Genomic DNA, 69,553 nt, shown 5'->3' with positions numbered 1-69,553 from the left:
CCCAGCAAGCCTGCACCAAGAGGCAGAGGGCATCCAAGAAAGAATATACCTCCCAGAGGGAGCTCCTCAGGAGGTTTCGGTCAGTAACAGCATTGAGAGTGCAAGGTCAAAACAGCCTCCAAACATGGCCACCACGAACTACACTTTCCAAGAACCACAGTGCCCTCTGTCTCCAGCTTATTAATTACACCTGTCACTCATGTCCTCTGTAATCAGCTTCCCTATTTAAACACCACTCTCACTCCCAGTCAGCACGAAGTATTGTTCAGTGTTTATCTCCTGTTACCAAGCCATTTACTTTCTGCCTGCCTTTTTGCTATTGACCTTTGTTTATGGTTTCCTCAACCTTGTCTCCTAGTCTTGCCTTCGTTATTCTGTTTGCCGATCGACCGACTTCAGCCCGTTTCTCTGACCACGATTCTCGTCTACTGATTTGACTTCGTCTACAGTTTTCTTCTTCTGCTCTCCCCTGCGCCTGCATCCATAAGTGCCTGCACTCTGACACTGTTGTATTGTTTTGAGTGTAATACAGGTCAAAGAGTCTTTACAAATTGTCTTCAGTTTTAATTTCAATTTCAACATACCATCCCAATTTTTCTGATTTGAGGTTGTACTTAATTGTATATCAATATACACTCACTGGCCTCTTTATTAGGAACACCCATACATATACCTGCTGTTTTATGCAGTTCTCTAAACGGCCAATCCCTTGACAGCAGCACAACACCTCAAATCATGCAGGTACAAATCACGAGCTTTGGTTAATGTTCTGTACTTACTTTTTCACATGATTACGTCAAACAAGAATTAACACATTTCCCTGTTATGCGAAAAGAACAATAAAACTTTGTTTAGTCCAAATTCCCTTAAATTCTAGGCACAGCTATAATAGTGCTATCCAGAAGCAGGTGCTGTTCGACGTTCTAACCCCTAAGAGGATATGGAATAGAGTGGAAAAGGAACTTGATGTTGACATACACCAAGCTAGGAAATGGATGATGAGCAAGACAGACTTCTTGCAAATGCTGGATGCTCGTTTCCAGCAGTAGCGCCCCATGGCTGTCGCCGACGCCTTAAGGGGAAAAACGATGATGATGATGATGATGATGAGCTGTTAAAGTCCATCAGTAGAGGTTTTCAATTTTGTTTGCAAATGAAGCTATGAATCTGTAAAATTCATCTTTTCTGAGACATACAAAGACATCCAAATTCGGTAAAATACCCAGCCACTGGGGTTACATAAGCCAGTGCATACTTAGTCCCGGTCCCAACAGGGGCGCAGATAGGATTTTTGAACTGGGGGGGACTGAGCTGTCAGCAATATATATATATATATATATATATATATATATATATATATATATATATATATAATATGTGTGTGTGTACTGAAGCTTCAATATACATTCGAATTGTGAGTTTTCTAACTGAATGAACATTGGTAGACAAAGGCCTACCTGGTCAACATTGCTCGGTTTTTGAAAAAACGCTGTAGCTAATTGTTTTTTGTTTTTTCATTGTTGACCCCACCAGGGATTGCCTGCAGGCCAGGAGGACAATGTTAACATCTTGAATCTCATAATTTCATTTAACAGTTGCTGCTTAGGCGCCACAGTGGTGTAGTGGTTAGCGCTGTCGCCTCACAGCAAGAAGGTCCTGGGTTCGAGCCCCGGGGCCGGCAAGGGCCTTTCTGTGTGGAGTTTGCATGTTCTCCCCGTGTCCGCGTGGGTTTCCTCCGGGTGCTCCGGTTTCCCCCACAGTCCAAAGACATGCAGGTTAGGTTAACTGGTGACTCTAAATTGACCGTAGGTGTGAATGTGAGTGTGAATGGTTGTCTGTGTCTATGTGTCAGTCCTGTGATGACCTGGCGACTTGTCCAGGGTGTACCCCGCCTTTCGCCCGTAGTCAGCTGGGATAGGCTCCAGCTTGCCTGCGACCCTGTAGAAGGATAAAGCGGCTAGAGATAATGAGATGAGATGAGTTGCTGCTTACTAAAATAACATTATACATAAAAATAACAACATTAAAAGATATTCACCTACAGCCTAGAATGCTGTTTACATTTAGCCAACTTCAGGTAAGTCCAAATTCCTTCTTATTATTATCAGACTAGCTACTCAACATTACAAAACAAGTATTTGTCACATCTGGGAAAGGCAACAGGCATAGGATATTTACATCTTTTGGTTCTTGAAACAAACGCTGTGATTTTTCCCCCCTCTTCTCTGGCTTAATGTGGCAGAAAGATCACCAGCTCGGTCATTAGACAGTTGTTTATGATCACTATGGTTACCGCGACAGGCAAAGTCCCCAGCTCCCCTTAGGACCCCGGGGTCGAGATGGTGCGTTACATTTACATTGGAAGTCGGAACTTGGAGCTCCGAGCAACATAACCTCAGAACTGAGTGCTTCCCAGTTTAAAAACTGGGACATCATGGAACATGGAATTCGAAAAAAAAATGGCCAGTTAATGAAATGAAACGAAAACCCCAACGTTTATGCTGGGAGATGCTGGATTTCAATGCTTTTCCGACTTCAAACTTCCAACTTACGAGTACAACTGAACGCACCATTAGTTGCAGCAGAAACACCGCTGCTATCAAATGGATGAGCTGTGCAGTGTTATTAACCGAGAATTACGTGGAAAATGAACACCTTGCTTTCCCAACTCTGCAAGGACCTGCTCCAGCCTACACCGATTCAAGAAGGGGAAAATGTGGATTGATCATTGACAAGGCTGCTGCTGCTGCCATTTCAACTTTGTGCTGCAGTGTAAGTTAGTCTAACTAACAGAACATTAATCCTCACTTTTTCTACCTATGTGTGGCGCCTTACGTAGGGACGGTGGGTGGGGGGGACAGATGGGGGTCACTATAAATCTGGGGGGGACATGTCCCCCCCCGTCCCCCGTGCTATCTGCACCCTTGGGTCCCAAGTCTGAATAGACTGGGGAGGGTTGTGTTATGAAAGGCATCTGGTGTTAAAAAAAAAAAAAAAAACTATGCCAAATCAAAAACCCATTGCCATGATTAGTATGACTAAAGGCAATTAATGTGATTAAAGATAAATATTAAAAGAATTTGTGGCAATGGCAATATTACAAGTGGCCTGTGAATATGCCAAGCCCTTCAGTAAAGAGTGACTTGACCTTTGTATTGTATTGCTTTAGTGTAGGAAAGTCAACAAAAATTTATAAGAGCAGTTTTGGTGTAATTGACCCTAACACTTGTATTCTTCCTGTGTAATGGCTGTAATTTTTAATTTGCATCACACAGGTACCAAGCGCGGATAGCCTGGGTAGGGTTGCGTCAGGAAGGGCATCCGGTGTCAAACCTATGCCAAATCATATGCAGATCATGATGATCCACTGTATCAACCCTTAATGGGAACAGCTGGAAGAGGAAAAAGAGAGAAATCATACAATCGTGTAACTTAACCACTTAACATCGAGTTCAACAACTTCCCTTAGACTTTTATTATAACTAACTTAACAGTCAATTATGTTTTCAACAGTGCATCTGGTAATGGGCATAAAGTTTAACTCATGCTGTCAAAAGGTAAAAGGGAGCTGGTTTTGTTTTACAATATCACAAAGGTCGACCCTGTGCCAAAGGTTACAAAAGTTTATCAAATCTCTTTCTGTTCTTTGACAGCTCCTCCTGTACCCTCAGGCAACTCATGCAGGTTTGTCATGTTCCAAAGACACAACATAAGCACACACAAAAGGTAATGCACATGCATGACACACAATCTCATCTCATTATCTCTAGCCGCATTATCCTGTTCTACAGGGTCGCAGGCAAGCTGGAGCCTATCCCAGCTGACTACGGGCGAAAGGCGGGGTACACCCTGGATAAGTCGCCAGGTCATCACAGGGCTGACACATAGACACAGACAACCATTCACACTCACATTCACACCTACGGTCAATTTAGAGTCACCAGTTAACCTAACCTGCATGTCTTTGGACTGTGGGGGAAACCGGAGCACCCGGAGGAAACCCACGCGGACACGGGGAGAACATGCAAACTCCACACAGAAAGGCCCTCGCCGGCCACGGGGCTCGAACCCGGACCTTCTTGCTGTGAGGCGACAGCGCTAACCACTACACCACCGTGCCGCCATGACACACAATTTCTCATGTTTTTAAGTTGCACTTGGACAGCTTAATGCTCTACTTCATGATACGCTTAAAATCTATAAAGAAACGTGGTGTAGTGTGCATCCACATTTATCATGATGTTTTCTATTGGTACTGTATCGTCACATAAGCTGTTCTAAAAAGAACCATGTTCTTGATCGTATTCTATTTCAGTCTCTCTTCCAGTTGTTTGATGGCACAGATTAACCCTGTGCTGGCCAAAGGTACAGTGGTGCTTGAAAGTTTGTGAACCCTTTAGAATTTTCTATATTTCCGCATAAATATGACCTAAAACATCCTCAGATTTTCACACAAGTCCTAAAAGTAGATAAAGAGAACCCAGTTAAACAAATGAGGCAAAAATATTATACTTGGTCATTTATTTATTGAGGGAAATGATCCAATATTACATATCTGTGAGTGGCAAAAGTATGTAAACCTCTAGGATTAGCAGTTAATTTGAAGGTGAAATTAGAGTCAGGTGTTTTCAATCAATGGGATGACAATCAGGTGTGAGTTGGCACTCTGTTTTATTTAAAGAACAGGGATCTATCAAAGTCTGATCTTCACAAAACATGTTTGTGGAAGTGTATCATGGCATGAACAAATGAGATTTCTGAGGACCTCAGAAAAAGCGTTGTTGATGCTCATCAGGCTGGAAAAGGTTACAAAACCATCTTTAAAGAGTTTGGACTCCACCAATCCACAGTCAGACAGATTGTGTACAAATGGAGGAAATTCAAGACCATTGTTACCCTCCCCAGGAGTGATCCACCAACAAAGATCACTCCAAGAGCAAGGCGTGTAATAGTCAGCGAGGTCACAAAGGACCCCAGGGTAACTTCTAAGCAACTGAAGACCTCTCTCACATTGGCTAATGTTAATGTTCATGAGTCCACCATCAGGAGAACACTGAGCAACAATGGTGTGCATGGCAGGGTTGCAAGGAGAAAGCCGCTGCTCTCCAAAAACAACATTGCTGCTCATCTGCAGTTTGCTAGAGATCATGTGGACAAGCCAGAAGGCTATTGGAAAAATGTTTTGTGGACGGATGAGACCAAAATAGAACTTTTTGGTTTAAATGAGAAGTGTTATGTTTGGAGAAAGGAAAACACTGCATTCCAGCATAAGAACCTTATCCCATCTGTGAAACATGGTGGTGATAGTATCATGGTTTGGGCCTGTTTTGCTGCATCTGGGCCAGGACGGCTTGCCATCATTGATGGAAGAATGAATTCTGAATTATACCAGTGAATTCTAAAGGAAAATGTCAGGACATCTGTCCATGAACTGAATCTCAAGCGAAGGTGGGTCATGCAGCAAGACAATGACCCTAAGCACACAAGTTGTTCTACCAAAGAATGGTGAAAGAAGAATAAAGTTAATGTTTTGGAATGGCCAAGTCAAAGTCCTGACCTTAATCCAATCGAAATGTTGTGGAAGGACCTGAAGCGAGCAGTTCATGTGAGGAAACCCACCAACATCCCAGAGTTGAAGCTGTTCTGTACGGAGGAACAGGCTAAAATTCCTCCAAGCCGGTGTGCAGGACTGATCAACAGTTACTGGAAACGTTTAGCTGCAGTTATTGCTGCACAAGGGGGTCACACCAGATACTGAAAGCAAAGGGTCACATACTTTTGCCACTCACAGATATGTAATATTGGATCATTTTCCTCAATAAATAAATGATCAAGTATAATATTTTTGTCTCATTTGTTTAACTGCATTCTCTTTATCTACTTTTAGGACTTGTGTGAAAATCTGATGATGTTTTCGGTCATATTTATGCAGAAGTATAGAAAATTTGAAAGGGTTTACAAACTTTCAAGCACCTCTGTACTTCACATCTCCAATCATTAAAACATCGCTTCTTGTGAAAAATATTCTGTGTGAAGGGGAGGGGTTTTTTTTCACTGAACTAAGGTTTAGATGAAGACTTTTCACTTTCCCACTTTCTTTTTTTTTGCCTACCAACAAAAATGTTTATTATATCTTTGCTCAATAACTGCAATGATTCATGACTGCAGTGCATGTCATCTGAAAGGTGTTTTTATTTATTTAATTTATTTTTACTGTTTTAAATTTTTCTTCCATTGAACGTTTGCGTTTTTGAACTGAATATGGAAACTAATTACCAACAAGTGATTGAAATGATTTCTGAAAAAAAAAAACTTTCACAAAAAAAAAAAATATTGATAAACTTCATTACATTGAAAAGGGATACACACTTCATATAACCCACCAAAACAGCCATGCTTGAATGTAAGGCAAGTTATTGATTTTTTTTTTTTCCTTTTAATAGGAACTTGTTCTTGGCTGCAGGAGTGGAACCCAATGTGGTCTTTTGCTGTTGCAAGCTGAGATGCTTCTCTGTTCATCTTGGTTGTAAAGAGTTGCTGGGAGTTGCTATATCCTTCCTGGCAGTTTGAACTGATCTGGCCATTTTTCTCTGACGTGTTTGATCAACAAGGCGATTCCACCCACAGAACTGTCGCTCACTCAATGTTTTTTGCACCATTCTGAGTAAACTCTAGAGACTGTTGTGTGTGAAAACTCCAGGAGATCAGCAGTTTCTGAAAGACTCAAACCAGTCCATCTGGCACCAATACCCAGGCCCGGCGCCAGGAACAGTTTACTAATGGCCCTTTTCCACTACCCTTTTTCAGCTCACTTCAGCTCGCTTCAGCTCACTTCAGCCCGACACGGCTCGTGTTTCGACTACCAAAAACCAGCACGACTCGGCTCGCTTCAGCCCTGCTTAGCCCCTAAAACTCGCACCATTTTGGAGTGGGGCTGAAGCGAGCCAAAGCGAGCCGAGTGAGGCTGGGGGCGTGAGCAGACACTCCCCTGTGCACTGATTGGTGAGGAGGCGTGTCCTCACATGCCCACACACGCCCCGCGAGCACGCTGGGATCTGTAAACACCGTAAACCCGGAAGAAGAAGAATTACGAATTACGAGAATTTCTGAAGCCTTATGCGCCTCGCCTCATCTATACGCTCTTGCCAGTATCTGTTGGCGTTGTCGGTGACAACAAGCCACAGAACCAAGACCAGCAACACTAACGACTCCATGTCCTCCATGTTTATTGTTTACTATTCGGGTTGTGAGACTACCGCTTAAAAGCTCACTGATGTCACTGTTTGCGCTGCTTAACGACATCACCTGACGTCCACCCACTTTCGCTAACTCCACCCAATGTGTCCACCCACTTCCAGCCAGCACGGTTCAGCGCGGTTGTAGTCGAAATGCAACTCCAACAGCCCCGCTCAGCTCGACTCAGCACGGCACGGCTCAGCCCGACTCAGCCGCGTTTGTAGTGGAAAAGCGGCATAAGGGGGCAATTAGAAATCGCAAGGGGGCAAATATTTTTTCATATAGTGTGTAGTAGTGATGGCGGTCTGACAACGTGTTTCAAACAATTAACTGCGCCAACCACAAAACCACGGCCCCGAAGGTTGCTTTAGTCCGGGAAAATCATGTGGCATATTACCAGGGCAGTTGCGCTTTATCAACTCCCGTGCCCACCTGTTACTCCATCCCCTCCAATTTTCTCACAGACATGCGTTACAACCGGAAAGATGCCAAACATAAAACAACACACACAAATCTACAGGCAAGTCCTTTAAATTTAAAATACATACAAATAGCTCCGCGGCATGAAAACAAAACGTCAATGCAAGTCTAAGGTACTTGGCTCGGCGGCCAAAATCATAATTAAAAAAAAATCAACAGACCCTGCGGCTGCACCAGTAATAGCCTTCCTGACTCGCACCGAGTCAACGCTAACCACTTAATCCGCGATCCCAGTTTAGGCGTGTAGGGGACAAAACACTCTGAAGTGATGAATTTTCACCCCCGCTGCATGGGGGGTGACGTCAACGACACATTCTTACGCTATTTGCGCACAAAGCGGACCATATATGAACACATACACCAACATAAACGGAGATAAACTTAGCCTACAAAGAAAGAAAATGGATTCACAATATTGTGATTGAATTCATTTAATTCGGTGGGGGAAAGACTACTCCCGTAAACTGACTGCATATTGCAGGATATTGCAGAGACAGTACACTTGTAAGCGTACATGTAAAAGCCCGCCCGCACGACCCTTGTCCTTATCACAGGTCTGTGTGTGCGCGGCTGTGTCAGCATTTCACACATACACCCACAATAACTAGTCCCCAGTAGTTAGGATTGATATATATGTCTAAAACAGGGTTAATATTAAATTCAGGCTTTTTGAAATAATCCTACCTTAATACAGTTGAATTCTACGATTGCAACGTAAGAATCATAACAACCGATCAGATTTGTTCTACCGTGCCAGTTTTAGTAGTGATTTATGTGAAATGTATTTTTGTGCAATGCGCAACCACTTAATATTTCGTATTTGAAAATGCTAATTATTAATATGTCTATAATACATTATATTTTCATAAGAAAACAATTAAGTGATCTGAGTCTCCGTTGAGGGGGCGGGGCTGTAGCCACGAGGGGGCGACGCCCCCTTTCGCCCCCCCATGGCGCCGGGCCTGCCAATACCCATGCCACAGTGAAAGTCACACTTTGAGATCACAATTTTTTCCCATTCTGATGTTTGAAGTGAACATTAATTGAAGCTCTTGACTTGTATCTGCATGATTTTATGCATTGTGCTGCTGATTAGATAACTGCATAAAACAGCAGGTGTATGGGGTTCCTAATAAAGTGGCCAGTGAGTGTATACTGTCCCCCCCCCAAAAAAAAAAAAAATATATATATATATATATATATATATATATATATATATATATATATATATATATATATATATATATATAATTACTGCCAGTGATGTGTATTTGTAGATTCTAGGTTAAGAACCCAACCCTGTTACTATTTTCTCAGGGGGGACTCTTGTTAAAAAAAAAAAAAACCTTGACATTACATGGCATTTAACAGATGCTCTTCTCCAGAGTGACGGACACCAAGTGCAAAAGTCAGGTACATGAAGTACTGAACTTCTAGACAAGAAAGTTCTTGTGCCACCTGAACAGGGACAGAATACCTAGTGTAATATGCTGTTGAAATACCAATACTCAAACAGCCAAGCAAACAAACCAACCATACAAAGAATAACTAAATAGAGAACTCAAAACAGCTGACCCCAGGCTAGACTGTACACAGGCTGGGTTGGTCTAAACTGAAACACAGTTACACAGTGTGCAGGGAAGAAGGGGAGATTTGATTTGTCTGGCCAGAGCACATTATTCCAAAAGGCCTGGTCTTTGCCTATATGTTCACTGACAAACTCTCATCTCATTATCTCTCTAGCCTCTTTATCCTGTTCTACAGGGTCGCAGGCAAGCTGGAGCCTATCCCAGCTGACTATGGGCGAAAGGCGGGGTACACCCTGGACAAGTCGCCAGGTCATCACAGGGCTGACACATAGACAACCATTCACATTCACACCTACGGTCAATTTAGAGTCACCAGTTAACCTAACCTGCATGTCTTTGGACTGTGGGGGAAACCGGAGCACCCGGAGGAAACCTACGCAGACACGGGGAGAACATGCAAACTCTGCACAGAAAGGCCCTCGCCGGCCACAGGGCTCGAACCCGGACCTTCTTGCTGTGAGGCGACAGCACTAACCACTACGCCACCGTGCTGCCACTGACAAACTCTAGTCATGCTTTCACGTTCCTTTTGGACAGCAAAGGCTTTTTCCTGGTATGCCTCCCAAGCAGGTCAAATTTGTCTAATCTCTTTCTGATTGTAGATGTACAGTGTAGATAAAGATAACCTAGTTAAACAAATGAGATAAAAATATTATTCTTGGTCATTTATTTATTGAGGAAAACGATCCAATATTACATATCTGTGAGTGGCAAAAGTATGTGACCCTTTGCTTTCAGTATCTGGTGTGACCCCCTTGTGCAGCAATAACTGCAGCTAAACGTTTCCGGTAACTGTTGATCAGTCCTGCACACCGGCTTGGAGGAATTTTAGCCCATTCCTCCGTACAGAACAGCTTCAACTCTGGGATGTTGGTGGATTTCCTCACATGAACTGCTCACTTCAGGTCCTTCCACAACATTTCGATTGGCTTAAGGTCAGGACTTTGACTTGGCCATTCCAAAACATTAACTTTATTCTTCTTTAACCATTCTTTGGTAGAATGTTGTGTACTTAGGGTCATTGTCTTGCTGCATGACCCACCTTCTCTTGAGATTCAGTTCATTGACAGATGTCCTAACATTTTTCCTTTAGAATTCACTGGTATAATTCAGAATTCATTGTTCCATCAATGATGGCAAGCCGTCCTGGCCCAGATGCAGCAAAACAGGCCCAAACCATGACACTACCACCACCATATTTCACAGATGGGATAAGGTTCTTATGCTGGAATGCAGTGTTTTCCTTTCTCCAAACATAACGCTTCTCATTTAAACCAAAAAGTTCTATTTTGGTCTCATCCATCCACAAAACATTTTTCCAATAGCCTTCTGGCTTGTCCACATGATCTCTAGCAAACTGCAGATGAGCAGCAATGTTGTTTTTGGAGAGCAGCGGCTTTCTCCTTGCAACCCTGCCATGCACACCATTGTTGCTCAGTGTTCTCCTGATGGTGGACTCATGAACATTAACATTAGCTAATGTGAGAGAGGCCTTCAGTTGCTTAGAAGTTACCCTGGGGTCCTTTGTGACCTTGCCGACTATTACACGCCTTGCTCTTGGAGTGACCTTTGTTGGTTGACCACTGCTGGGGAGGGTAACAATGGTCTTGAATTTCCTCCATTTGTACACAATCTGTCTGACTGTGGATTAGTGAAGTCCAAACTCTTTAGAGGTGGTTTTATAACCTTTTCCAGCTTGATGAGCATCAACAACGTTTTTTCTGAGGTCCTCAGAAATCTCCTTTGTTCGTGCCATGATACACTTCCACAAACGTGTTGTGAAGATCAGACTTTGATAGATCCCTGTTCTTTAAATAAAACAGGATGCCCACTCACACCTGATTTTCATCCTATTGATTGAAAACACCTGACTCTAATTTCACCTTCAAATTAACTGCTAATCCTAGAGGTTCGCATACTTTTGCCACTCACAGATATGTAATACTGGATCATTTTCCTCAATAAATAAATGACCAAGTATAATATTTTTGTCTCATTTGTTTAACTGGGTTCTCTTTATCTACTTTTAGGACTTGTGTGAAAATCTGATGATGTTTTATGCAGAAATATAGAAAATTCTAAAGGGTTCAACAAACTTTCAAGCACCACTATATGCACTTTCACATCAATTGCAAGAGTTACCTGCAGATCCCATGATGAAATTGAGATTCTTGGAGACTTCTTCTAGCATCAAATAGTCTGCGCTTGGGCTGAATTTGCTGGGGTGGCCAAGCCTGGACAAATTGAAAGTTGTTTGAAATCTATACCACTTATAGATGATTTTCCTTACAGTGGAATAATTTATTTCTAATAATTTAGATATATTTTTAAATCCCTTGCCAGATTCATAGGCATCCACAACCTTTTTCTGAAGGCCTTAGAGAGCTCTTTAGATCTTGGCATGATGACACCACCTTATTTATTTATTTTTGACTGATTTTTTTTAAATTAAATTATGAAAATGACTACAGAATGTCAATTTTGTGTCATTTGTTGGAGTATATTACCTTTATTTGTAGGCACTGTTTCAAAGAGAGTGAAATGTTTGCTTGTTTAAATAAGTTGAGAAAGATCTACAATTTCGGATGGCACGGTGGTGTAGTGGTTAGTGCTGTCGCCTCACAGCAAGAAGGTCTGGGTTCGAGCCCTGTGGCCGGCGAGGGCCTTTCTGTGTGGAATTTGCATGTTGTCCGCGTGGGTTTCCTCCGGGTGCTCCGGTTTCCCCCACAGTCCAAAGACATGCAGGTTAGGTTAACTGGTGACTCTAAATTGACCGTAGGTGTGAATGTGAGTGTGAATGGTTGTCTGTGTCTATGTGTCAGCCCTGTGATGACCTGGCGACTTGTCCAGGGTGTACCCCGCCTTTCGCCTGTAGTCAACTGGGATAGGCTCCAGCTTGCCTGCGACCCTGTAGAACAGGATAAAGCGGCTAGAGATAATGAGATGAGATGAGATAATGAGACGAGATGAGAAGATCTACAATTTCCATGGGCTGTACTTGTGTTTTCACGACTGTACAAAGAGATTAAGATGAAAAACACTGTAGTATTCCTTTAATATAATGGGTTCACATTTTACTTACATTAATGAAGGTAAATTACAGTCTTGAAATAATGCTACATATTTGTTAATAGTAATTTAGTGTATGGACCCCTAATTATTCATACTGCATTACTTATTGTCCAGAAATCCATGTAGTCATGGTTATAAATCAAAGCTCTCTGAATAAGTAACTAAAATCCTGAAACACCCAAATAGCTCCTTCTCACGCGAGCCCTGCCTACATATGCATGCATGCACGCACACACACACACACACACACACTCCTCTCACGCGACTCTTCAGCCAGCAGTAGAAGAGACACCGAGCCTTCAGCAGCAGGAACAAAATGTCTGGTCAGACTTTTGAATCAGGTGTGAAGTCCAAGATGGATGAGGGCATGAATATGAAGGATGAGGAGAAGCTTTACAGGAGAAATGGGATCCTCTACTCCACAATCATGAGCCCACCGGAGAACCTGGATGCCTTGAAGGACCTGGAGGCCAGGGAGGATGATGTCTTGCTGGTGGCATATCCCAAATGTGGTGAGTAAGACCTGATATTGGATAAGAGAAATCTCAGCTGTTATGTTTTTTTTTTGCTTTCTTCTCAGTTGTTTTTGCAGCTCTACAAAAGCAGAGAAAGTCTCTCATTTAATGCTGGAATGTCAGGAAACGCCAAGGATCAGATTACACATTGCATAACAACTCCAGATACATAGATTTGATTCTGCAAGTCCAGTGTGAAGTTCAGTGTTCTCAATACTAAAGCTTTGCAGCTGAAAAGTTCCTCGATGTCCAGGATGTTGCATAACACTCACAGTGGTGTGTGTGTGCGTGCATGCTTTGTGTCAATACTGCTGAATCACTGTTTACTTTCAAGTAGACAAAAAAGAAACTGACAAATTAAACAAAACCGCAAACAGATTAATCTCTGAGCTCTGATTGTGTCCCAGGTTGCAACTGGATGGTGGGTGTGTTGAGGAAAATTATGACTACATGTGGATACACTGTCCCTCAAAAGCCTCCGCTGATCGAGTTCCACTCTCCAGATGCACAGAAGGTCTGTATTGTTCTCAAAGCATTCTGAGGTGAAGTGAAGGGGATCGAACTTCCCTTATACACTGAAAGCTTTTCTGTTCTCCCCAGTTTGTCTTCCACTATAGACAAGCAACTGTTCAGCTGCTTTTACACTTGGCTTCTTTTGGAGCACCGTTTGTGCTGATATCTTAAAACTCACTATGTACACTGTCATCATAACAACTCTCTAATCAGTCCGAGCTAGTAATCATTAACTTACTAGCCTAGGCTAAGTTAGAAGTAGTGGTACATGGTAGTGAAAGCATCACGCTGAACACCCTCTCCATGAGTTCAGATTATTTCAACTTGCTTATTCTAGATTAGATTTATAATATCTGGAATACAAAAATGAAATTAAAATTTCATGGATTAACTCTAAAGATGAGCTGGTTGCTTGGGGATTTTGAAAAGTCGGACTGCACCTATGCTTTTTGTCATCCAAATAGCTAGCTAACTGCTTGTATACTAGCTTGTTGACATTTTTGTTTACAGCAGCCAATATATACCACCACAACAACTTCTTGTTGTTGTTCCCATACGTTCAGGGTCACCACAGCAGATCTGTCCTACGTATTTGATTTGGCATAGGTTTTACACCAGATGCTCTTCCTGGCACAACCCTTCCCGATCTATCCAGGCTTATAGGACCGGTGCTAAGTATGCACTGGCTGGGTATTTTTACTTAATCTGCATGTCTTTGACCTGTGGGGGAAACCAGAGCACCCGGAGGAAACCCACGCAGAAACGGGGAGAACATGCAAACTCCACACAGAAGGGTCCTCGCTAGCCGTGAGGTTCGAACCCAGAACCTTCTTGCTGTGAGGTGACAGTGCTAACCAATACACCACTGTGCTGCCCTACCACCCCAACAACATCTCATCTCATCTCATCATCTCTAGCCGCTTTATCCTGTTCTACAGGGTCGCAGGCAAGCTGGAGCCTATCCCAGCTGACTACGGGCGAGAGGCGGGGTACACCCTGGACAAGTCGCCAGGTCATCACAGGGCTGACACATAGACACAGACAACCATTCACACTCACATTCACACCTACGGTCAATTTAGAGCCACCAGTTAACCTAACCTGCATGTCTTTGGACTGTGGGGGAAACCGGAGCACCCGGAGGAAACCCACGCAGAAACGGGGAGAACATGCAAACTCCACACAGAAGGGTCCTCGCTAGCTGTGAGGTTCGAACCCAGAACCTTCTTGCCGTGAGGTGACAGTGCTAACCAATACACCACTGTGCTGCCCTACCACCCCAACAACAATGCCATTTATCACCAACTAACTAGTAGCAGACTTGTCTAATCGTTTCTGTGGCTACAGGTTCCCTGTTCCCATATCATCCTCTTATAATCTGCACATTTGTTTCGATTGAAAATTGACTTAAACCACCAAATCTGTGCTTGATGAATTAATACTTTCAAGAGTTCAGGGTTACTGAAAGAGGAATAAATATTTTTTTTTTTAAATAGAATTGGTTTAAGTCTGATGTTAAAGGGCTGATGACACGAACATGACTCTATGCAATTTCTTAAATAAACTATACAACATGGCAAACATGTTAGATTTCTGTTATAATTACGTGAAAAGAAGCTGTTGTTACGCGAATATCCAACTTTTAATTGCACAGCGCAAGAAAACTGGGTCCGTGGCTCATGGCCATGTTGTGACATCAGCGGAAGAACACGCTGCAGTTCACTGGCTGTCTACTCAATGGAAATGGCGCATGAAAACGCCGGTGAACTCTCTAGCTCTTCCTCTTCTGGGAGTCTAGAATTGTGTTGTGAGTGGGATAGATCGGAAGAATCAAGTGATGATGAACATGGGTGCATCCAACCGTACAGGTTTGAACCTGTTACTGTGCAATCTGAGAGCGACTCCGACCCCGAGATGGACAGCGGACAGGCAGACAGCCCAGCATTGAACACCACAAGGTTGGATAACAAGGATTGGTAGGTCAACCCGTATTTGTTCAAAATGTTACGGAATCAATATTTTAATATTGTGTATTGTTGCCTTGCATGTGTAAACACTGCTTATATCATGTAAGCCATATGCTACACTGAATACATAGTTCCTAATGGAGCATGCAAACGGCTAACATAATAAGCTTACGACTATGCCTGATCCGTGATACATTTAGGATAATATTGGCAGGCACGTCTTCTAGTTTATGGCTTCTTAGTTTTATCCTTGAATGAAGCAAAATATTTGATAACCTACATCAGCGTAAGCAAATGACAATCTGTAGCCTACTTGTCTGGCTAAGTTAGCTTTCCCTCAGTGTTTGCTTTGAGAAACAAGCTTTCACAAGCAAATACATGACTGATATCACGCCGACTTTATGATTACATTTATGATTATCATGAATGTGTACTCTATGATGTGTACTCTATGAGTGCTCTGGAGCGAGTCACTTCCAAGATGGCCGCGCAGACCGCATGGTTACTATTTTTAGCATCATGTTGGAGCACTCTATAGCTCTACGTACCTTTATCTTATGTTGTTTTTCAACACATGTTCTGACAGTTGGACTGTCTTTGGAGGAGTCGCCTTGTCCCAGACGACTGCTGGATCCGGCATAGCTACTAGTAGACCCCCTCCGGAATACTGTAGGCACTGCTGATGGTAGCAGCACACGTTTGTGCTGAACTGAACACCCAAGAGATTCCTTTAAGCTGGGAAGGGTGTCAAAACAATCCAAATCGAAGTGTTCAGAGCACAGGACGGATGTTGGTGAGGGCTCCCACTTGTCACGAGTGCGCCTGACTTGCTTCACCCACTTCGCATGCAGCTCGGGATCTCTGGGAAACTTGAATAAACTTACCCCATCCTTGTGGGTTTTGGAGCAAAAGCCAGCAACACAACACGAAGGCATAATAACTATATATATATATATATATATATATATATATATATATATATATATATATATATATATATATATATAATGTATAATAATACTAATAATGATAAACTGAACACCTCTCACATCAACAACAAACCGGTAAGTGAGGAGGAAGGTTCTTTCGCTGACGTCATATAGCCCCTCCTCCTCATTCGTCTCCTGGGTGCTGCAGCCCCGTCAAATTTGCCCAAATAGCCGCATTTTTTATCATAACTTGTAAAATAGGCGCCTTCGTGAATTAATATATGGATCATCGGGAATTACTTTTTATGTTATAAAACATCGCCAAAGATGTCAAAAACGTGTCATCAGCACTTTAAGGAGGTTGCTTGCTTTCACTGTAGCAGAAAATCAGTCAGGTTTTTTGTTTTGTTTTGTTTTTTTAAAGCTGCTTGTGAGACAACTAAATGTAGACACAGTTAAAACACTTAAATACACAAGCTGTTATTTTTAGTTATATTAGCAATTAAATATATTTTATTTAATATGCCAAATCTGGGGTGGCACGGTGGTGTAGTGGTTAGCGCTGTCGCCTCACAGCAAGAAGGTCTGGGTTCGAGCCCCGTGGCCGGCGAGGGCCTTTCTGTGCGGAGTTTGCATGTTCTCCCCGTGTCCGCGTGGGTTTCCTCCGGGTGCTCCGGTTTCCCCCACAGTCCAAAGACATGCAGGTTAGGTTAACTGGTGACTCTAAATTGACCGTAGGTGTGAATGTGAGTGTGAATGGTTGTCTGTGTCTATGTGTCAGCCCTGTGATGACCTGGCGACTTGTCCAGGGTGTACCCCGCCTTTCGCCCGTAGTCAGCTGGGATAGGCTCCAGCTTGCCTGCGACCCTGTAGAACAGGATAACACGGCTACAGATAATGAGATGAGATGAGACACACTTTCTTCTCTGGATTTTCTCACCCCCAACTTGCAATTTTGGGTAGGTCTCCCAATAATGTTGCCCTTTCGGGCTAAAGAGAGAGTTGAGAGACTCTCTTAAGCAATGAACATTGTCTCTGTACGTGGTTTTCCCAAACTTGCTCATAAGAAGGAGTCTAAAAGAGCAAGAGGATGAAGAGCATCTTTGCAATGCACGTCCCCGAAATAGGCATTAGTAGTTGCTAAAGGCAATTGCACTGTTGTTGAAGGCATTAGTAGTTGCTAAATCCAGTCGATAAGGTCACATGGCATTCGTTTTTAAACAAAATCTAATGAAATATAAAGCGTTTAAAATAAGATAATATATAGTATCATCTGGAAGCATTACATATATAACGTGGTAATTAATTAATGAAACTATTTTAGGTTTTTGGGCATTTTTAAAATCCAAGCGTGTTTTTAATTAAATGAACAAACGTTCACACAAAAGAATGATCATCTCATCTCATTATCTCTAGCTGCTTTATCCTGTTCTACAGGGTCGCAGGCAAGCTGGAGCCTATCCCAGCTGACTACGGGCGAAAGGCGGGGTACACCCTGGACAAGTCGCCAGGTCATCACAGGGCTGACACATAGACACAGACAACCATTCACACTCCCATTCACACCTACGCTCAATTTAGAATCACCAGTTAACCTAACCTGCATGTCTTTGGACTGTGGGGGAAACCGGAGCACCCAGAGGAAACCCACGCGGACACGGGGAGAACATGCAAACTCCGCACAGAAAGGCCCTCACCGGCCACGGGGCTTGAATCCGGACCTTCTTGCTGTGAGGCGACAGTGCTAACCACTACACCACCGTGCCGCCCAAAGAATGATCAAATAAGCTAAATAATTAAGTAAAGGTGTTGCCCATGCTCGCTCATTTCACTGTTACCCCCTGATCATGCAGTCATGATTATTTCAACTGTTATTCACAATGCCAATTGGGCAATGTTCTCCCTTATAAGTGCGCACAGAGAGAGAGAGAGGTTTTGATCTGTGTGTACTGTGTACCTAAGGAAGTTGAATTGACCTTTATTTATATATTTGTGTATATACAGTCAAAGTAAAAAGTTTGTGAACCCCTTGGAATTTTCTATATTTATGTCTAATTTCCATATAAAACATGGTCATATCTTCATGTAAATCACAATAATAAACAAAGACAGTCTCCTATAACTAAAGAGACACAGATTTTCAAAGAATGTTTGACCATATTGAATAAATCATTCAAACTGTGAAACTGACGGTTGGAAAAAGTAAGTGAACCCTAATCTAATGACTTTTCAAAAAGCTCATTGCAGTCAGAATTTAGCACACCTGGGTTCCATTTAATGAAATGAGTTCAGAGGTGTGGCCTAGAATTACTTCGATTGATTAAAAACCCCTGAAAAGTTTGAGTTTGAACTTTTGACAAGAAGCATATCCAGATGGGAATCATGCCTCGCACAAAAGAGCTATCTGAAGCGCTAAGATCAAGAATTGTTAACTTGCATAAGGCTGGAAAGGGTTACAAAGTTATCCAAAAGATTTTAGGTATTCATCAGTCTATGGTCAGGCAAGTTGTCTCTAAATGGAAACAATTAGGTATTGTGGCTACTCTGCCTAGAAGTGGGCGCCCCACCAAGATGACCCCAAGAGCACAACGCAAAATCATTAATGAGGTAAAGAAGAACCCTAGCGTGATAGCGAAAGACTTGAAGATGTCATTAGAACTGGCTAACATCTCTGTTCATGAATCAACAATACGCAAAACATTGAACAAGAAAGGAGTCCATGGCAGGACACCAAGAAGGAAGCCACTGCTGTCAAAAAAGAACATCGCTGCATGCCTGAATTTTGAAAAAGGGCACTTGGACACTCCACAATGGTACTGGGAAAATGTTTTGTGGAGTGATGAAACCAAAATTGAACTATTTGGGAGGAACAAGCAGAACTCCATTTGGCATAAAAAGGGCACTGCATATCAACATCAAAACATCATTCCTACAGTAAAGTATGGTGGAGGGAACATCATGATTTGGGTCTGCTTTGCTGCATCAGGGCCTGGACAGCTTGCCATCATTGAGGGGAAAATGAATTCCCAAAGTTATCAACAAATTCTCCAGGATAATGTGAGGGTGCCTGTCAACTGAAGCTCAGAAGAGGCTGGGTGATGCAACAGGGCAATGACCCCAAACAGCGCAGCAAATCCACAGCACAGTGGTTTCATAAGAATAAAATCCGCCTTTTGGAGTGGCCAAGTCAGAGCCCAGATCTCAATCCTATTGAGATGCTGTGGAATGACTTGAAGACAGCCATACACAGAAGAATTTGTTGATAAATTTGTGAGATTCTCCTTGGCCTTAAGAGGCTTTCGGGAAACCCACCCCTGATTGGTTAAGAGGCCTAAAGGTTGCTGGTTCGATTTTCTGGACCAGCTAGAATGTCTGAAGTGCCCTTGAACAAGGCACCTAACCTCCAAATGCTCCCCAGACTGCTCTGGGTCCTGTTGTACATCACTCTGGATAAGAGCAGCTGCTAAATGCCTGTAATGTAACTAGAAATGCTTGTGGAACATTTTTCCTGGACACTCCCTCTCCAGACCACCAGAGGGTGCACTCTCAATTTTGGAACCACTTCATTTCCTGTTTGCATAGTATAAAATCTGACTTCACTTTGCATGAATTCACTTTCACTTTGAAAAAATGTGAATACTGCAAAGCGTTTTTAAAAACAACTTGCATTCTGGTTGATTCCCACAGGATGACAAGTAAACCATGTGTTGGTGCGAAGAGTGAAAGCAGCGTTGTAGTTTTTCTTCTGTATCCTCAGGAATAAAGCTGTGCCAAATTGTTTGACTTTTTTCAATGTTTGTCTTTGCAGGCTATGGGTCAGATGCCATCACGGCGTTTTATTGCGACTCATATGCACCCTGATTTAATCCCTGCTTCATTTAAGACCCATAAAACAAAGGTCAGTGTGAGAGCAATTTGGAGCATGTGACAGATCACATGACTCCAGGTTCACTGTCATTGTTGGATTAATATCAGTTGCACCAAATATTCAATCCTTAATTCTCAGGTTATTATTCACCTAAAAGCACACTATTTTACAAACTACCATGAACTATTCAGTAAATATGTTGAAACTATAATGAAAATGTGTTTACATGAGTGAGGAATCAGCCTCACTGATAGGCTAGAACTTAATTTAAAAATCATAATTTTGAGCACATGGCTAGTTTCAAATTTTTTAAGCACTTCAGTTCAGTCAGGGACTTGGGAAATGTGTCTTGGATTTTGTCTTGTCTTCACACTCATCTTCAAAATATCGTTTGCTTTCAGATCTTGGTGATATTTCGAAACCCCAAAGACACTGCCGTCTCTTATTACCATTTCATGAACAACAACCCGGTGCTGCCCAAAGCCGAGTCCTGGGACAAATTTTTCTCCGATTTCATATCTGGTGAAGGTAAGGTGAATAATCTAGAACTCCTGAGTTCAATAATGTTTAATTTTTCAAAGATTGCTGAGTATAGACGTCTTGCACTGACCTGATTTTCACACACAGTTGGCTGGGGTTCATATTTTGACCATGCCGTGGCCTGGGACAAACGAATGGACGACCCTAATGTGTTGATTGCGACCTATGAGGAACTGAAAGAGGTAAAAAGAAAAAAATATATAGTCTAGATATGGCAGAGGGGAACTGTCAGGGCCTTCTAGGTGTTCAGAGAAGGTCCAAACATATCAGCATTTCAAATGTTATATTTAATTTTTTTCATAATTTCATTATAATTATTTTCTTCTCATTCTAATTTGGCCTCATTTTCAATTGAATTTCCTTTAGAAATGAGTTACTGTCCTGAAAACATTAAAAGAGTTATCCAATGAGATTTTTTGTTTGTTGCCCCTAGACTGAGAAGAGTTTTGAGCTGGCTCATTGATTGGTTAGGACTTCAAGGCCGGGACAGAAGGCCATGGCAGTGTACGTTTATGTAAGAAGTAATTAACCAATCACTACATTTATGTGTGACATAAATGTAGTGCCTTGGTCAGTCAGGATTTCTTTGGGAATCCTGGCTCAGGAGATAACGTGGAAGAGTGCCTCCACAATACTGTGTGCTGAAATATTGCAGAGAGGCACTGCTTCCGGATATCATGTTGCATAGTCCACCAGGACTAAAATAAAGTGATCTCCCTGTGCTGACTGATCTAATGGCCAGATGAGATCCATGCTAATTCTCTCGGAGGGGGTCTCGATTAGAGGGAGAGGGTGCAAAGGCACTTTTGGGTTGGCCACTGGATTTGCTAGTTGGCATTCGTGACACGCCGCACATCCCCTGCGAATACCTAGCCAATAGAACCGGGCCATTATTCAGCTGAGTGTTTTATCCTGACCTAAATGGCCGGCCATTGGATTAAAGTGAGCCGCATGGAATACGACTTCCCTACGGCTATTTAGGATTAACAACTGGGTTATCTGTTCGCCGGTTTGAGTGTCCTGCGCCACTCGGTATAGCCTATCTTTAATAATTGTGAAGTACAGGAAGGAGGTTGTCACATTTGGCTGGAGGGGTTGACCATCGATTACTCTCACTTGGTCCAACGCATGACGCAGAGTCTTGTTTCGCGTCTGTTCTGTTCACTGCAAAACACACGCCACATTAATCGACAACAGGTGTACTGACTTTGCCACTCACCTTCCCTGGCCCCGCCGTCCATTCACAAACCAACATTTGGCCATGCCCCTGCTGCCACAGTTACTTTTAAAATCAACATCGACAGCTACACACAATGGAGTTACCTGGCAGCCTGCCGCTAATCCCTTGCAAAATCCTTTGCCCTGTTGCTTTTTTGGTGTGTCTGGCTAAGTTTTGGCTGAGCTCAAGTCCCACCTCTAATAGTAATAGTTCACCACTGATATGGTATGTAAACATTAGGGTGGTCCCCCAAATTTTTTTTTTTTAGGATTTTGTTATGACCACCTTACCTTTTTTTTACATTGCCTAAAAGAAGTTATTGTGCGAAATTTGGTTAAGATTGAACAATGTTTAGAGGTGCCACAAAGCCATTAAAGTTTTCACTCAAGACACAATATAAAATAATGTGGCTTATTAACTGTTTCATATGAATACAAACAATACAGTAATATAACTTCCTGTGTTCAAAGTAACAACAGCTATTACTTGTCTGTGATTTTCTAAACCCTTCGGTATTATGGTATCTTGTGGAGATAAAAGAACACACTAAGGACTTCCCTAGCAGAAGGAAGCTTTCTCCCAGACAGTTCCTTGGAAGTGGGACCAATTAACCAAATGTAATTGTCCTTTCTGGTTTTGTGCTTTGCACCACCAGTACTACTTGTATTACTGTTGCTAGCCATCTGAAAAACATAGAAAGAAAAACATTCACAACTTCATCAGCATATTACGATCAGTGCTCATTGTTTAAGAACCCCTTAGTGCATGAAAGTTAACCTTCTATCAGTCTATAAACTCTTCCTGCCTCTTCTTTTTCATAGAAGTGGCATATTCCCTCTAGAACTGTGACTTTTTGGGGGTTTGAGATCTTCTCTGCAACAGTCTACACACCAACTAATGTTAATAGCTTAACCCGATTTGCAACCTCGTGGCACCTCTAAATATTAACCAATTTTTCTGAAATTTTGCTTGTTGCCTTCTTTTAGCCTATGTAAAAAAATGGTAGGGTGGTCGGAATGTCTCATCTCATCTCATTATCTGTAGCCGCTTTATCCTGTTCTACAGGATTGCAGGCAAGCTGGAGCCTATCCCAGCTGACTACGGGCGAAAGGCGGGGTACACCCTGGACAAGTCGCCAGGTCATCACAGGGCTGACACATAGACACAGACAACCATTCACACTCACATTCACACCTACGGTCAATTTAGAGTCACCAGTTAACCTAACCTGCATGTCTTTGGACTGTGGGGGAAACCGGTGCACCCGGAGGAAACCCACGCGGACACAGGGAGAACATGCAAACTCTGCACAGAAAGGCCCTCGCCGGCCACGGGGCTCGAACCCGGACCTCCTTCTGTGAGGCGACAGCGCTAACCACTACACCACCGTGCCGCCCTGGTCGGAATGTTTTGGTAAAAAAAAAAAAAATCCCATACATTTCGGGACCACCCTAGTAAACATACAGTATTCCTTAATCAACTGGCCATGCTTGTGTTTTAGCATATCTGGTAAAATGTATTTGTTTGTGAATTGAATTCAGTTATTATTATTATTATTATTATTATTATTATTATTATTATTATTATTATGTATATGAAGTTGAGTACAAGAGTTCATATATTCCTTATTGAGTGTCTTTCCTATGCTTGCAGTTTAAAATAATAATAATAATAATAATAATAATAATAATAATAATAATAATAATCTGCTCTCTTACCACCTGCAGCAGCAAATAATACAGAATGCTTTTCTATAACACTCTTTTCTAATCTTTATTAGAACCTCTTGGAGGGTGTAAAGAAAATTGCAAGCTTCTTTGGCTTCAGTCTGACAGAGGAACAGGCCAAGGGGATTGCTGGAGAGAGCACGTTCAGTGCCATGCAGTCAAGCTCTTCAGCTTCTCATGGACAGTTTGGCAATGTCTTTTTCCGAAAAGGTAATTAAACTGAGCATTAATGGTGGGTTTGGGGACGGGTTCACCCATAGGCCTAGGCCTAACATGCGAACCACACAGAGCTGAAAACATCAATGGTGAAAGAGCACAGCCTCTGCATGGTGCATGCTAAACCTTCCAATAATGCAGCTTAGCTTTTGAAAAACAGCTATCATAGTCTGTCAATGCATCAGCTCCCGTAGTTTCTCTCACACACACGCACGCGCTAACACTTCCTCATTTTTTTTGGGTGCTATTACTTATAATACTGATTGGTTAATCTTGTTTCTCACAATACCAGGTGAAAAGCAATAGAAAATAATCAACCTTCAAAAAAAAAAAAAACATTGGATGATAGCCAGGAATCAAGAGAGAAAAATTGTGTGGGTAGGATGGCACTCTCCCATGTCAATAACAGTGACACTAACACACACACACACACACACACACACACACACTGGTGTGTGTAAGATCATGTATGTGGAAGAGAATGAATAGCGGTTTCCTCCAAAAGTTTTACTCTGCCCTGTGATACACCAGTTCGAATAGATGTAGAGGTTGGCCTCACATGTTAACAATACGGGGAGGGTGGGGCAAACATGTGCCCCCTCCAAAATTAATTACTTAGTGGGTGGGAAGTGGCAAGATCAAATTAAGGAGAAAATGTAAATGGAAAATGTGATTTATACAAATGAAGACATACATTTGATGTTTGGTGCGGTTCAGTATGGAGGAACTGCAGCGATGACATCGTTATAGCGCATTTTATTATGCAAAACAATGCGATTTTACACATACTGGTCAGGTACATAAATATTTGGACATATTTAAAAAAAAATTTTAGTTCTCTACTACAGTATATTGGAGATTTTTCTGGTCAAGTTGGTCCAGAACGATGGGAAGAAAAGAGTATGGAGAAGGGAAGGAACTGCTCATGATCCGAAAATCATCTTAAGGTGTGGGCATGTATGGCTGACAGTGGAACTAGTTTGCTTGTATTTATTGAGGTCACTGCAGACAAAAGTTGCAAGATGAAGTCAAGTGTATATTATCTGTTCAGATTCAGCCAAATGCTTCAAAAAACTATTGTATGGTGCTTCACAGTGCAAAGGCACAGAGCAGACTTCAAAAACAACCCAGGACTTTAAGACAAAGATGGGGAATATTCTGCAATGGCCAAGTCAGTCACCTAACCTGAATACAACTAAGCGTGCATTTCACTTGCTGAAGGAAAAAAACGAAGGGAAAATGCCCCAAGAACAAGCAGGAATTGAAGCCAGTTGTAGTAAAGGCCTGGCAGAACATCATCAGGGAAGAAATCCAGTGTCTGATGTTTATTGGTTCCAAATTCCAGGTACACTGTAAAAAAAAAAAAAGATTTCTTGTTTTAACTTAAAGTTAGCACCCAGGCTGCCTTAAAATTTTTAGTTCTTTGAAATTCATATAGTAAGTTAAATTGTTCACCTCGTTGTGTTAACTTACTATATTAATTTCAATGAACTCAAATTTTTAACGTAGCGCAAGGTAGTAACTTTTTTTAAGTGAAAACAACAAATTTTTTAGTGTAGTAATTGACTGCAAAGAATTGAAAACCAAGTATAAAAAATAATGAATTATCTCCACCAACTTTGTTGGAGGAGGTTGTGTTTTCACCTCCATGTGTTTTTGTCTGTCTGTTCCCAACATAACTCGAAAAGTACTGAATGGATGTTGATGAAATTTGGAGGAAAGTTGGGCCATTGACCAAGGAACAGTTGATTAGATTTTGATGCAAATCCAGGTGTGTGTGTGTGTGTGGATCCAGGATCCAGACATGTATGCAAATCCAGGATTTATTTTCCCTATTCCAAACATAATTCAAAAAGTACTGAATGGATTATTATGAAATTTGGAGGAAAGTTGAGCCATGGGCCAATGAACAATTGACTAGATTTGGATGCAACTCCAGATCTGTAGCTTGGTGGTGGTATGCCCTCTATTGAGTGGCCTTCTAATTTACAGTGGTGTTTGAACGTTTATGAACCCTTTAGAATTTTCTCTATTTCTGCATAAATAGGACCTTAAACATCAGATTTTCACACAAGTCCTAAAAATAAAGAGAATCCAGTTAAAAAATGAGACAAAAATATTATACTTGGTCATTTATTTATTGAAGAAAATGATCCAATATTTGAGTGGCAAAAGTATGTGAACCTTTGCTTTCAGTATCTGGTGTGACCCCTTTGTGCAGCAATAACTGCAACTAAATGTTTCCAGTAACTGTTGATCAGTCCTGCACACCGGCTTGGAGGAATTTTAGCCCGTTCCTCCGTACAGAACAGCTTCAACTCTGGGATGTTGGTGGATTTCCTCACATGAACTGCTCGCTTCAGGTCCTTCCACAACATTTTGATTGGATTAAGGTCAGGACTTTGACTTGGCCATTCCAAAACATTAACTCTATTCTTCTTTAACCATTCTTTGGTAGAACGACTTGTGTGCTTAGGGTTGTTGTCTTGCTGCATGACCCACCTTCTCTTGAGATTCAGTTCATGGACAGATGTTCTGACATTTTCCTTTAGAATTCACTGGTATAATTCAGAATTCATTGCTCCATCAATGATGGCAAGCTGTCCTGCCCCAGATGCAGCAAAACAGGCCCAAACCATGACACTACCACCACCATGTTTCACAGATGGGATAAGGTTCTTATGCTGGAATGCAGTGTTTTCCTTTCTCCAAACATAACGCTTCTCATTTAAACCAAAATTTCTATTTTGGTCTCATCCATCCACAAAACATTTTTCCAATAGCCTTCTGGCTTGTCCACGTGATCTTTTAGCAAACTGCAGACGAACAGCAATGTTCTCTTTGGAGAGTAGTGGCTTTCCCCTTGCAACCCTGCCATGCACACTATTGTTCAGTGTTCTCCTGATGGTGGACTCATGAACATTGCCTAATGCTAACGTGAGAGAGGCCTTCAGTTGCTTAGAAGTTACCCTGGGGTCCTTTGTGACCTCGCCGAGTATTACACGCCTTGCTCTTGGAGTGATCTTTGTTGGTCAACCACTCCTGGGGAGGGTAACAATGGTCTTGAATTCCCCCCATTTGTACACAATCTGTCTGACTGTGGCTTGGTGGAGTCCAAACTCTTTAGAGATGGTTTTGTAACCTTTTCCAGCCTGATGAGCATCAACAACACTTTTTCTGAGGTCCTCAGAAATCTCCTTTGTTCGTGCCATAATACACTTCCACAAAGTTGTGTTGTGAAGATCAGACCTTGACAGATCCCTGTTCTTTAAATAAAACAGGGTGCCCACTCATCTGTCATCCCATTGATTGAAAACACCTGACTCTAATTTCACCTTCAAATTAACTGCTAATCCTAGATGTTCACATACTATTGCCACTCACAGATATGTAATATTGGATAATTTTCCTCAATAAATAAATGACCAAGTATAATATGTTTATCTCATTTTTTAAAACTGGGTCCTCTTTATCTACTTTTAGGACTTGTGTGAAAATCTGATGTTTTAGGACATTTATGCAGAAATATAAAAAAAAAATTCTAAAGGGTTCACAAACACCACTGTATTAGCAATGTGCAATATTACCCCCATACTATAGATATCTCTGTAATAGTCTGCTTCATAACAAGTGGTACTAGTATAACTGTTTATTGGTACATTACCAGTCCATCATCAACTGAAGATCGGGTATCCAAACACTAATCTTTGTTAACTCTGTTTCTTTAATAGGTGTGGTAGGAGACTGGAAGAACCACTTCAGCGAGGCTCAGAGTAAACAGATGGATGAAGAGTTCAAGAAGAAACTATCAGGAACCAAACTGGGAGCCAAGCTTAAATACGAGCTGTACTGCCAGTAGTCAAACATTTAAACACGATTTTTATTTTTCCTCAATAGTGATTTTTAGGCATAAATAATTAACACATTGTATTTTTCAGATAGCTCAAATGATAACTTAGGACTGTCAGTGTCCTCACATTGAGGTACATGATTACCATCTTATACACAATTACCTCCAGACCTCTCCAGTGCTATTATCTTAACACCATTATCCTAATTTGTATCGGTGCTTCTGTATTGTCTATTATCCAACATTGCTGACGGTGAGAGATGCCACACATCTCGGCCATTTCTGTTTATATTTTCTACACAAAAACTCTAATATATCTTTGACTTGAGCAAAGATGTCAGGTTTTAAATAACATCAAACTAATAACTTTTTTAATATAAGATGCGTGTTACTTTGTCACTGCACAGACAATGAAATTTAATATTATATAAATGTCTTTTGTATCATTTTGGACATCAAAGTAAAAAAAAAAAACAATCCGTGGAATAAGGCAGCTCTAAAAAGTGAGGAATAACTTTTTTTTTTCTTCTGGATACCTGCTAAATTGAATTAATTTTCCAATGAAGGTGATACATGTTTTGCATGCCATTTTCTGATTAATAAAATCATCTCTAACATGAGCATGTTTTGCTCTAATTATTATTAAAATAAAAGCAAAAGAATCACAAATCAATTTTGATAATTGACAAATTTATATTTCACAAAGAACCAAGGAATATGAGCAAACATTTAAGTAACAGTAACTAATGATTGATAATCACTGTGACCATATAAACAAGCTTGTATGATGTGTATGGCAGCCGTTGGTCATGATACAAATTAGCTAGATAAATAGGGATATTGGAAGTTGTTTACCCTTATGTGAAAATCTCACACATTTGGGATGTGATCATAGGTTTTTCCACAACACTGTGCAAACAATATGAGAATGTCAGAGTGCAGGCACTTACAGATACATGAGCAGGGGAGAGCGAGTGCATAGCAAACAGGTGTCCAGATCCAAATCTCGAAGCATTAAACAAAGTCGTGGTCAGGCATGGGTCGGTCAATTGCCAAACATTCTGTTTAGTACACGGGAGATTGCTCTAAGACAACGAGGGAGGCTCAGCCTCCTCTAAAAATGCCCTTATAACTTTAATGTGTGCGTGAGTTTCTCCCCCTCATGACAGCGCGATGCAACACAGCCTCAGTGGACTTCAATGGCATTTGGGAGCTCTGCGCTTTTCAATCTCAAAATGCAAGACGATTATTGGACAAATACTGCGAAAACGCCCGCCTACGGACTCCCACGGACTCCCAGCCTCAGTGGACTTCAACGGCATTTGGGAGCTCTGCGCTTTTCAATCTCAAAATGCAAGACGGTTATTGGACAAATACTGCAAAAAACGCCCGCCTACGGACTCCGAGCCTCACATGGGAGGGACATGGCAGTTTCCGCGAGGAGACTGGTGATTGGTGAAAGCGACCGGATATTTTCTTTGATTGACAGTTCGTTTCAACTATAGACAGGCAGCGGTGAATCTACGGTTTCTACCAGCTTTTTTAGTTTGTATATATTTTCATTGTAAATAAAGTGTAAATATAGTGTTGTCAAGTTTGCTATCTTAGTTCCAGAAATTTCGTTTATTTGAGTGACTGAACTTGAACTTGAGGGGGCTAGTCAGCTAGCAAGAAAGCTGCGCACGGATGCCAAGCATTGCTGATTTAATTTTGGCGAAGCCATTTGCCAGTCTTCCTTTCGAGGAAAAAATTAAAATTAAAGAGCAGGGTAGACCAACGCCTCAAATTGACTTGGTGAAAAAGGTAGGGAATAATACTCGTTCCTTTCAGCTCTCCTGGTATGAGAAAGTGAATTGGCTAACAGCAAGTGACCCACATCAACAACAGTAAATAGGCTACTTTAGTAATATGTCATGGATGGACCAAAAATATAGAATCTATTTAAAGTGTTTATGCTGAGTATATTATATTGGAATATATATTTTTCTGGATATGAATTAAACACAGCTACAATTTGGAAAACATTTCTAAACAAAAACACAGCCGAGAACTTTTCACACTACAGACCTGGATTAAAAGTGAAGGGTTATCAAAATTGTCAATAAAACATTTCTCAGTCAAAATAAGTAAAATATAGGGAAAGTGTCATTGAATGAAATGTGTGGCACCCAGCTCTACTGCTGAGGTTCCTGACAAAGAGCTGCTTTCAATAATGATCAATTTTTAAACATGCCACAATTTTAAAATATAAAATGTTAAAATATACCCCTCCCCCCCAACACCACCATCATGTATATTGGACAGTAGGCTAATGGGCCAAAAGAACCTGTTATTTCACAGTTTGTGACCCTGCCAACAATCAGCCAGATCAGAGGCAAGAGTATGGGCAAAATTGATGTTTTTTCTTTTAAAATCTGGAAATATCGTAACCGACCAGCCTCCCCTGTTTGAAAGACTACCAGCCGCCACTGGTTTAGTAGTATGTTTAGAGTCATTGTCCTGCTGTAATGAGAACCTTCATCCCAGTCTCAATCCTCTAACTGACTCAAACAGGTTCTCCTCCAGAATTGCCCTGTATTTAGTGCCATCCATCTTTCATTCAGTCCTGACCAGCTTTCCTGTCCCTGCACATGAACAATACCCCCACAGCATGCTGCTGCCACCACCATGCTTCACTGGAGGAATGGTGTTCTCAGGGTGTTGGGTTTGCGCCACACATGGCGTTTCCCATGATGCCCAAAATGTTTAATTTTAGTCTCATTTGACCAGAGAATCTTGGTCCATGTGTTTGGGGAGTCTGACACATGCTATTAGGCAGACTCCAAACATGTTTTTTTAAGCAATGACCTTTTTTTTGTTATCTTTAGTGTCTTTGTTGCATCTCTGATTAATGCCCTCCTTGCCAGGTCTGTGAGTTTTGGTGGGTGGTCTTCTCTTGTCAGGTTTGTAGTGGTGTCATATTCTTTCTATTTTGCTATAATGGATTTAATGGTGCTCCATGGGATATTCAAAGTTTGGGATATTTTTTATATCCCAACCCTGATCTATACTTCTCCACAACTTTGTCTCTGGCCTGTTTGGAGGCTCCTTGGTTTTCATGTTGTTTGCTTAGTCGAGTTGCAGAGTCAGGGTCCTTCCAGAACAGGTTGATTTATACAGACATCATGTGACACTTTGATTGCACACAGATGGATCTTAATCAACTAATTATGTGACTTATGAAGTGAATTGGTTGGACCAGGTCTTATTTAGGGGTTTCATACGAAAGGGGGTGAATACCTATGCACACTCCAGATTTCTGTTTTTTCATCTTAATTATTGTGTAACAATAAAAAAAAAAATTGCACCTTTAAAGTGGTAGGCATGTTGTGTAAATCAAATGGTGCTAACCCTCCAAAAATCCATTTTAATTCCAGGTTGTAATGCAACAAAACAGGACAAACACCAAGGGGGAGGAATACTTTTGTAAGACACTGTAAAGTGAGTGTAGCTTCTTTGGGATCTATTTCACTAGCAAAAATAAACACTGTTTGGTCATCTCATCTCATTATCTCTAGCCGCTTTATCCTGTTCTACAGGGTCGCAGGCAAGCTGGAGCCTATCCCAGCTGACCACGGGCGAAAGGCAGGGTACACCCTGGACAAGTCGCCAGGTCATCACAGGGCTGACACATAGACACAGACAACCATTCACACTCACATTTCACACCTACAGTCAATTTAGAGTCACCAGTTAACCTAACCTGCATGTCTTTGGACTGTGGGGGAAACCGGAGCACCCGAAGGAAACCCACGTGGACACGGGGAGAACATGCAAACTCCACACAGAAAGGCCCTCGCCGGCCACGGGGCTCGAACCCAGACCTTCGTGCTGCGAGGCAACAGCGCTAACCACTACACAGACCCTCCAGGATTTCACGATGTTGCGATTTGCAACTTCAATGCAATCCCCGCGAATTCAGGGCGGTGTTGCAATTATATCCAATCACCGCAACTTTCCCGCAAATTTGACCAATCATTGGCATCGTCTTGAGGTGACGTCGACAAACTACCTTCCGCCTTACTTCCGTGTATACGTTCAAGAGAAGCAGCATATGCGCAGTTTTGCCAGATTGGGTGGTTCCCGCCCTATTGGGCGGTTTTAAGTGCATTTTGGCGGGCTTTGAACATAATGTTGGGCTGGAAAACGTCAGCAGTATCTGGCAACACTGCATGTGCGAGTCAGTGTTTATGTAGGCTTAAATTCTGTTACTGAAAGTGTGTTATGTTTACAGTGAAGGTCTGTGTGCACTTTACATTATTTTTATGGATGCCAACGTTTTTGCCAAAATGGTATTTTATTTTCCATTGTTTAGGCAGCTTCAGCATCATACTGTGAGATTCTGTTCAAATTGTTTTTTTTCTTCTTCTATGAAGCCTGAGCCATTTATTTTATTAGTTTATAATTATTGTTTAATTTAGTCTTCAGGAGAGACTGCCTGCACACAGTACTAGTATTAATAGTTTTTTTTCTTACATGAAAGCTGAGGCATTTATATTATATTTTAAGGTAACTTCATGTTGTGCTGTGAGGTTCTATGCACTTTAACTTTTGAACCAACAGGTGCATTTGGATAAGTAAAGCCTATTTTTCTGCATTTTTGTAGTCCTGGTAATCTTTTATATTGGTAAAGATGCTTATAGGACCATTTCTCAGTGTCTTTGTTTTTTTAATCAATAGTTTTTCAGTAATAACTTAATATTTAACATACGGTATCACTCAATTTTAATCAGAAAAAGAGAAGAAGTCAAGGAACAGAAAGCAATAAGATAAACTTCTGTAACCTCTGGCACAGAGTCAAACTTGGTCATTTTGTAATCCAAACCAGCTCCCTTTCATCTTCTACACCACTGTTTAAACTTTAAGTGCATTACTAGACAGACTATAATGCAATGCTGGTAATCACATATAGCCCATTCTATAATTGTACATTTCAAGTGTTGGCTCTGTTAGTCAACTCTGTTATCGTTAAACTGGGCAATCCATGAACAGAACAGATGATAACAGAGTTGACATTTTTCCACTATTTTGTGTCTTAATGCCACATGCTAACCTCAAACTAGCTACCACATGGCAGGTATAAAAACAGAATTTTCATGGATTTTAAACATATTATTGTTTTTTTAAAACATGAGTGAGAGATTCACTCCAATATCACAATAACAGCTTTGATGAATGATTAATCTACTGTTGGTGTATCCTCAACATTTTGTTCAAATTAATGAGAGAAGAAACATAGCACTCTCTCCCTCACTGCCTTTCTGAAGTTTCCTGCCAGAGGAAGTGACATCACTCGGTGCAGCTGTCATGCATATTATTAAAAGTCTTTGTGGATTTTATGCAGTTTAATAACAGAGTTGACAAGAACATTGGGACAGATACAAAGTTTTTTTATTGCTGAAATTTTACATATACTATTCAAAAAAAGTAGGGGATATTTTATTTTGAGATCCAAATTTTCACATATACAAAGGGATACGAAAGCATGTTGTATAGTTCCTTACTGAGGAAGCATTTCCAAAGAAATTCATCACCCAAACACATCAATGACACTCTCATGATCAGCACGGGATGCTACTGATGATCAAGGGGGTCATGCCACAAATTTGCATGACTCTGAATTGGAAGGTTAGAGCCACTCCAAAGGAAGATTTTGAAGAGAAAGCATCAGATTATCAGTGGTTGAAGTCGTTAATTAAACAGAGACCATGCGCCATCTAACACAGGATGAGAGGTTACGTGCCCTTGGCATGCTACAGGTTGGCACAAGACAGGTTATTGTGGCAAGAGCATTGAATGTTTCCCAGTCTGTCATCAGCAGATTATGGTCCAGACATCGTGCTACAGGGTCTGTTCAGGATAGACCACGATCCGGTCGACCAAGGGCAACAACTCAGGCTCAGGACAGATTCATCCGCACTATTGCCTTGAGAAATCGTATGGTAACAGCAAATCAGATAAGGTCTCAACTTTGAAGGGATACTGGCTTGGTAGTGAGTGGCCAGACCATCAGGAATCGACTGCACAGATTTCACTTACACGCCCGACGTCCTCGTGTCATTCCCTGTTTGAGGGATCGTCACATTAGGGCCAGACTCCAATGGTGTCGTCATCATCAACGCTGGGATAATCGCCGATGGAACCACGTAATGTTCTCAGATGAGTCGAGGTTCACTGTGGACTTCCTGGACAGATGCAGGAGGGTTTGGTGCCGACATAACGAACGTTTCCATGACGTTAACGTCATTAGACATGATCCGTATGGGGGTGGCTCTGTAATGGTGTGGGGAGGCATCACTGCTGCCGGCAGAACAGACTTGCATGTTGTTCCTGGACGTGTCACAGGGCAGTACTACCGGGACAACATCTTGGCACCCCATGTTGTGCCATTTGCACGTCGTTATGGATGCCGTTTCATTTTCCAAGATGACAATGCCAGATGTCATAGGGCCAGGATCATTACAGATTACCTCCAGCAGCAGAATATCACCAGATTACCATGGCCAGCACTCAGTCCGGACCTTTCCCCCATCGATCATGTCTGGGACATGCTTGGACAGCGGCTACGCCAACGTCAACAACCTCCTGCCAATGTCCAAGAACTTGCTGCAGCATTGCAACAGGAATGGAATAACATTCCCCAAAATGACCTGGGATGTCTCGTTAGGAGTATGCCATGCCGAATTCGAGCTTGTCTAGCCAACCGAGGGGGTTTTACCTGCTACTGACTTGGTTTCAAAATGGTGGTAAATTTGCTGTGTGACCCTGTGTTTGTGTTGACCCTTATTCTGGAGAATCTGTCCTTTACTGACTGTACACAGGGTTTCGAATAAATTGACAAATGTTTCCTTAATGTTTTTCTGTCATTTGTTTCCTTCCTGACCTCATGATCTGCATTTCATTCTACTTGTAAATCCAATATCCCCTAATTTTTTTGAATAGTATAATACAGAAAATAGACCTTATATGCAACTGATTTTCTCATCTCATTCTCATTATCTCTAGCTGCTTTATCCTTCTACAGGGTCACAGGCAAGCTGGAGCCTATCCCAGCTGACTACGGGCGAAAGGTGGGGTACACCCTGGACAAGTCGCCAGGTCATCAAAGGGCTGACACATAGACACAGACAACCATTCACACTCACATTCACACCTACCAGTACGGTCAATTTAGAGTCACCAGTTAACCTAACCTGCATGTCTTTGGACTGTGGGGGAAACCGGAGCACCTGGAGGAAACCCACGCGGACACGGGGAGAACATGCAAACTCCGCACAGAAAGGCCCTCACCGGCCACAGGGCTCGAACCCAGGACCTTCTTGCTGTGAGGCGACAGCGCTAACCACTACACCACCGTGCCGCCCTGCAACTGATTTTATAACAGTTAATAGAATGAGCCCTAAAAAACAGATTGTTAGACTGAATCACTTCCTGTTTATTTGAGTTGATTGTATGAATCAGGAGTCGAAGTCAGTCAATAATGTGGGGCGAAAGGTGGGAGTCATTTAGTTAATGTTTTATGGACAAATTGGGATTAAAATGTACATCAAGCATTGCTACTGCTGAAAGTTTGTCATAATTTGCATTGTTGTTCAAAACTGATTCAATAAAGATTTATTTTGTGGAAAATAACAAAAGGTTTATCTTGGAGAAGCGAAATGTGCCCCGAATTCTAGAATGACCCATCCACCAAAAGACATGCCCATATCTAGATTAAATTCTTGTTATGATCATATGGCATAGCAATGAGCCATTAAAAAAAAACAACAAAAAAAACCCACTGTAGTAGAGATGATTACACACTATTTCCTGAATTAGTGAGTTGTGTGAGAATGCGTGGGTAGATGTGAGGAAGAAAGCATAATTTTTTGAATGTGGTCATACAGGCGTCAGTGAGAAGGAAAAAAAACACTATTTACTCATATATAGTAAAAGCATAAGGCAACTTTTAATGTCAAACTTCTTCTTCTTCTGGCATTCTTATAAAGTTTTATCAGTGTGGCAGCGGGGGCGTGGTCAAGCGCCGGTCTGTGACAGGAGGGTGGAGCCAGGGAAGGTGAGTGGCAGAATCACTACACCTGACGGTAATTAACCTGTGTTTGTGTGTCTTCCCAGTAACCGCACCCTATTTAAGGAGGCAGAGGGAGAGCAGAGGAGAGCTCTTCCCGAGACAAGAACACAGCATGTGTGTGTGTGTTTACCAGAATAAAGCTGTGTTGTTATACTGAAAAGTCTGGCAATAAAGGCCTATTCGTACCTGAAGCTTTGTCCTGCCGTCCTCTGTGCTCCACCCACACCTCAGAGAGCTCTACAATCAGCTTTTAAAGCCATGTAATCATAGTAGGTCAAAGATTTATGAACAGGTAACCTGTTACGCAAACAACAGGTAACCTGATACGCAAACAACTCTTTCTCACATGAGACCTTCCTACACACACACACAGTTTCTCATACCGCTCTACAGCCAGCAGTAGCATGGACAAGATGTCTGGTCAGGTTTCTGAAGCAAATCTAAGATCCAAGATGGAGCAGGGCATGAATATGAAGGATGAGGAGAAGCTTTACAAAAGAAATGGGATCCTCTACTCCACGATCATGAGCCCACCGGAGAACCTGGATGCCTTGAAGGACCTGGAGGCCAGGGAGGATGACGTCACGCTGGTGGCATATCCCAAATGTGGTGACTAAGACCTGATATTTGATAAAATAAATCTTAGCTGTTGATTTTTTTTTTTTGCTTTCTTCTCAGTCTCATTCAGTACTGGAATGTCAGGAAAAGGTTTATGATGAGGACCAAATTACACAATACATATCAATGCCAGATCTTTGGTTTAGAGTTCCTGATTCCAGTGTGAATCAGTGTTATCAATACTAAACCAGGTTTTGCAATTAGGTGAAAAGAATTTCTGTGTGTGTGTGTGTGTGTGTGTGTGTGTGCGCGCTTTGTGTCACCGCTGCTTAATCACTGTTTATTTTTCATGTACACACAAAAATGAAAATGACAGATTTAACACAACCGCAGACAGTAGAGGCGATCAGGGAGACTTGGGGCAAGTTTTCCATTTCTGTAAATTTTGTGAAATTCTTTGCAGGTTGTGTCACATTCATATTGCATTCGAGAGTATTTACTACACCTTCTGACCACAACATTAGTTTCTCAGTTTGTCACATATACTGGCCTTCAGGCTTCACTTGTTCTGTCATTATTTTTAACAGTGAGACATGAGACATCAAGGGGAGACATGGAACAGGAATAAAATACCTAGCTTAATCCTACATGTTTCATTTTTATTATTTTTTTATCAAAACTTGTCCCATATGAACTGTATGAACACAGTGGTGGTACAGCGATAGAAAAATGTCAGTTTACCCAAAACCTGACAAGACAAAACAGTTCCTTTCTCAAGAAGGAATGAAGTAAGTTTAATCCTCATGCAGGGACACGCCCACATTTTTAAACAATTTTATATTTGTAAACCACAAGGGAAAAAAAAATGTAACATGATGAACTGTCCCAACTCTCCCCAACTGACCATTTTGAAAAAAAAAAATCCTTAAATGTTTTTCTGGGGCTGCACGGTGGTGTTATGGTTAGCGCTGTTGCCTCAGTTTACATGTTCTCCCCGTGTCCGCGTGGGTTTCCTCCGGGTGCTCCGGTTTCCCCCACAGTCCAAAGACATGCAGGTTAGGTTAACTGAAAAAAAAAAAAAGGTTAGGTTAACTGGTGACTCTAAATTGAGCGTAGGTGTGAATGTGAGTGTGAATGGTTGTCTGTGTCTATGTGTCAGCCCTGTGATGACCTGGCGACTTGTCCAGGGTGTACCCCGCCTTTCGCCCGTAGTCAGCTGGGATAGGCTCCAGCTTGCCTGCGACCCTGTAGAACAGGATAAAGCGGCTACAGATCTTGGAAGGATGTTTTTCCCCAGAATTTAAGTTTAATAAATAATATTATATCTGGTAACTCAAGGCTACATACTTTAATTACTAACAAATCCCCAATTCTCCAGTGTAAGTTACACCATAGAATAGAGGTGGAGGTGAAGTAGAAAATCCAAGTTTTGGTTGATAAAATATTGAACTGCACGAACCTTACTGCAGTGTCCAACTTCGTGGCTCCAAAGGAAGTCAGTTACTCTAAAGGGAAACATCTAACTTCTCGTGTCATCTAAAACCTGACTGGCTGAAATTAATTTATGGGAATACAAACCCTGTGTCCGAAATCCCTCACTCGTTCACTACTCCCTACTCCCTATATAGGAATTACTATATAGAGGACTATATAGCGAGCTCATTGGTAAAATGAAAAAAAAAAAAACCACTTTCGGACACTAGTCCTTCACGCTGGTATTTATGTCATTACTGTCGGAGAATTAAAACATGCCAGATCAGTCGGCTGGTGGGTTTTCAAAATAATAAATACATGCATGTATTTTTGCGGGTGGCATGGTGGTGTAGTGGTTAGCGCTGTCGCCTCATAGCAAGAAGGTCCGGGTTCGAGCCCTGTGGCCGGTGAGGGCCTTTCTGTGCAGAGTTTGCATGTTCTCCCCGTGTCCGCATGGGTTTCCTCCGGGTGCTCCGGTTTCCCCCACAGTCCAAAGACATGCAGGTTAGGTTAACTGGTGACTCTAAATTGACCGTAGGTGTGAATGTGAGTGTGAATGGTTGTCTGTGTCTATGTGTCAGCCCTGTGATGACCTGGCGACTTATCCAGGGTGTACCCCGCCTTTCGCCCGTAGTCAGCTGGGATAGGCTCCAGCTTGCCTGCGACCCTGTAGAACAGGATAATGCGGCTAGAGATAATGAGATGAGATTGTGTGTCATGCATGTGCATTACCTTTTGTGTGTGCTTATGTTGTGTCTTTGGAACATGACAAACCTGCATGAGTTGCCTGAGGGTACAGGAGGAGCTGTCAAAGAACAGAAAGAGATTTGATAAACTTTTGTAACCTTTGGCACAGGGTCGACCTTTGTGATATTGTAAAACAAAACCAGCTCCCTTTTACCTTTTACCTATCACATGGGATTTGGACAAAGAAATGAAAGAATCACAACCTCAGACACCTCCAGAAAACTGCCTCCCCCCAGTCTCCTGTACATCCCACACAACCTCAGAGGCAGGCTCATTACTTGGGCTCATGCATCTCCCACTCCCACCCAAGACCCCAACATAGAGAGGGAACCCATCTACCAGGTAAACAAAATCCTGAACTCCAGATGTAGACAAGGACAACTAGAGTACCTGGTAGATTGGGAAGGCTATGGACCCAAGAAGCAAAGTTGGGTATGCTCGAAGGACATTTTGGACCCGCTCCTGATACAGGAATTCCACCGCCAGCACCCCAGCAAGCCTGCACCAAGAGGCAGAGGGCATCCAAGAAAGAATATACCTCCCAGAGGGAGCTCCTCAGGAGGTTTCGGTCAGTAACAGCACTGAGAGCACAAGCTCAAAACAGCCTCCAAACATGGCCACCATGAACTACACTTTCCAAGAACCACAGTGCCCTCTGTCTCCAGCTTATTAATTACACCTGTCACTCATGTCCTCTGTAATCAGCTTCCCTATTTAAACACCACTGTCACTCCCAGTCAGCACGAAGTATTGTTCAGTGTTTATCTCCTGTTACCAAGCCATTTACTTTCTGCCTGCCTGCCTTTTTGCTATTGACCTTTGTTTATGGTTTCCTCAACCTTGTCTCCTAGTCTTGCCTTCGTTATTCTGTTTGCCGATCGACCGACTTCAGCCCGTTTCTCTGACCACGATTCTCGTCTACTGATTTGGCTTCGTCTACAGTTTGCTTCTTCTGCTCTCCCCTGCGCCTGCATCCATAAGTGCCTGCACTCTGACACTGTTGTATTGTTTTGAGTGTAATACAGGTCAAAGAGTCTTTACAAATTGTCTTCAGTTTTAATTTCAATTTCAACATACCATCCCAATTTTTCTGATTTGGGGTTGTACTTAATTGTATATCAATATACACTCACTGGCCTCTTTATTAGGAACACCCATACATACACCTGCTGTTTTATGCAGTTCTCTAAATGGCCAATCCCTTGACAGCAGCACAACACCTCAAATCATGCAGATACAAATCACGAGCTTTGGTTAATGTTCTGTACTTACTTTCTCACATGATTACGTCAAACAAGAATTAACACATTTCCCTGTTATGCGAAAAGAACAATAAAACTTTGTTTAGTCCAAATTCCCTTAAATTCTAGGCACAGCTATAATAGTGCTATCCAGAAGCAGGTGCTGTTCGACGTTCTAACCCCTAAGAGGATATGGAATAGAGTGGAAAAGGAACTTGATGTTGACATACACCAAGCTAGGAAATGGATGATGAGCAAGACAGACTTCTTGCAAATGCTGGATGCTCATTTCCAGCAGTAGCGCCCCATGGCTGTCGCCGACGCCTTAAGGGGAAAAACGATGATGATGATGATGAGCTGTTAAAGTCCATCAGTAGAGGTTTTCAATTTTGTTTGCAAATGAAGCTCTGAATCTGTAAAATTCATCTTTTCTGAGACATACAAAGACATCCAAATTCGGTAAAATACCCAGCCACTGGGGTTACATAAGCCAGTGCATACTTAGTCCCGGTCCCAACAGGGGCGCAGATAGGATTTTTGAACTGGGGGGGACTGAGCTGTCAGCAATATATATATATATATATATATATATATATATATATATATATATATATGTGTGTGTGTACTGAAGCTTCAATATACATTCGAATTGTGAGTTTTCTAACTGAATGAACATTGGTAGACAAAGGCCTACCTGGTCAACATTGCTCGGTTTTTGAAAAAACGCTGTAGCTAATTGTTTTTTGTTTTTTCATTGTTGACCCCACCAGGGATTGCCTGCAGGCCAGGAGGACAATGTTAACATCTTGAATCTCATAATTTCATTTAACAGTTGCTGCTTAGGCGGCACGGTGGTGTAGTGGTTAGCGCTGTCGCCTCACAGCAAGAAGGTCCTGGGTTCGAGCCCCGGGGCCGGCAAGGGCCTTTCTGTGTGGAGTTTGCATGTTCTCCCCGTGTCCGCGTGGGTTTCCTCCGGGTGCTCCGGTTTCCCCCACAGTCCAAAGACATGCAGGTTAGGTTAACTGGTGACTCTAAATTGACCGTAGGTGTGAGTGTGAATGGTTGTCTGTGTCTATGTGTCAGCCCTGTGATGACCTGGCGACTTGTCCAGGGTGTACCCTGCCTTTCGCCCGTAGTCAGCTGGGATAGGCTCCAGCTTGCCTGCGGCCCTGTAGAACAGGATAAAGCGGCTAGAGATAATGAGAATGAGATGAGGTATTTCCTACATTAATAAATACAAAGTACCTGCATCTTTCAGTTTTTTTTAATCAAGGCTAAATACTTTCTTCTTTGCCGCTGGCTTATATTAAATCAAATTTGAGACTTTTAATTTGATTTCTTTAAGTGCGACTGCAATGCATGATGCGATGTAGTGCTTGGTTAGTGACCATCGATTGTACACTACTTTGCGTAATGCGTTGTGGGATACTTTGAGTGTATATGATATATAGGGTATAAATAATCCTCACTAAGGTTTCGGACAGCGCTACAAAGTGGTGTCCTCACTATACAGTGCCCTATATAGTGAGTAGGGAGCAATTTTGGACACAATGAAACTGTCTCAAGTCTCCACGTCCCAAGTCTCCCTGCTCTCCCCTAATCTCTGAGCTCTGATTGTGTCCCAGGTTGTAACTGGATGGTGGGAGTGCTGAGGAAAATTATGACTACATGTGGATACACTCTCCCTCAAATACCCCTGCTGCTCGAGTTCCACCCTCCAGATGCACAGAAGGTCTGTATTGTTCTAGAAACCTCAACACCTTCTGAGGTTAAGGGGATGGGACAAAACATCCCTTATAGACTGAAAGATTTTGTGTTGTCCTCAATTAGTATATAGCGTTGGGCAAACTGATATTTGTCTGCTTTCTCACTTTTTTTTGAGCACCTTTTGTCCACACTGTAACCATATAACAACCCTCTTACCAATCCTAGCTAATATCAGCTACCTATCAAGCCTAGCTTAAGTTTCCCAAAAGCATGGTAGCACAGATCTCCTTAAAATGGTAGCAAGAGCATCACATTGAATGCTCTTTTGACATTTTCACAATGCTTTTTGTCAATCTGGGCACTAATTTGCTCTTTCTATTGGATTTATTTATTGGATTTAATACAAATGAAATATATAGAGGATATTGCATGGCTGTGTGAAGATATGAAGTTTATCTTCAAGTGGTGATTGTACAGTATATATCACGAGTGAGCAAAGTGAACAAGTGAAAATATTTTTAACACAAGAAGATAAACTTCATATCTTTGCACCATCATGTAATGTTCTTTACATTATATGGACACATCTACAAAAGGATGCAAGTTAATCAAAAGAATTTTAATTTTGAACTGATTTGACGGGCGGCACGGTGGTGTAGTGGTTAGCGCTGTCGCCTCACAGCAAGAAGGTCCTGGGTTCGAGCCCCGGGGCCGGCGAGGGCCTTTCTGTGTGGAGTTTGCATGTTCTCCCCGTGTCCGCGTGGGTTTCCTCCGGGTGCTCCGGTTTCCCCCACAGTCCAAAGACATGCAGGTTAGGTTAACTGGTGACTCTAAATTGAGCGTAGGTGTGAATGTGAGTGTGAATGGTTGTCTGTGTCTATGTGTCAGCCCTGTGATGACCTGGCGACTTGTCCAGGGTGTACCCCGCCTTTCGCCCATAGTCAGCTGGGATAGGCTCCAGCTTGCCTGCGACCCTGTAGAAGGATAAAGCGGCTAGAGATAATGAGATGAGATGAGATGAACTGATTTGACATTTTAACAATGAACGTCTAGTCAACGTGAAAACAGTAGGAGTGACATCATCGGATTGAAAGATCAGGAATTATTATACACACAGGACACTGTTTTGATGGAATCAAAACATGTGTTCTGTTCCCTTCTGGCGGGTTTCATTCATTTGGTTTGATAGCATGCAATATTGTTAGCATATTGCTTATCCTACGTGTATTACGTCACTCTACCCAATGGAGAATGAGCGTTGAATATGGTTTACGGTATCACATGGTTGTCAAGACAACATGACGTTAAATGCCCGAGACCTAAAACTTCCATGCTAGCGAGCAACTGTGACAATTTGTAAACAAACATGGCCACCTGGTTTGCATCATTAAATACGGAAGATTTTGAAAGAGAAAGACATGTTGAACACCTGAAAGGAATGTGTATGTACAGTGGTGCTTGAAAGTTTGTGAACCCTTTAGAATTTTCTATATTTCTGCATAAATATGACCTAAAACATCATCAGATTTTCACACAAGTCCTAAAAGTAGATAAAGAGAACCCAGTTAAACAAATGAGACAAAAATATTATACTTGCTCATTTATTTATTGAGGAAAATGATCCAATATTACATATCTGTGAGTGGCAAAAGTATGTGAACCTCTAGGATTAGCAGTTAATTTGAAGGTGAAATTAGAGTCAGGTGTTTTCAATCAATGGGATGACAATCAGGTGTGAGTGGGCACCCTGTTTTATTTAAAGAACAGGGATCTATCAAAGTCTGATCTTCACAACACATGTTTGTGGAAGTGTATCATGGCACGAACAAAGGAGATTTCTGAAGACCTCAGAAAAAGTGTTGCTGATACTCATCAGGCTGGAAAAGGTTACAAAACCATCTCTAAAGAGTTTGGACTCCACCAATCCACAGACAGATTGTGTACAAATGGAGGAAATTCAAGACCATTGTTACCCTCCCCAGAAATGGTTGACCAACAAAGATCACTCCAAGAGCAAGGCGTGTAATAGTTGGCAAGGTCACAAAGGACTCCAGGGTAACTTCTGAGCAACTGGAGGCTTCTCTCACATTGGCTAATGCTAATGTTCATGAGTCCACCATCAGGAGAACACTGAACAACAAGTGTGCACAGCAGGGTTGCAAGGAGAAAGCCACTGCTCTCCAAAAAGAACATTGCTGCTCATCTGCAGTTTGCTAAAGATCACGTGGACAAGCCAGAAGGCTATTGGAAAAATGTTTCATGGACGGATGAGACCAAAATAGAACTTTTTGGTTTAAATGAGAAGCGTTACGTTTGGAGAAAGGAAAACACTGCATTCTGCATTCAAGAACCTTATCCCATCTGTGAAACATGGTGGTGGTATCATCATGGTTTGGGCCTGTTTTGCTGCATCTGGGCCAGGACGGCTTGCCATCATTGATGAAACAATGAATTCTGAATTACACCAGCAAATTCTAAAGGAAAACGTCAGGACATCTGTCCATGAACTGAATCTCAAGAGAAGGTGGGTCATGCAGCAAGACAACGACCCTAAGCACACAAGTCGTTTTACCAAAGAATGGTTAAAAAAGAATAAAGTTAATGTTTTAGAATGACCAAGTCAAAGTCCTGACCTTAATCCAATCAAAATGTTGTGGAAGGACCTGAAGCGAGCAGTTCATGTGAGGAAACCCACCAACATCCAGGGTGTACAGGGTGTACCCCGCCTTTCGCCCGTAGTCAGCTGGGATAGGCTCCAGCTTGCCTGCGACCCTGTAGAACAGGATAAAGCAGCTACAGATAATGAGAATGAGATGAGGTTTTCTTGCTTGATTAGTCCAAAAAAAAACCCTCTGCTTGACCTCACTCAGCTGAACGTCTTTCAAGTTTGGATGTGCAGCTGCAAACCTCTGCATTTCAGTCACTTCCCACAGGACTAACATGCATTTAATATTTAAACCGTGTGCTGGTGCCAAGAGGGGAAGCAGCCTTACGATTTTTTCTGTCTTTTCAGGAATAAAGCTGTGCCAAATTGTATGACACTTTTCTTTTTTCAATGTTTGTCTTTGCAGGTTGTAGCCCAGATGTCATCAAGGCGGATGCTTATGACTCATTTGCACCCTGAAGCTATCCCTGTTTCATTTAGGACCAATAAAACAAAGGTCAGTGAGCACTTTGGAGCATGAGACAGATCACATGACTCCATTACTGTTATAATACACGTTTTTACGTCAGTGTTGAATCAGCCATGCACTAGAACTCAACAGTTTAAAAATCATAGTTTTAAATGCAGGGTGATTTGTAAAAGATCAATAAACTTATAAAGTAATTCAAGCACTTCAGTTCAGTTAGGGACTCAGGCAATTCTGTTTTCTTTATCTTAACAGAAAATGATGTTTGTTTTCAGATGTTGGTGGTGTTTCGAAACCCCAAAGACACTCTTGTTTCTTATTACCATTTCACAAACAACAACCCGGTGTTGCCCAGTGCCAAGTCCTGGGACAAATTCTTCTCTGATTTCATGTCTGGTGAAGGTAAAGTGAACCTGAGCTCCTGAGCTGATTATAATGTTTATGTACTTTTTCCAGAGATAACTCACATTGTCTAATGATTCACAATAACCTGATTTTCATACACAGTGGGCTGGGGTTCATATTTTGACCACGCCCTGGCCTGGGAGAAAAATATCGACAACCCAAACGTGTTGATTGTGACATATGAGGAACTAATTGAGGTAAAAAATAAAATAAAATTGGCCATGCTTCTGTTTTAGCATATTGTCAGATTAAAATGAATTGCCATATGTATACCAGATTGAGAGTAGATATTCTTCTGATTGAATATTTATTCTCTGGAAAGGAAATAAATTGTAATTAAAAATAAGTGCACCCCTCCCTCCTAACATTTTCAGTGGTGTGAGGGTGGAGGAGTGTAAACAAATAATAATGAACTTCTCATTTGGCCACCTGTTACAGTAAATAATACAGAAGCTTTTCTTCACGAGCACTCTTTGTTGACACCTTTCTTAGAACCTGTTTGAGGGTGTAAAGAAAATCGCAGCCTTCTTCAGCTTCACCCTGACGGATGAACAGGCCAAGGTGATCGCCGGAGAGAGCACATTCACAGCCATGCGCTCAAGCGCTGAAAATTCTCATGGAAATTTTGCCAGCGTCATTTTCCGAAAAGGTACAGTAATTAAGCTGAGCATAAAGAATGGGTTTTTGGCATTTGCATGTGTTAGTTACATTTATGGGGCTTTTCCACTACCAACGCGGCTGAGTTGGGCTGAGCCGTGCCGTGCTGAGTTGGGCTGAGTCGAGCTGAGTGGGGCTGTTGGGGTTGGATTTCGACTACAACTGCGCTGAACCATGCTGGCTGGAAGTGGGTGGACACACTGGGTGGAGTTAGCGAAAGTGGGTGGACGTCACGTGATGTCGTTAGGCGGCGCAAACAGTGACATCAGTGACCTTTTAAGCGGTAGTCTCACGACCCGGATAGTAAACAATAAACATGGAGGACATGGAGTCGTTAGTGTTGCTGGTCTTGGTGCTAGTTTTCTGATCTTCTTCTTCTTCTTTGTCGTAATTCTTCTTCTTCCGGGTTTACGGTGTTTACAGATGGTGGTTAAAGATCCCAGCGTGCTCGCGGGGCGTGTGTGGGCATGTGAGGACACTCCTCCTCACCAATCAGTGCACAGGGGAGTGTCTCCTCACGCCCCTAGCCTCACTCGGCTCGGTTGGGCTCACTTCAGCCTCACTCCAAAACCGTGCGAGTTTTGAGTGCTGAGTAAGGCTGAAGTGAGCTCAGTCGTGCTGCTCTGAGGTAGTCGAAATGCGAGCCGTGTTGGGCTGAAGTGAGCTGAAGTGAACTGAAAAAGGGTAGTGGAAAAGGATCATTAGCGACACCCAAAAAAACTGAAAGCGCACCTATTAAGTGTGATGCGTACTAAAGCTTTCAGAAATCCAGTTTAGTCATTGCAGTGTGTCAGCAACCACAGCCACACAATCAATTTTCCTTCTTATTATAGGGTGCCATTACTTTCAGTCCATATAAAATGTGATTAAATACTCCTAAAAATCAAAGGACTCACCCTGTAAAAGAATCAAGAAAGCACAATTGGCTTTGCTGTCTCAGTGGGAGGGATGGTGTACTCTCCCTTCCCTATCGATCACAGCAACACTCAATCATGGGTGTCTGTGAGATTATGTATGCGGAAGAGGGTTGATAGTGCCTTCGTCCATGTGTGTTATGAGCAGCAGATTGAGAAAGACACAGAGATTAGCTTTGTGTGTCTCAGAGGGAGCTTGCTTTCTCACCTTCCCTGTATTATTAGTGAGTTAGGTCATGCGTGGGACTTCACAAGACAACATTTATTCACATTTTAAACAAAAACAGAAGAGAAATGTTCATTTGACATTAGGAGCCTGTTACAATAAATATGGAGGCAATGGTAACTTTTATGACCGTCATTATATCGCAATTACTGTGGTAATGTTATTTGACATGTACGGTATACAGTGTCTTACAACAGTATTCATCCCCTTGGTGTTTGTCCTGTTTTGTTGCTGCCAGAATGCAGGCACTTACAGATGTATGGGCAGAATAAGTGGAGAAACAAACTGATAATCAAGACAAATCGAGTAACAGAAATCGTGGTCGTAGACTAGCAAGGGTCAGATGATCAGCAAAGAACTTAGAAGAGGCGAGACAAAGAGATGAAATGAGAAAGGGCAGAAAAAGAGTCAGTGAACAATAAGTAGTCAGAGAAATAAGGCTTAGTATGTACTGGGAAGAGCAGAACGATACTTTGCACTGAAGTGGTGTGTGTACAAGGCTTAAATGGGGAGAGCGGTGATTAAGGAAATGAGTGTCAGCTGCGTTCAAAACTCAGGAGACAGAGGGCGCTGTGAGACTTGGGAGTTGTAGTCAGAGCATTTTTTAAGGATTTTCCACTAGGAGACCAACTGGTCTGGGCAATACAATCACAGGCCCCAGAGTCCATGCGGCTGCACCGCTGTGGCATATTCTGTGATGCAAAGTGGTTCACCAATCACCATACAGACAAACACACTACAGTGACTACACAGCTATCAAGAGCAATTACCAAGCACAAATGTTATGTCAAAGACACTCAAAGTTACACAGTAATGACATCAGATTCTGACATCAGCCATCTCAGTAACCAAATTTTAGTTTTGTTTTTCTTAACCAACATGATCTTGTGTGTATATCTTATAACATAGATCTTCGTTTTCCTTGTTAAATGTATACTTACATGGTACTTGGTTAATTAATTGCAACTGATTGAACCAAATAATAAGACATAACTTGGTTTAAAATTTGGTCGCCCAGTGAAGCTGGTTTGGCATTGACTAGGAGACCAAATCTGGCCACTGGGAGACCATTTGGTCTCCCAGTAACTATGTTAAAAAATGCTCTGGTTGTAGTTTGAAGTGTCCATGTTTGTAGTCAGGGTGTTTTCAACTGATTCACTGACAGAAACCCCCTCGAGGAGCTCCCTCTGGGAGCTGCATTCTTCTTGGGATGACCCTTATCTCTGGGTGCTGGTTTGTCAGGGTGTTGCGTGTGGAATTCTTGTGTGAGCAGTGGCTCTAGGATGTCTTTGGCGGCGACCCAGCTCTGTTCTTCAGGGCCGGAACTCTCCCAATCTACCAGGTACTCGATTTGTCCTCCTCTTCATCTGGAGTTGAGGATCTTATTTACCTGATAGACAGGTTCTCCCTCGATGTTGAGAGCTGGGTGCTCCTGAACCAATGTATTCTCAGCAAGGGGCCTTGGGATGGCAGGTTTTAGACTGGAGACGTGAAAAGTAGGTGCTAACCTGCTGTGGGGGGGGGGGTTCTAAACGGTACGAGACCTCATGTATCCGATGAAGGACTTTGAATGGTTTGATGTATCATGGCTGTAGCTTTCTACAAGTGTTAGGTTCCCTTAGGTTCCTAGTTGCCATCCATACTCTGTCTCCTGGCGGAAAGTTTGGATTGTTTGCCCAATGTTTATCTGCATATTCCTTATATCTGGCACTGACTGTTACAAGACATTGGTGGACCTCTTCCCATACTGTCTGGCTGCAAGAAAACCAATCTTCTACAGATTGTACTTGGCTGAGCATGTCGTCCCAGGGGAACAAAGGTGGTTGGTAGCCGAGTATGCACTGGAATGGAGTGTCCAGTGGTGGAAGATGCATGAGCCCAGGTCATGAGTTTCTCTCGGAGACGCTTAGGTACATACAGAAGTCCTGGGGGAGGCTGTGGAGTAGGGTCAGATGTTGTGCATCCCTTATCTCCCTATCCAGGTCCCCGGTGACAGACTGTACTGTACAAAGCACTGCTGAGGAAGAATGGAATGTGTGACTGTGTCCTGATGAGGCATGGCAAAGACTCGGGATAATGCATCAGTCTTAGTGTTCTTGGAGCCAGGACGGAAAGATATGGTGAAATCAAAATGTGTGAAAAAGAGTGCCCACCTGAGCTGGCGTGGGTTTCATCTCTTTGACTTTCTGAGATACACCAGGTTCTTATGGTCAGTGAGGATGATAAATGGATAAGTAGCTCCCTCTAACCAGTGACGCCATTCTTCAAGGGCTAATTTTATGGTGAGTAACTCTCTGTTCCCCACATCATAATTCCTTTCAGCAGATGAGAGTTTCCTGGCAAAGAAGGCTACAGGATGAATTCTCAATTTCTCCCCAAGATGTTGAGATAAAATGGCATCTACCCCAGTATCTGATGTATCTACCTCAAGGATGAAAGGTTTTGACGGGTCGGGATGTTGTAATACCGGAGCAGAGGTAAAAACCTGCTTCAAATGTTTGAAGGCTTCTTCTGCTGTGGGGTTCCACTGAAGCTGCTTGGGACCCTTCTTGAGCAAGGCAGTTAAGAGCGTGGCGACCATACTGTAGCCCCTAATGAAGTGGCGATAGAAATTAGTGAAGCCTAGGAAATGTTGGCGGTCCTTGATGGACTTGGGAGTAGGCCAGGATGTGACTGCTGAAACCTTGTATGAGTCCATGCTAACCCCTTCATTGCTGATGACATAGCCTAAGAAAGAGAGATGTCTCTGATGGAATTCACATTTCTCTGCTTTGACGTACAGGTGTTTCTTGAGCAGGCGAGTGAGAACAGCTTGAACGTGATCCTGGTGAGTTGCTTTATCTGGAGAGTAGATGAGGATACCATCAATAAATGCAATGGCGTATTTGCCTAGCATGTCCCATAGAACGTCATTTATGAGAGACTGGAACACGCTAGATACTGAAGAAAGGCCATACAGCATCACCTGGCATTCAAAGTGACCGGTAGTAGTGCTGAAGGTGGTTTTCCACTCATTGCCCCTTTTGATTCTAATTAGATTATAAGTGCTGCGTAAGTCGAGCTTCGAAAAGATTTTTGCTGATTGGAGTTGCTCCAAAGCTGCCAGAACCAAGGGAAGTGAATACGGATACTTCACTGAGACTTGAGACTCTGTAATCAATGCAGGGCTGGAGGGCACCACCCCGTTTCTCCACAAAAAAGAACCCTGCCGAGGCTGGAGATCTAAAACGTCGAATGTAACCTTGCTTGAGGGCCTCCTGGATATATTCCTCCATAGCTGCGTGCTCCTTCTGGGAAAGCGGGTAAATGAGGCCTCGTAACAGTGACATACCTGGCAGCAAGTCGATCGTGCAGTGGTAAGGACGATGAGGTGGTAACCCACATGTTTTTCCCTTGCTAAACACTTCTTTGATGTCCAGGTAGCACTCAGGGACGTTGTCAAGGGAATCAGGTTGAGGACTTTCCACCGAAGTTGAAGAAATGTTGACTCGCGGTCGATCTATGCAGCTGTGGAAGCAGGCTGGCGACCACTGGAGGATTTCCTTATTTTGCCAGGAGATCAAGGGGTCGTGAAGTTGTAGCCAAGGGTATCCAAGGACAATGTCATGGTTCTCTGTAGCGGTGACACAGAGATGAATTCTGAGTGCAATGCCCCAACCTGAATGTGAAGAGGCACGGTGTGCCTAGTGATGAGACCCTCTCTGATGGGTCCTCCATCTAGGGCTCAGATGCTGAGTGCACTTTGGAGAAGAGTGGTTGGCAGGTTGAACTTTTGGGTAACTGAGTTGCTGACAAAGTTCCCCTCTGCTCCTGAGTTGATAAAAGCAGAGAGTATATGTGTGGCGTCTGCCAACCTTAACAGTACAGGAACCTTAAATGATTTGGAATTAAAAGTTTGTGTTGGACTCACAGTTCTTGCTGGGGTTGCTGTATGGCATGGTCAGAGGGTGCACTGCCTGAGTTGTTGTTCGGCACTCCCGCAGTAAAAGCATAAGCTCTCCTGTTTCCTCCTGAGACGTTCAGACTGTGACAGTCGAGCACGTGACACTTCCATGGGTAAACTGCTGTCAAATGACTGAACTGGTTGAATGCTTTCCTGAATGGAGGGGCGGTGTGTCAATAGATGAGCCAAGTGAATGGTTAGGTCAATGAGTGAGTCCAAAGTGCACTGTTCATCTTTGCAGGTGAGCTCGCTGAGAATTTCTGGATGCAGGCCTTGACAAAAAACAGCCTTCAGAGCAGGATCATTCCACCCACTGGCTGCTGCCAGCATCCTGAATTCCAGGGCGTATTCAGCCACGCTCCGGGAACCTTGAAATGCTGAGAAGACTCTCTCCTACCTCACTTCCCTCAGGTTCATGGTTGAAGACCCTCTTAAATTGGGCAAGAAACTGCTCATAAGACTTAGTTTGTTCCTCTCCTTGGTTCCAAACAGCACTGGCCCATCGGAGTGCTTTGCCCGTGAGAAAAGAGAGGAACGTTGCAATTTTATGTTCATCAGACAAAGTAGCAAAATACATGGAGCACTGTAACAGGAAGCCCTTATATGCATTCGTGTCACCAGTCTTTCTGGAGCCAGAAGTTGCAGCGCAGGGCTAGGAGAAGCTTCAGGACACGCTAGGAGGGCCTGCAACATCACAGAAGCTAGTTGCAGCATCCGGGTGTTGAGGTCCACTAGCATCTGCTGATGTTCTCCTAGAAGATGTCCCTGAGCATTGAGCACAGTCTGTTTTGCTTCCTCTGCTACATCCATGGTGGCAAAGTATCCTGGCAGAATGCAGGCAATTACAGAGGTATGGGCAGAAGAAGTAGAGAAACAAACTGATAATGAAGCCAAATCAAGAGACAGAAATCGTGGTCATAGACTAGCGAGGGAAAGGTGATCAGCAAAGAACTTAGAAGAGGTGAGACAAAGAGCGGAAATGGGGAAAGTGGTGATTAAGGAAATGAGTGTCTGCTGTGTTCAAAAATCGGGAGACAGAGGGCGCTGTGAGACTTGGGAGTTGTAGTTTGAAGTGTCCATGTTTGTAGTCAAGGTGTTCTCAACTGATTCACTGATAGTTGCATTACAAGCTGGAATTAAAATGGATTTTTTAGGGGGTTAGTACCATATGATTTACATAACATGCCTGCCACTTTAAAAATGCAATTTTTTTTTTAAATTGTGACAGAGGTGGACAGTAACGAAGTACATTTACTTGAGTACTGTACTTAAGTACACTTTTTGAGTATCTGTTCTTTACTTGAGTATTGTTTTTTTTAGAAAATTATTACTTTAACTTCACTACATTTGAAAGACAAATATCATACTTTTTACTCCACTACATTTTTATCAAGGTCCTTGTTACTCATTACTATGAAGCAGCTTTGAAAGTGGATATTTTTTTCTTTTCTAAAATGTGATTTTTTTTTTCGCAGGTGACACTGAGACAGCCTATCAGTAATCACTATGGTCACGTCATGTCCACAGACTGTATAAAATCAAGTTCAATGATTTCTCAACAGCATTATTTGAACACAATCAGTTGATGGCAGAATGGAAGGTGGTGGTTTTTCTGGGGAATGCACACTTTAAAAGTAGTGGAGTAAAAAGTATGATATTTGTCTTTCAAATGTAGTGAAGTTAAAGTAATAATTTTCTAAAAAAAACAATACTCAAGCAAAGAACAGATACTCAAAAAGTGTACTTAAGTACAGTACTCAAGTAAATGTACTTCGTTACTGTCCACCTCTGTCACAATTTTAAAAAAAAAATTGCATTTTTAAACATGGGTTCATGGCTCATGAACCCATGTTTCAGTTTACTGAAAGGAATAAAGATTCGTTTCATTTAAAATTTTTGCTTATGTTGCCTAAAACAAACTACGTCACGGCCTATAAAAACTCGCCATCTAACCTGTGGAAGTATATTGAGGTATGTAAACGTTTTATTCCAAGAGAAAGCTTGCAATGAAGTTGTCTGTGCTTTTAGAGTTAACGATAATGTTACAATAGCTATACAGTCTGGTTAGTCAAATGACTTTCTGTGGATTCGCCCGCCAAGTTGCCACAGCCTTGTCCACGGCTAACATTAACACATAGCTAGTTAATGTGGACACTGTTAGTTAGCATGTAAAAATGGAGTTATGCCAACATGAATAACATTCAGAAATCTTTTAGCATAATCTTGCCAAATAAATAAAATGTAGAAATCTTTCTTTTCTAGTAGCATTAGCTACCCAATATGATTTCGAGTTTGAAAAGAGTTTGCTAGCATGTCAGGTGGAGCGTCACTGACTAGCTAGTTTAACGTTAAACCACCATGATGCACAGCATGTGTTCATTTTGCGAATTCACAAAATAATCCAGTAGGTTGCTTCAGAGGCATGGGGTATTATAAGCGATGTGACAATAATACAACAATGCATTGACAGAAAATGTACTTTTAATACTTAAGTATTTTTAAAAACAAGTACTTCAGTACTTTAACTTAAGTAAAAATTTGACTGGAGAACTTTCACTTGTATTGGAGTAACATTTGACCACCGGTATCTGTACTTTGACTCAAGTAATGAAGTTGGGTACTTTGTCCACCTCTGGACACAAACAATAATTCACTCACTCACTGTTTTGGTGAATGATATGTTCTTTGCGGAAAGTTGTGGCCACTGAGGGGCATCGGTAAGAATGCACAATTGAAGATGTGGAAGATAAGGTTCTTGGGGATTTATTAATAAGAACTCAATAATGACATTAATTAGTTTGTGGGGTGTGTGTGTGTGTGGTTGTTCTGAAAGGGAAATAGAAATGACATAGAGGAAAACAATTACTCCTAAGCATAATGACATAAGAAATTAGCATCCATAGCTTTACAGAGAAATATGAATAGCCTGACCTACAGTGAGCTAAACACAAAATGCTCTACTACAAGTTATAAACACAGTAAGTCAAAACGGTACTGTTCCCCCCATACTCTGCCAAATAATTACTACGAAAGTCCGTTTTACACATATATCAACAGCATAAGCATGAATATACACAATATCAAGATGTTAGATAAAACATTAAAGACTATAACCTCGCGGTTAACTCGCGCTAAATTCCGCGGTAGAAATTTACCTCCGCGAATTATATGAAGCCATGTTTAAACAGAATATCTGGCTTATAAACAGCAAATAAGTAAGTGTACTTACATTTCTGAACGCACACAAGAAACCAATGGCATAAATCAAGGCACTAAGTAAACCTAGAAACACTGCTGACTCATCAGTCTAAAGTGGCGACCTCACCCCGAACTTTTTTCTGGAATATTAAAGTGGCAGGCGTCCTTCACATGCCTGCGCGGGAGGAGGCGCTCTCTGATTGGCTAATAATAATAATAATAATAATAATAATAATAATATTAATAGAATAGGTACTCTGGCACAGGTCAGCCCTTTGTAACAGCCGCCCCCAAATTTGTCCCATCAAATTTGTCACTTGCGGAAGGGCTGACAGGGTCCATGTCCTGAAGGTCAGGGAGGGCGATGAGGCGTGCCACGGGCCTGGTGTAGGTCTTCTCCTTCACCTGGACGACAGCAGTGCGGACTCGTCCGTCTATGCCTGGGATGACGCTGGTGACACGACCCACAGGCCACAGGGCCCTTGGCAGTTGGGGGTCCACCACCATCACAACAGTTCCTGGCTGCAGCTGCAGTGGGTCCCTGTGCCACTTGGACCTGGTCTGCAGTGACGGGAGGTAACGCTGGATGAAGTGGGTCCAGAACTGATCTGCTAACACCTGAGCATGCTTCCAGCGGCGGCGGCTCAGCAGATCAGACTCTGTGTAGACTGCTTGGGGGAGTGAGGGATCCAGCCGCCCCATGAGGAGCAGATTGGGTGTCACGGGGTCCACATCAGCTACGTCTGTGGAAACATAGCCTAGAGGCTTCGAATTCAATACCCCCTCCACTTCTATCAGCACTGTCCTAAGAACCTCTTCAGGGACAGGCTGAAGCTGAATAGTGGAGTATAGTGCTGCCTTGACGGATCTCACTTCCCGCTCCCAAACACCTCCGAAATGTGGAGCGCTGGGAGGATTGAACTGGAACTGGATCTGGTACTTCCTCAGGTGATCTTGAAGAGTGGCATGCATGGCTCTGAAGGCTTCTTGCAGCTCTCGATCCCCACCACGGAAGTTTGTCCCCTGATCTGATAGGAGTTCTGCAGGCTTGCCTCTCCGTGCAATGAACCTGCGGAGGGCCATTAGGAAGGAGTCTGTGTCGAGGCTGGACAGGATGTCCAGGTGTACTGCCCGGGTTGTGAGGCACTTAAACAGGATACCCCACCTCTTTTCATGACGGCGGCCCATCTTCACTGTAAAGGGGCCAAAGCAGTCCATTCCCGTTGAGAAGAATGGGGGCTTCATCAGTCGCAGCCTTGCTGGTGGGAGGTCCGCCATTTTGGGCACAGAGGGAGTAGCTCTCCACTGCTGGCAATCTGTGCAGGCATGCTGATGACGCTTGACAGCTTCACGGCCTTGTAGGATCCAGTATTTGCGACGCAGCTCTGCAAACAAGCGCTCTGATCCAGGGTGGTGCAGTCTCCTGTCTGTGTCTTGAATGATGAGGCGGGTGACTTCATGCTGGGGGTCGAGGACCACTGGGTGGATGGCATCCAGGTCCAGCTGTTCACTGCGGCGAAGCCTCCCTCCAACCCGAATGAGACACACGGTGTCATCGTACTCTGGGGCTAGAGTACGTAGCCGACTGGTCATAGACACTGGCTTGCCAGCACATAGTAGGTCGAACTCCTCCGGGAAGCTCTCCTGCTGGGCTTGTCTCAGGACTTCTCGCTCCGCATCCCTGTAGTCCTCAGCCGAGACATTGGCCTGGTCAGTGGCTGCCTCATGGCGGGATCGCACAACAGTTTCGACCATGTCTTTGAAGGAGGAGAACCGAGCGGCCGGAGGCGATGAGCTCTGAGTAGTTGTGTTGAGGCAGCAGACTGTAGGTTTCCGCACCTCAACAGTGTCTTCCAGCTCTGCTGTGGCAGGTGTTGTAGGCCAGAAGTCAGCCGACTGCTGTAAGAAACCTGGGCCTTCGCTCCATCTGTTGTTGCCGCTCAGCTCTAGCAGCGTCTTGCCTCGCGTGATGTCATCAGCTGGGTTATTGGCCGAGTCCACATACCTCCACACCTGGACATCAGTCAGGTCCTGGATCTCGGCTACCCGCGTCCCCACAAACACTTTGTAGCGGCAGGAGTCAGAACGGAGCCAGGTAAGGACTGTGGTGGAATCGGTCCACAGCACAACTTCATTGATGGGCAATGTGAGCTCTCGCTGCAGAAGTGAAGCCAACTGAGCTGCTGTCAGTGCAGCACACAACTCGAGCCTGGGCATCGACAGCTGTTTCTTTGGGGCTACTCGCGATCTTGCAGACAAGAAGGACACCTCCACACGGCCATCAGGACTCTTTGTTCTCAGGTAGGCTACAGAACCGTAGGCCCTTTCGGACGCATCGGCAAAGACATGCAGGTCTCTTTGGCAGCTTGAGATGTCCAGCTCACGGCTCACGTAACAACGGGGTAGGGAGATCTCTGAGAGATGCTGCAGCTCCTCTTCCCATGCCAGCCAGGGTTGCAGCACATCCTCCGGAAGTGAGGGATCATCCCACTCCCTTCGCTTGTCCCACAAGTGCTGCACTAGGACTTTGGCTCGTGTTGTGAAAGGGACAATGAATCCCAAGGGATCATACAAGCGGGCCAGGACTCTGTAGATGTTCCGCATCGTGGGTATGGGATGGTCTGGCATCCGGTACTTGTACCTCAAGGTGTCCGAGTTGCAGAGTCAACGGAGCCCTAGAGCTAGCTCCTGCGGGTCGGCACTGGACTCATTGAGCCATAGCTCGCTGCTCTCCGACCTGGCTTCCCTGGGCAAGTGGCTGATCGAGTCAGGGACGTTACTAGCCCACTGACGCAGCTCGAATCCTCCCGAAGCCAGCAGTGAGGTGATCTTGTCCACGAACTGTTGAGCTTCGTCCACAGAGGCAATACTCTGGAGGCAGTTATCCACATAGAATGACCTCTCTATGGCCACCCGAACATCATCGTCTTGCTGGCTGTGGTCAAGGACGTGCTTCTGCAGCGCGAAGGTAGCACAGCAGGGGCTACATGTTGTGCCGAAGGGCAAGACTTGCCAGACATAGGTGTTCGGTGGTTTCTCTGTTTCCAGGTTGCGCCACAGAAAGCGAAGCAAGGGCTTGTCTTTGGGGAGTAGCCTCACCTGATGAAACATGCCCTTGATATCGCTGCTGACTGCAACGGCATGCTCTCGGAAGCGCAGTAGGATACCAATTAGGCTGGAGCTTAGAGTGGGCCCTGGCAGCAGCAGCTCGTTCAGGTTGTCTCCCTTGTACACAAATGAACAGTTAAAGACAATCCTGTTCTTGCCGTTGTGGGACACCATGTGGTGCGGCACGTACCACGATTCTGCGGCACTCTTGAGGTCCTCTTCTGGCACCTTGACTGCGTAGCCGGCTGTCTCCAGCTTGGCGATCTCTGCACAGTATGCCACTGCGCGCTCTGTGTCTTTCAGTAGGCGCCTTTCTGTGCTGCGGAGGTTAGCCAGCATGGCCTCTTTGGGTGCATGCAGCTGTGGCATATTCTTCACCCGTAGGAGTGGAGCAGCGTATCGTTGGATACCATCTACATCGATGCGTGTGGTCTTCTCTTCCAACAGGTGGATAGCATCCTGATCCTGCCTGGAGCGGGTGACCAGCTTCTCACTCCTGTAGGGGAGAACATCCAACTGCCACAATCTCTCGACACTATGCAGGAGCTCAGCAGTGGGGGAGAAGGTTGACAGATGCATGCAGCTCTGTTCAGACGGCTGTGGCTTCCTCTGCAGAACTGGCCCTTGTAGTGTCCAGCCTAACCTCGTCTTCACTGCTGCTGGAGTTCCGGGTGGTCCCAGGCGCACTGGTTCCACTGGAGTGACGAGGTGAGGGTGGTCGGACCCAATTAGAAGCAGCGGGTGCACTCCATCTAGAGCCTTGAATGGGATACCTCTCAGGTGCTTGTGCTTTCGTTGAAGAGCCTTCACCGGGTATGAATGCTCTGCCAGACTCAACTGCTCAGCTGTAAAGGCCCGCTGTATCTTGAAGGACTGCTTTGGCTGGTCCACTGGCGAGACGGAGAACGACACGGTAGTGCCATGCAGGACTCTGAGATCTTGGCGGACTGTCCTCAAGGCCAGGTCCTCAGGCTGGCCTGTGAGCTTAAGGCTGTGGGCAGCTGCTGGGAGTAGAATGGTCCTCTCTGAACCATCATCGAGAATGGCATATGTCTCCAGGGTGTGAGGGCCATTCCGCAGTAACACTCGACTCACTTTCAGGAGTACCTGATTGCAGCCTGACCGCCTGTCCAAGTACAAGATGTCATTGACACTGGGTGTGCTAACAAAGCAGGCTAGGTTCTTTGTATCGGTTTCAGACTTGGCATTCACATCATGTAAGGCATGCAGATGTTTGCCTTTACACCTTTGGCACAGCATCTTCAGACGACACTGGGCGGCCTGGTGCAGTCTGCCACAACGCCAGCATCTTCTGTTGGTCTTGATCCACGCCGTCTTCTGTTCCACAGTGAGCAGCTTAAAGTTAGCACAGTGATCAAGGAAGTGCTGGTTGTTGTTGCAGTAGGGGCAATATGAGGTTTTGTCCAACTGCTTGGCATTGGAGGGTGGCGTAGCTGCTACTGGGGCACTTTCAGGCTGATCCGTAGTGTGCAAAACGCTAGTGACTTTGGCACCCTTGCTGTCTTGGCGACGGTCAGTCCTAGACTTTGCCTTGCTCTTCTCATCATGGTCCCGAGGGTCACACATAGACTGCTGCATCTTCAACTCGTAATTGAGCCAGTCAGAGAAGTGCAGAAGGGTAGGTATGGTGACTCGCTGTGGGTACAGGAACCTCTTGAACTCTGCCCTCATGTCCTGGGGCAACTTAGACAAGAGTCGGGATACGTGTGAGCCACAACAGAGTTCGGTCTGTCCACTCGTCCCAAGCTGATTCAGTAGGCCCACCAGTGATCTTACTTGGAGTGCGAACCTCTTGAAGCCTTTAGTGTCGCCATGTGCAATGCTCTGGGCGTCCATCAGGTCCGCGATGTACCTGAGTGCCAGCTGGTGTGGCTGTCCGTAGTGCTCTGTAAGGCTGGCCATTGTATCGGTGTAGGGCTGAGGGGAGTTGGTGTATGAATCGGCGATGAGCAGAGCGTCTTCATACTTTAGGTGATCGACCAGTATCTGGAACTTAAAGCGCTCTGTTGCGTCCCTTGGCAGCAGATTCTCCAGTGCATCCTTCAGCCTCGCGAACTCCCTTGGATCTCCTTTGGTGAATGGAGGGATTTTTGCCTTGGGCCCACGATACACTCTCTCCCTCTGGGGGGCAGATATTGGCTCACCAAACTCTGACGCTGATGGCGTGTATGGTAGACAATACTCTGGTGTTAGTACCCTGGGTACTGGCGGTGGAGGTTGAGGCAGCACTGGGCGCGGCTGAACTGGGTGCAATGCCCTCAGGCGTGCTGTAAGCTCTTCCATTAAGTCCTTTACCGGAGAGGCTGGCTGCTCCGCTTCCTCTGCTACGGGAGGTGGAGGCAGTGGCCAGTCACCGTCATCTCCTGGAGGCAACATGTATGCACTGGGTTGAGCAGATGGTGGCGGTGGCGGTCCAAAGGACTGGGACCACTCCCTTTCCTGCTTAATAGGACGCAGTTGTGGATATGGTGCAGGCATATGAAGAGAAGGAGGAGGGGCAGATGGCGGTTGAGACGGTGAGTGTGGCAGTGCAGCGTTAGTGTCGAGTCGCCTGTGCAGGTCCAACATCTGTTGTTGCATTCTCTGGTTATCCTCCACTATCCTATGCAGAACAGCCATGACATCAGGCGCAGCTTCAGTGATGGGCTTACTTCGTGGCACAGCAGGTGTGCTCTGGTAAAGGGGGGCGACATGTTCAGGTAAGTAGACTGAGTGCTGAATTCCTGCTACCTGTGCTGCACCACGCTCTTCCCCCAGAGCTGGAGGTGTGAGAGGCGTCATCCTGGCGTATCTCTCTGAAGCTCCCTCCATGCTATGATAGCGCTGTTGTCCGGGTAAGTAAGCTGCATCATGAGGGGGGTAGTTGGACCGCTGCAGGGCTGGAAGAGAGACGGCATAGTCCTCCAGCCAGGCTGGCTGCCGCACTGCACGGCGGGGACGCACATCTGCAGGCGGAGGGCTCCTTCTCTGATCTGGGAACATCTTCAATAAATCCACAATGACCACTCAATCCTCGCTGGGGCCTCCAATTTGTTTTGGTGAATGATATGTTCTTTGCGGAAAGTTGTGGCCACTGAGGGGCATCGGTAAGAATGCACAATTGAAGATGTGGAAGATAAGGTTCTTGGGGATTTATTAATAAGAACTCAATAATGACATTAATTAGTTTGTGGGGTGTGTGTGTGTGTGGTTGTTCTGAAAGGGAAATAGAAATGACATAGAGGAAAACAATTACTCCTAAGCATAATGACATAAGAAATTAGCATCCATAGCTTTACAGAGAAATATGAATAGCCTGACCTACAGTGAGCTAAACACAAAATGCTCTACTACAAGTTATAAACACAGTAAGTCAAAACGGTACTGTTCCCCCCATACTCTGCCAAATAATTACTACGAAAGTCCGTTTTACACATATATCAACAGCATAAGCATGAATATACACAATATCAAGATGTTAGATAAAACATTAAAGACTATAACCTCGCAGTTAACTCGCGCTAAATTCCGCGGTAGAAATTTACCTCCGCGAATTATATGAAGCCATGTTTAAACAGAATATCTGGCTTATAAACAGCAAATAAGTAAGTGTACTTACATTTCTGAACGCACACAAGAAACCAATGGCATAAATCAAGGCACTAAGTAAACCTAGAAACACTGCTGACTCATCAGTCTAAAGTGGCGACCTCACCCCGAACTTTTTTCTGGAATATTAAAGTGGCAGGCGTCCTTCACATGCCTGCGCGGGAGGAGGCGCTCTCTGATTGGCTAATAATAATAATAATAATAATAATAATAATAATATTAATAGAATAGGTACTCTGGCACAGGTCAGCCCTTTGTAACACTCACTATCTGGTTTAACATCACGCAAACACCACTGGTGTGTTGGACGCTGCATGGCAAGTCTGTAATTCCTTCTTCCAGAAGTCCCTGTCTAAAGCATCTTTGGGTGTAAGGCACCACTTCTTGAGGTCCTGGTTGACCAGCTCACACCAGGTCTTGCCGGGGCGGCCCTTTTTCTTTGATCCATCTGCCTGCTGGGACATGATCCTTCCAATACAAGAGGTGCTCCGACAGATGTGGCCAAACCACTGTAGGCGCTTATATTGAAGGTCGGCATCAAGCTCCACTAAGCCAAGTCTCTGAGGAAGACAGCTAGAGTTGACCACATCATTGGGCTTCATGGTACACATCCATCTCAGCATTGCTCTTTCATTCCTCTCCAGGCGCTTCACGTCCACGCTTCTCAGAGGCCAACTTTCACTAGCATACAGCATAGCACTCCTTACACAGCAGCTGTAGATGTGGCCACAAGTACGGAAAGTAAGACTCTGGCATGACAAGATGGGGAGCAATTCCCTGAACTTTCCCCAGGCTGCTCTGGTCCTCGTGATCGTGGCTAGCTCACATCCTCCACCAGGGCATAAAGTGTCACCAAGGTAACAGAAAGAGTCAACTGCATCTAGGACATGTTCACCAACAGGAACTTGGTTACAAGGCCTGGCATCAATTGGACGGGCAAGACCAAGACATCTGTTGCACCTGAAGGATGGGTCTGCAGAGAGTCTACCACGGATACTCATACACTTCTTGTGCACTCAGTGTTGACAACCATTACAGAAGATGGACTTGCAGCCTACGCCTTTCCTGCAGATAGCACATGGGTACTGACCAGAGTTCCTTAAGGTGTTAAGGTTTGGACTAGATATCAACACTTTGGCTTTGGCCATATTTACTCTCAGTGCTTTAGACTCCAGGCTGTTCTTCCACAGCAGCATCTTCTCCTTGAGCTCCTCTAGTGTCTCAGCTATGATTACAAGATCATCTGCATATAGAGTATTAAGATGAAAAAACAGAAATCTGGAGTGTGCATAAGTATTCACCCCCGAAAGACCAAAAACATCCCCACAGCATGATGCTGCCACCACCATGCTTCACTGTAGGAATGGTGTTCTCAGTGTGTTGGGTTTGCACCACACATGGCATTTCCCATGATGGCCAAAAAGTTCAAAGTTCAATTTTAGTCTCTTCTGACCAGAGAATCTTCTTCCATGTGTTTGGGGAGTCTGCCACATGCTGTTGGGCAAACTCCAAACGTGTTTTCTTATTTTATTTCTTTAAGCAATGTTTTTTGGGTTTTTTTTCCCTGGCCACTCTTCCATAAAGACCTGCTCTGTGGAGTGTACGGCTTAAAGTGGTTCTATGGACAGATACTCCCATCTCCGCTGTGGATCTTTGCAACTCCTTCAGTGTTATCTTTGGTGTCTTTGTTGCATCTCTGATTAATGCCCTCCTTGCCCAGTCTGTGAGTTTTGGTGGGCGGCCTTCTCTTGTCAGGTTTGTAGTGGTGCCATATTCTTTCCATTTTGCTATAATGGATTTAATGGTGCTCTGTGGGATATTCAAAGTTTGGGATATTTTTTATAACCCGACCCTGATCTATACTTCTCCACAACTTTGTCTCTGACCCGTTTGGAGTGCTCCTTGGTTTTCATGTTGCTTGCTTAGTCGTGTTGCAGAGTCAGGGTCCTTCCAGAACAGGTTGATTTATACAGACATCATGTGACAGATCATGTAACACTTTGATTGCACACAGGTGGATCTTAATCAACTAATTATGTGACTTATGAAGTGAATTGGTTGGACCAGCTCTTTATTTAGGGGTTTCATACCCAAGGGAGTGAATACCTACAGTATGCACACTCCAGATTTCTTTTTTTTTCATCTTAACTATTGTCTGTGTCACCAAAAAAAATTAAAATTAAATAAAAATAAAAAAAATTCACCTTTAAAGTGGTAGGCATTTTTGTGTTAATCAAATGGTACTAACCCCCCAAAGAATTCATTGTAATTCCAGCTTGTAATGCGACAAAACAGAACAAACACCAAGGGGGATGAATACTTTTGCAAGACACTTTCAAACTGTCCAAAAATATTTTAGGATTCAAATGTGAAATTAGCTATGCCTCTGTAATATCCTGCTCACACAGTTCAAATAAATTGTTCCTCGTATCAGTTTCTTTGTCACAATATATTACTGATACAGCATTCACTGAAGATCGGGTATCCAAACACCAATCTTTGTGAACTCTGTTTCTTTAATAGGTGTGGTAGGAGACTGGAAGAACCACTTCAGTGAGGCCCAGAGTAAACAGATGGATGAAGAGTTCAAGAAGAAACTATCAGGAACCAAACTGGGAGCCAAGCTTAAATACGAGCTGTACTGCCAGTAGTCTGAAACATTAAACACTGTGAAAATTACTTTAATAGTTAAATAAGTTGCAGCAAAATACAGTAATTTATCATAAATAATCATTACATTGCTACTATTTGTTAGTGCTACCAACTTTGCTGGAGGAGGTTATGGTTTCGCGTCAGTTTGTTTGTTGGTTTCATTGTCTGTTCTCAAAACTCAAAAAGTAGTGAATGGATTTTGATGAAATTTGGAGGAAAGGTGGACTATGGGCTAAGGAACAATTGATTAGATTTTGATGCAAATCCAAGTTTGTATGTGGATCCAAGATCTAGATACATATGTGGATCCTGGATTTTTTTTGTCTTTTCCCAACGTAACTCAAAAAGTAGTGAACGGATTTTGACGAAAATTTGGAGGAAAAGTGAGCCATGAGTAAAAGAACAATTTATTAGATTTTGATGCAAATCCAGGTATGTATGTAGATCCAAGATCCAGATATGTTTGTGGATCCAAGATCTGGGTACATAAGTGAATCCAGGATTTTTTTTTTTTTTGCTTCTTCCCAACGTAGTGAACAGATTTTGATGAAATTTGGAGGAAAGTTGAACCATGGGCCAAGGAACAATTAATTTGACTTTGATGCAAATCCAGATATGTGGATCCAAGATCCAGATATGTATGTGGATCAAATAATTTTTTTAAAATTTATTATTGTGTGTGTGTGTGTGTGTGCGTGTGTGCGTGCGTGTTTTCCCAACATAACTCAAAAAGTAGTGAATGGATTTTGATGAAATTTGGAGGAAAGGTGGGCCATGGGTCAAGGAACAATTTATTAGATTTTGATGCAAATCCAGATATGTATGTGGATCTAGGATTTTTTTTTTTTTTTGCCTCTTCCCAATGTACCTCAAAAAGTAGTGAACAGATTTTAATTAAATTTGGAGGAAAGATAAACCATGGGTCAAGGAACAATTCTTTAGATTTTGATGCAAATCTAGATATGTATGTAGATCCAAGATCCAGATAAGTATGTGGATCCAGGATTTTTTTTTGCCTTTTCCCAACATAATTCAAAAAGCAGTGAACAGATATGGATGAAACTTGGTGTACAGCTTTAGCATTGTCCTAGGTTCAAGTGACTTGATCTTGATGTTTATAATATGTGGCTTGGTGAAGGTATGCACTCTACTCTACTGAGTGCCCTTCTAGTATTGGATGTGTTTACAAAATGTGAAATTATTATTATTATTATTATTATTATTATTATTATTATTATTAAGTAAAGACTTTGCCACTAGATGGTGCAACAACATGGCTCATGTTCATGTCTTCCTCTTCACTCAAAAAAAACCCAACAACAACAACAACAAAAAAAATCTCTCCCCACCAAAATAACTAAAAAATTGTTTGCAATTTACAGCACACTCACTCCATTTCAGAATAGCCTGAGAATATTAAATCTTATCAAAACCTAGAGCTATAAATGAGTGTCACCATGGAGAGCCTTCTTCTTTCTTTCTCCATTCTCAAGAGCACCCTCTTCAATCTAATGAGCACTAATCAGGCCAGGGCCCCTGCAGAGCAAAGCCAATCAACAAGAACAGGACTGCGACAGGAACAGGAGACAGTGGAGCCATTAATGGTAAGCTGCTATTTCTCATGAAAACAACATTTTCATTTCGGAAACGCTGGAAAACAATGAGCAGTGGTGAAATTCTGGGTAAAGTCAATCGGATTACTCATAAACTGCAAAACATCAAATCAGTTATCTGAACAGAACATACTGACCTTTAGAGAAATACATTTAGACACATCACTGGCTTTAAACATTTTCCACATATTGTGGCCCTTGTGAAGTCATGTATGAGAAATGTATGATCACCTTTTTCCTAATGGAAATATCATACATTCGGTGTGATTATGTGAGTAAAACGTGATCACACAATTGCATTTCACTGTGTGATGTCCTAAAAATGCACGTGTATTCAAGTAAACACGTGATATCTTATCATGTCAGGAAGTGATCACGTGAATTATTTACATGTGAAATGCACACATTATGTGATCTGATGTGAATATAAAAATCAAATATGGAAATAAATAAATCACCTCGGGGAAAAAAAAAAACATTATGAAAAAAAGAACTAAATGTGGACATCACAAGAAAATGAATTAATTGGGTGAAACATCCATTCATTATCCGTAGCTGCTTATCCTGTGCAGGGTTGCAGGAGCCTATCCCTGCTGACTACAGGCGAAAGGCGGGGTACACCCTGGACAAGTCGCCAGGTCATCACAGGGCTGACACATAGACACAGACAACCATTCACACTCACATTCACACCTACGCTCAATTTAGAGTCACCAGTTAACCTAACCTGCATGTCTTTGGACTGTGGGGGAAACCGGAGCACCCGGAGGAAACCCACGCGGATATGGGAAGAACATGCAAACTCCGCACAGAAAGGCCCCCGTCAGCCACTGGGCTCGAACCTAGAATCTTCTTGCTGTGAGGCAACAGTGCTAACCACTACACCACCGTGCTGCCCCTTGTGTGAAACAAGTCATATGAAATTAAATGCATTGTGTTAGAAAATAATGAAAAATCAATTGTGATAGAAAAAAAAACACAAAAATGAATGAATTCTGTAAAATTCACACAGAAATAAATGAGTCACGTTGAATATAATCTGTGGTTGGTAGAAGAGAGCAACTGGACTTGCTTGAAAAGTCTTGAAGACGTTTCGCCTCTCGTCCGAAAGGCATCATCAGTTCTGTCTGTCTAATAGGGAGTATCAAGTATTTATCCTCTCATGGATCATAATAGAATCCGAATCAGAATGCTGATGGCTGCATTGAAGGATGGATGGGTGGGTGTTCCTAATAAAGTGGCCAGTGAGTGTAGCTAGGTATCTTAATGAAACCACACATGTAAATATCACATATGGGTTTATTAGTGTGCTTGCAAAAGCACACTATTGTTCTTCTTAAGTTTTATTATTATTATTATTATTATTATTATTCCATTTCACCCGTTTTTTGGATCCACTCCTCCTCCTAGGGCTTTCGAGATAGAGACACCGTTCCAACGCTGAATCGTAGGGCCCGATCTGGAATGGCGTGCTTGTTAAAATGGTTGCACTACCCCTTGTCATTCGTTCGGTATTCCCATTTTTCGGCAAAATGGGAACGTAGAGCCCGATCTGGAATGGCGTGCTTGTTAAAATGGCTGCACTACCCCTTGTCATTCGTTCGGTATTCCCATTTTTCGGCAAAATTCCATGCCATTGAAATGAATGGGTAGAACTTTGGAGTGATGATGTCATAAGGAGCTCCTCCACTCAAGTATGTTAGCTGTTAGCATGTTAGCTGTTAGCATGTTAGTATGCTAGCTGTTAGCATGTTAGTATGCTAGCTGTTAGCATACTAGCTGTTAGCATATTAGTATGCTAGCATGTTAGCATGCTAGCATGCTAGCTGTTAGCATGCTAGCATGCTAGCTGTTAGCATGCTAGCATGCTAGCTATTAGCATGCTAGCTGTTAGCATGTTAGTATGCTAGCTGTTAGCATGTTAGTATGCTAGCTGTTAGCATGCTAGCATGATAGCTGTTCTGCTACAGCTCAGCAAGCACACTTTGCATTTTCTCTGCAGAAATGCAGTCTAGTTTACATGTGAAGTTCATGTGACTTTTTTTTCTCAAGGAAATATTTGATTCAAATCATTTAAGGGATTCATGAGAAGAAATTAAACCGGTATGATTTTATTTCTCAAACACAAAACAATGTCCAATTAATATTAATAATATTTCAGCTCATTAAATATATAGGCCTATGTTTGATGTTAATTTCAGTGTGTGAAAAATGTGTTATTGAGGGAGAAAACTGTCAAGGGTCTGAGGATGATTATGAGGCGGGATATTTCAAAGTAGACAAGTGTTTCTAATCATTCGTCCGTTTCCAACAAAGAATGCAGGGCACTTGCCGAGACCCTCAGGCAAATGAAGATCTCGACTCATCAGCGGTGATGACTTTGAGTGATTTATTAATGAACGCTGTGCTCAGCGTGTCACGTTGTGCTCAGGGACTTGACACCTTTGGGTGAGAAAATAAAACCTTGAAAACGTCCAAACACAGAGTCCTTCCTGAGATTCATATTTCATAAAGCAGTGAATTTTGAAAGTTTAATTAAATTCTTTCAACCAATATTCTGCAGCATTATTGTGTTTTTTTTTCAAATGCTGTTTGTTTTTCAGAGTTCCTATTTATCGCCATGTCGCGTTTAGATATAGATTTGTGACATCTAAACTGAAATGCAGTGTAATGTCTGTTTTTAAAATCCCTAATCTAACCTATCACACCCTTTGCATCACTCATCACTGTTTTTGCACTACAGCAATATATCAGAGTTTTGAAAAAGCAATTTAGCCGAGTTAGTGAAGGAACAATGTAAAATGTCGCACAGCTGCCCTTTTCACCAGGAATTCTCACAGGATTAGGACTGATCATCTTGGTCTATGTTTCTGACACCTGTTTCCTTTCACATCGCTCAGTGCTGTGCAGGACAAGGCCATTAAGACCATAAAACAGAAAATGCAGTTTTGCTCTTTCCGTACTACAGCAAGGAATTTTCAAGCAACATACTCTTCTTGGCACAAATAAAAACATCCTGATATGATGTCAAATGTGTGTACGAACCTGAATGATCAAGGTGTTTGTGGTTGAAATTTAGACATTTGGAATTTCAAACAAACAAAAAAAAAGCTCTAACTTGAAAAGCTGTAACTAACTTTAAGCAAGATTTGTTAGTTCCTAAATAGTTATAATTAACAGTTATGGTATGAAATCGAGTCGTACATGAGCTGATAGCTGACGAGGTGCGTAGCACCAAGTCGGCTATAAGCCGTGTACGATGAGATTGAGTGGAATAACTGTTTTATTCTATCCACATTCACTGGATTTTGAGAAATGGAGCATTTTTATTTTTATTTTTTGCAAACTTGATCAATAAAAACTTTATACAAAACATCCAACAAAATAATTTCCACTTAGAATGTAAACAAACCAGAAAAATGACAGGAGCAATTTGTGAAAAATGCGATAATAATAATTCTTGAAAAATAAAAAAAAAGATACGCTCTTACCATCAAATACTTTTATTCCATATTCTGGGGGGGGGGTTTTTCTTGTATTTTGGGGGGTTTTGTTTTCAAGAAAAGTTTTTATTTCGTCCTCGTTCAGCAACACACTCTGCCATTTTGTTTTTCTCTACTATTGGTATATGAGCTGATAGCCTAGTAGTAGAGTAGCCAATCAGACCACACGATTGCTCATATCCAGTGAATATGAACAGAATAATTCATTTTAACCATTTTTTCTTATTTTCTTTTCTTATGACTTTATTTGGGGCGGCACGGTGGTGTAGTGGTTAGCGCTGTCACCTCACAGCAAGAAGGTCCTGGGTTCGAGCCCCGGGGCCGGCGAGGGCCTTTCTGTGTGGAGTTTGCATGTTCTCCCCATGTCCACGTGGGTTTCCTCCGGGTGCTCCGGTTTCCCCCACAGTCCAAAGACATGCAGGTTAGGTTAACTGGTGACTCTAAATTGACCATAGGTGTGAATGTGAGTGTGAATGGTTGTCTGTGTCTATGTGTCAGCCCTGTGATGACCTGGCGACTTGTCCAGGGTGTACCCCGCCTTTCGCCCGTAGTCAGCTGGGATAGGCTCCAGCTTGCCTGTGACCCTGTAAAAGGATAAAGCGGCTAGAGATAATGAGATGAGATGACTTTATTTGTATCAAATTAAGTCAATTCCAACCAAACTATGCCATCCAGATTTCGTCCTTGGGTGGTTCAACAACAAGCGCCGCCATTTTGTTTTTCTCTACTCACGGTACATGAGCTGATACCCTACTAGTAGAGTAACCAAACAGAGCATGTAATTGCTCATATCCAGTGAATGTAGACAGAATAATTACTTATATTACACAATGATTTATCCTTACATGTCATCTTGTAGTATTGTTTGGGCAAACACCTTTAAAAGCAAACTTAATGGTATTTTTACTCTGCAAAGATGTTTTGTCAGAATAATAACAATTTCCAATAGTTGTCAGTTCCACTACTTTGTTTAAATCCCCATTTTTGATTTGAATAATTTTTTCACTCTGTTGTTTTGTGTGGCAGCGGGGGCGTGG

General features: G+C 42.9%; 2 protein-coding genes across 2 annotated transcripts; both read left to right on the top strand.

Annotated features, from left to right (window-relative positions):
• The first annotated feature begins 12,609 nt into the window (after window positions 1-12,609).
• Window positions 12,610-29,306, top strand: LOC132899161 (sulfotransferase 6B1-like). The gene is made up of 7 exons (XM_060940851.1): window positions 12,610-12,889; window positions 13,300-13,406; window positions 20,110-20,199; window positions 20,571-20,697; window positions 20,797-20,891; window positions 23,709-23,865; window positions 27,603-29,306. The coding sequence occupies exons 1-7, from the start codon at window positions 12,694-12,696 to the stop codon at window positions 27,728-27,730; spliced, it is 900 nt and encodes a 299-aa protein (XP_060796834.1). The 5' UTR covers window positions 12,610-12,693; the 3' UTR covers window positions 27,731-29,306.
• Window positions 29,307-36,238: 6,932 nt separating this feature from the next.
• On the top strand, window positions 36,239-64,523 carry LOC132899159 (sulfotransferase 6B1-like). Its single transcript, XM_060940850.1, has 7 exons — window positions 36,239-36,440; window positions 41,476-41,582; window positions 44,629-44,718; window positions 44,964-45,090; window positions 45,196-45,290; window positions 45,586-45,742; window positions 63,272-64,523. The coding sequence occupies exons 1-7, from the start codon at window positions 36,245-36,247 to the stop codon at window positions 63,397-63,399; spliced, it is 900 nt and encodes a 299-aa protein (XP_060796833.1). The 5' UTR covers window positions 36,239-36,244; the 3' UTR covers window positions 63,400-64,523.
• Window positions 64,524-69,553: the final 5,030 nt, after the last annotated feature.

This window comes from Neoarius graeffei, chromosome 15, assembly GCF_027579695.1.
Source record: "Neoarius graeffei isolate fNeoGra1 chromosome 15, fNeoGra1.pri, whole genome shotgun sequence".
Lineage (NCBI taxonomy): Eukaryota > Metazoa > Chordata > Actinopteri > Siluriformes > Ariidae > Neoarius > Neoarius graeffei.
This window is presented reverse-complemented; position numbering and strand designations above follow the sequence as displayed.

What these genes read in the sequence shown, in the direction of transcription:
- LOC132899161 (XM_060940851.1), top strand. Translation starts at nt 12,694, where the DNA reads ATGTCTGGTCAGACTTTTGAATCAGGTGTGAAGTCCAAGATGGATGAG. An exon ending in TTAAGACCCATAAAACAAAG is followed by an intron (nt 20,200 to 20,570) that starts GTCAGTGTGAGA and finishes GTTTGCTTTCAG; the next exon opens with ATCTTGGTGATATTTCGAAA. An exon ending in CAATGTCTTTTTCCGAAAAG is followed by an intron (nt 23,866 to 27,602) that starts GTAATTAAACTG and finishes TTTCTTTAATAG; the next exon opens with GTGTGGTAGGAGACTGGAAG.
- LOC132899159 (XM_060940850.1), top strand. Translation starts at nt 36,245, where the DNA reads ATGTCTGGTCAGGTTTCTGAAGCAAATCTAAGATCCAAGATGGAGCAG. An exon ending in TTAGGACCAATAAAACAAAG is followed by an intron (nt 44,719 to 44,963) that starts GTCAGTGAGCAC and finishes GTTTGTTTTCAG; the next exon opens with ATGTTGGTGGTGTTTCGAAA. An exon ending in TGATTTCATGTCTGGTGAAG is followed by an intron (nt 45,091 to 45,195) that starts GTAAAGTGAACC and finishes TTTCATACACAG; the next exon opens with TGGGCTGGGGTTCATATTTT.